The following is a 56,522-nucleotide window of genomic DNA, read 5'->3' as shown; positions in this document are numbered from 1 at the left end:
CCAAGCACAGTGCTTGTCCCAACCCCGCTTTCCTTGCAGAGGCAAGAAAGCAAGCCAGGGCTGAGCCTGCAGCTCCTCACCCATCCTAGGTGCCAACAAAGATGTTGATTTAACCAACTAGCTACAAGTAAAGCTTTTGAAAGGAATATCAAATAAACCATGGAAGCCCCATGTGTAAGAGCAGGCAGCGTGGCAGTACAGCTCTGCAAAGGCCAGCTGAGACCTGTGCGAACCCAGCCAGGATCTGGCACTTGAGAAATACCAGTGGGACGAGTCTGGGAGGCGACTGCTGACTTGTACAAGAACTGCTGCTACGATCGCCCTCTTCTACCTACTCCTGTCGGGCAGGAAGGGCTGGACCAGCAGTCCCAGCTGCTCTGTTCTTCCTTTTCTTCTCCCATCGAGCCTGTGGACTCTGATCTGCAGCAGGGCCAGGCTGTGGGCACTCGCCCGCTTCCAGCCGCCAGCATTCGGCTGAGAGGCCGCTCTCCTGGTTTGCCCTCATTTCTCCTCTCCACAGCCTCCCCCTGCCTTTTAGAGATTATTGCTGTCTGAGAGCTGAGCATCTTCTGTGTTATTAAGAGCAGCTGAGTTAGTTTAAAGCAGCAGAGCGTTGCCAAGCTGACCTGGCTCACTTAATTCAGGCTGTGCCATGAAGGGAACAACAACTCCTGCAAAGGGAAGGACGGCCAGGAGCTCAGCCCTGGGGAAGGCTGGAAGAGAAACTGGAAGGGGGGTGCAGCTACAGGTACAACAGTTAATAGAGCCCTGGCTGTCAGACGCCAACTCTTCAGTCAGCAGAGGCAAGTAGACCCCACACTTTGACCATGTACTTTTTTATTTGCTGTTGCAGCTACTTTGGTTGCGCACAGGGATGTGTCCAGTTGGAGGGTCAGCTTGGACATCAGCCCATCTCTCAAGGACACAGCTCTCAAGGACAGAGCAGGAAACTGGAGCAGGACAGCAGCTCCTACCTGGCACCTATCCCCACCACATCAGCTCTTCCTCTAAGAGCGAGTCCTGCTCCCTGATAGAGTCTGGGCATTGCATGCTCAGTAACACTGGGCAACTACTGGGTTTTATTCCTTCACATCTGTTCTTTCCTCCCCTATTCTTCCTTTTAGGGAAGGGACAAGAAAGCAAACTCTAGAAAGCATTTGAAACCCGCCATCCCCTTGGAGGCTGGAACATTTTCCACTCGCAGGAATGTTACTGGTTTAAGGCTATATGGCAAATTGCTCATTTAAAGCGAAGCTCGTGAAACGTTAATGTGTCCGTATCCCTGCTAAGGCTGCAGGATACTTTGGCTGCTGGTGAAAGTTTAATCGTCCAAGCTAAAGTGAACAATTTAGCTGAACAGTTGGTTTCATGCTTCACTTACTGACCCACTCCGAGCCGCGAGGCTCCCCGTTAGCTGTGCTGGACACCGCTTGCTCTCCACGCGTGCCACTTGTGCCTGCTGCTCAGATTCCTGTGTGCGCTGTTAAATCGGCACTGCAAGGGACTAAGGTGGACAAGCCGACAGCTGGGAACTTCAGTCACTGCCCCAACAGCTGGCACTCACGGGAAGCGCCACGGTCTCTGCGGGTTGCCAGCAGAGGCGGCTCTGCCGAGGGCTGCTCGCTGGGGCTGGCTGGAGGCTCCGTCACTCGCACAGCTCTCCCGCTTTTGCTCCTTGGATGAGAAGTTATTTTTGGCTCTGTTTTGCTATATTAAATATTAGCTCTAGGCTTTCCCCTATGTGCTGCGTAATCCTGTTCTGTATGGGTTTTTATATATTGTTCTTTTGACATTATCACTATTGCGTATTAATAAATTAAACTTTCAATTCACGCTACTCTTATGGGCCAACGTATATTGCTAGGGGGTGAAAAGAAGGGATTATACTGGCTTAAGGTGTTCTGCTCTCGTATCGCATTACAGCAGACACGTAAGAAGGATCAGGGAGTTTTCTTGGCTCTGAATCGTTATATTAATAGAAGAATTGCAGGGTCATAATTTTTATTACACTCTTTTAATAAGCTATTGATGTAGACACTTTTTACACCTATGGGGAATATATAATTATGCTGGAATTGTAACATTGGATGTTCTTAGTGGAATATCACAAGGTATTAGGAGGAGAACAAGACTTCACGTTACATTGAATGAAGCATTAGCAAGCCTAGGGGGAAGCAAAGGTTTGAGGTAGAAGAAGGAATAAAAATGTCTGAATGTCACAGTGTCTGGGCTTTGCAAGTTAGCAATTAGCATAGCAATCAGGGAGCTGGTGCCATAGGCTGACCTCCTTGACAGGAGCACATGCAGGTAGGTGCCTGATATGATGCTGCATACAGTCAACAGCATCCAGTAAGAAGAATGCACTGGAGGACAGCCCCCTGGTAGCAAGTAGCTTATGCAGGGGCTTCGAGGCATATGTTGCATCTCTGCCTTATGAAATGCAGGGCTGAGTTGTACAAAGGTGAGGTGTGGAGTAAAGCAGTGTCAGATGCAAGTGCCCCATCAGCCTGCTCTGAAACAAGGGAAAGGCTGGAGGCAACTGATTTTCTTTGAGATGGAGCCTGATGAGGTAAAAGAGATTAAGCACTACAAAAATCCCTAAGAAAAAGCAGAATTATAGGATTGAAAGCTGGAGTCAGAGAGGCAGAAAGCTCGCTCCGAGGCGGGCAGCTGCTCTGCGTTAACTCCGGCACACGTCCAGCCGCGCTGCAAGTGCAGCCCTGGCCAAGCCACCTCCACTTCTGCACTAAAAAAACAGCAGCTGAAGCCATGTGCTTCCCCCAGAAAACCCATGCCGTGTCAGACTATTGCAGGGCATCTGCTATAGCAGGCACCTCATTCTGAGCACATCTGGCAGCTCTTACAGCCAGCCTTACTGCCTTACTGCCAGTTTGTTTCTTGCTCCAGCAGCCAACGCCACAAGCCCTGCATCTGCACTGTCAAACACATTCTGCCCATGGCTTAAAGACTGTCCCCAGATCGGATGTTCCTGTAGGCTCAGAATCATACAACATCTGAGATATTTACAGTGTCATAAGGGGTCTTTAGGTGGACAAATTCAACTCGCATTTCCTATGCCTATTATTATGATTATTTTGTATCCTGCAGGACACCAGATGTGACAGGCTCTTTACAAATGTTAAAGTAAGTTGGTTCCTCACTCTGAAAATCTCAGAGAACAAAAATCTGTTGCCTTAACTGCTTTGTTGTTGTTTAGCACTTGGCACCAGCCACCAGCTGAGATGCAAACAAGTTCTGCAGAGACCTTTGCATTTGAGTCCCAAACGGTGACTCCTGGGTTATGATTCCTGCTTGAAGCCCTGTCAAATGTATCTTAATTTGTTAACGGTTTTGCTCCATTAGGCTGACTTTGCTAAAAGGCTATAAAAAGTAATAGTCCATTTGTGAGTTTACTACTATTAGCTACAAGTGTTAATTCATGCGCAAAAAACTGTACAGCTATATACATCCAGCCAGTAATGAAGTAGGGGAGATTACAGAGTGGGTGAGGAAATTATTCCCACTGTAGATTTGGTGCGTATTCATCTGTAAGCAGCCACCCCTCCTGCTTCAAGAAAAAAAAAAGAAAGTAATAACTTCTTGGTTTTAATCACACTCTGTCAGTTCTAATTGCTTCACAAACAACATCACGGGGTGGGTAATTGGCTCCTCAGTTTTCCATCCTAATGGTGTGACTACTCAGGAGAGGGAAACATCCTCATCCAGTCCAAAAGCTAAAATACACCGGTAACAAGCACATGGAAAACGAGCCTTCTAATTTCTGTGCGAGTCATGAGGTACCTCTGCAGGGCAACACTCGCATGCTAATGCTTAATTAGCGAGTGAGAACAGGGATTCCCCCCAGTGAGCCAGCCGATGAGCCTGCAGACACAAAACTCTTGCATTTGGAAAAGTGCAGGCTGGAGCCCATCACCTTCCTGCACAGCGGTGTGAAGGGAGATAAGCCCTTTGCCACCTTTCCCTGTCCTGTTTGCCAGTGCTTTTCCTTTCCCCAGGACACGCAGAGAGGAAAGTGAAGCCTGGCAGGCGCTGGGCCCTGCTCTGCTCTGCGTGTGCTCTGTGCCTCAGTGCTGGGCAGAGCCGGCACCAAGGCGACCAAAGTGCTTTTGGAGAAAACTTGCAGGAGCATCAGATCTTCCAGCTAAACCCCTGGCAAGTTGGCATCACCAAGCACTTCTCCTCTCAAGTGATCCCCTAACTGAGCCCTAACTATTGAGGATAATTTTTATTTCTACTAGCTAGAACAAAGTTCCTCAAAACTAAAAACCAGCAGATACCAATAAAACATGGTATTCCCTAGTCTTGGAGATAAAAGAATTGTAGTCTTCCAAGACAGTTCCTAATCATGTTGTGTTTCAGGAGGCCACAGAATGAGGAAAGTCTGATAGCTCAGCGTCCCATTGCCACAGCTCACTAATTACTCAAACACATTGCAAAACAGCATCAAGGAAAGGCCCCAGCCCAGCAAAGCACTCACTCCGTGTGCATGCAGCTTCACTTGTACCTAAGCCAAGTGACTTGGGACTCTTGAGAAGAATTTTCTGGCTTTCTACATCAGCTCTGTAGCACTAAGAAATTTTTGCCTGTCTTTAGCAAAATAAACATGGCTGTGAAGATAAGATGAATAGAAAAACAAAAGAACTTATCATAGCTAAACCGAGCCTCAAGTGAGACCACATGGAATGAGACAACAGGGAAGCTGAGAAAAGAAAAATATTAGAAAAATGCGGGTTGTATTTAATGAAACAAGATCGTGAAAGTCAGTGCAAAGCCATAGTGGAGGAAGGGGAACTACTCGGAGAAATTAGATGTTTTCTCAAGAGCTACATGTGCGGGATATCCACATATGAATAAAAGACTCCAGTAGAAACTTTACACAGAGACCTGGGATCAATGCAGATCAACATTGCAGACTTGCTCAGAGTAAGAAGCTACAGAAACAAGTACGGTTTGATTATTTTGAGCCATTAACCAAGTGATATTTCTCTCTCTAAAGCCTTCGTATGGAGCAGCTGAATTCCCTGGCAGATAAGAGAGAGGAGTAGGGAAGGTGCATTGCCCACTGCCAGTCCATGAAAAGCTCCTTGGCGTTTTCATCAGGGCCAGGGAGACTGAATTTGCTCACTTGTCCTTATTCCAGGCCAAGTAGGCACATTCTGCCTGCTCAAGGCAACGCTGCAATGTCTGTGCTGCCTGCAGTGCCTGAATGCTCGAGGAACAATGCTACAGAGTGTTAGGTCGCTCCTGCTCTCTGCCAGGCAGATGGGTGAGCCCAGGGTGGGCGATATAATCAACTGAAAACATGAAGATGTTTGCAAAGCAGTACCAGTTCCTGTAGGATACCAAGTACCAAAAACCTGCCAGAATTTGTTATCCTGTGTTAAAAATTTATAAAGTTTCTAATTGATTTATACTGATTAAATGGCAAGTCACCGTAGAAAGGTCTCTGGAAGAAGATAAAACAGGTTGTGACCAAGGGCCAAAAAATAAAATAAAATAAAATAAAATAAAATAAAATAAAATAAAATAAAATAAAATAAAATAAAATAAAATAAAATAAAATAAAATAAAATAAAATAAAATAAAATAAAATAAAATAAAATAAAATACTATGCATGCACGAATCTTGTGCTATATCACACAGAGCAGAGAAAGCTCAGGAGAACTTAACATGACTTTGACTGGCCCATATGTAGAAGCAGGAGACACTAAATCTGATATTAGCATTTATCTGGAGAAATGTTTCTAAGCCCCAAGGAAATTCTTCTCACTGCCCCCTATGAGAATGGTGAAAACAGGAAACGTTTTGTGATTTGTTGATCAGCAGCAGCATGTGGCCACCCATTGCCTGCCCACAACAGCCTGTGTTATGGTCAGAGGCACACAAACACTCTGGCACCTTCCACCATATCAAGTCTGCCCTGGTTAAGACAGGTCTGGGAATATTCCAGAACATATGCTTAGTTTCTGGGGAAGAAAAGAAAACGACAACTAAATTAAAAAAAAAAAAAAAAAAAAAAAAAAAAAAGAACACCACCACCGTTTGCTTGGTCCAAACTTCTTGCTCACTCTTGTCTGAATGAGTTTTAAGAGGGTAACTTTTAATGATGTTTTCATTGAGTTCCGCCTTGTTTGCATTACGTCACACAAAAATGCACTACAGGAAGGTTCTTCTTCATGCCATTATGCTATTAGCGATAGTGGGAGAAATTGCTATATTTGAGTATCAACAGAAATAGCTTCATTGCCTTTCAGAAGAAATGGGAGAGGAAAGAGAAAAAGGGACAATCAGCTGATATGTCAAACATCCATATACAAATGATGATTCAGAGAGGGGTTATAATGGTACCAAGGCTAATGAGACACTACAGATAAAATAAGAGACACAAAATTGAGTTCACTTTACAATCTGAGTGTATTATAGAGCTAATCAAGAGGAAAGAGGAAAACAAATCATTTCTTGGAGAAGTGGAGATGGGGAAAAATATAGTCAGATGACTCAGTGCTTCTGGGTCATTGCGGTTTCAACTGTCCATCAACCTGCCTGGAGAAGTTTGAAGAGCACTTTTAGGAATGTTTTTAGAAATACTTTCTTGACTGATAAGGCAAAATGAGGACAAGGAAGTGGGATATGTTTCTAGATCTGACATTTACAGCTAGGGAAGAAGCAGAGCAGAAGAGGGAATCTTGACAATGGCTAATTAGAGAAATAGGTATGCTTGCTACCGGGAAGTATGCATTCATTATATCACCTGATATTGCTCCATTGATTAAACTTTTATAAAAGTGTTTTGCATATACTAGTGTTTTACATATACTAGTCTTTTAATAACAACTCTTTTGGGTTTAAGTTTTAGATTTACATCTCTTTCATTGCTTTCCCTGTACAAGAGGGAACATAATGCTTTCACATGCTCCCTGCTAGCCAAACCTATGAACAAGGCAAACATCCAGCAGTTAGTAGTTTGACAGATTTGAGAAACATGCAACCAGGATTCACATCTGGACTCTGGAAATAAAAGGGAGACAGACTCAAGGTGCAAACTCGCTACCTCTGGGAACAGAGAGTACAGTGAAAACCTGATATTTCTCATTGCCTGCCTGGGTCCTGAGCTTTCCTGAAAACTCACCCTTGATTGGGAGCACTGAGTTAGAAATGTTTCATGCTATGCTTTCCAAATTTCACAGAAGCAAAGAGACCATTTTATGACTTGTCTAATGAAGTATCTGATGCATTCTGTTTACACTGGATATCAGCGCTGCTGGGAGACTCTGGGTTTAGGTTCTTCAGACAAAACTTTTTGCAAGCTTATGTAACCAGAACCAGTTCATCTTTGATCCAGTTTAAGAGAAATTCACTCATCTATGCCCATCACCAGCCTTTTGTAGACGATGCACTAGATTAGCCCATATATCTTGTCATAATATATTCTAAGTGATATGTGATGACGGCAAATCTGTTATCCATTAAAAAGGTGCTGAAGACCAGCTTGTCGGAAGAGTTTTTTTCCAGTTTTGCTCCTCATTAGTTTTTGAAGCCTGGAAGTTATAGAACAAAGTTCATGTTAAAGGCTACCACTAATATTATCATGCTGCTTTAATGCTGAAGTAATCAAATATGTGAAAACTATATTCCCAATTCCTAGCACCACATTTTTATTCTAAACATTAGAAGAGCACACACATCCTGGAGAGAAAAATGTTTGCAGCTGACTGATATTTATCTGAAAAGTGTGATTTCCTCAAAAGCAGCTTGATGCAGCTTCCTGCCTGCATGTCTCACGCTGCTGGGGCTCTAATTCAATACTTGCATGCTCTGCGAGTGGACACTAAAGGGTGTAAATTCATTAACCTCTATTGATGATATGCTCCCTTCATACGCATATGCTGTTATAAAAAGTGAAGTCAGAATAAGACTCCAGGCTTTATTTAGCAGTATAATTATTTTTTCATGACCATGGAAAGGTACTTCGTTTGTTTGTTTGTTCCCCCCTCCCCCCCCCCCCCCCAACAACAATGCAGAGAGGTAGAATTAGTTTTATTCTCTAAACAAATTCTAGTGGCTATGACTATTTTTCAAGGAATTGATTTAGCTTTAGGCATCAGGCACTTCCCTCTGATTGAACTGAACCCAATGCTTTTCACCACAACCTTAGTGACTAGATTTTATAGTTTTCCTCTTATATCAACCAGCAAAACATCTCAGACATATCCACTCCATCCTTACTCAAGGAATTCAAGATAGATGAGAAAATATTTTGCACATCCATCATTTGGAAGCAAATGCCTCTATGCCAAAATTTTCCAATCATCTTCACATGTTGCTTCGATGCCTTAATACACTTCAAAAGTCTATTATAGACTTTTGTAGGAACTATTTGGAGAGGTTTCAATACCATATATCAGAATCTGTGATGACTTGGAACTATTTTATAAATCAGAGAGTTTGGCAAAGACACGAGCATATCTCAGTGTGATCTTGTTCTGACTGATGCGACAAGAGAAACTTCACATCGGAGCACAACGTGGAAACAGACGCTTGTGGAATTCAGGGGTCCTCAGCAAAGCCACAGTCCTGGGCTGTGCAGGGGGCAGAACGGAGAACGCTGCACATCTGGTAGAGAACACAATGAAACCCAACTTGTAGGGCTCCGAGTGGTCACTTCCAAGTACTTGGACAGTCAATAAGTTTTTTTCAAGTAAGACATGCAGAGTTCACAGATTTTGTTTGATGCAACTAACATTTCCCAATAATAATAATAATAATAATTCTAGAAAGTATATTATGAAACACTCAATAATCAGCATTATTCAGACTTCTCACCACCAGAGATACTCAGGTGCACAACAAAGGACTGGAGCCTGTAGCTGTAACAGCAAGAGTGAGGTCTATCATGGTAACAGAAGTGGTTCTCAGAGCATTACCTGCTCTTGTGAAAACAGCAAGTCTTGGAAGGAACCCTCAGAAAGCTTCCCTGGCCACATTCAGCTCTTCTTCACTCCCCAAAAGCTGCTCTCCTAAGACATCTCTTTGTAAGGACAACCCTGCATCAGCACATGGCAGCTTTCCAGTATTAACATTCTTTTCCTAAAGGTACAAACAATGATCTTTATCAAGAGGTTGGGCTTTTCTGACCCTTTAAATGATCACTTGAAAATCCCTCCAGGTATTTTTAAAGATTTTTAAAGAGGTCTGTTTCAAAGAAGGAAGCACAACAGCAGAAGCTCTCTCGTGGCAGAGGGTTCCAGAAAGATTTTGCACTTCTGTTCCTCAGTAGTCACCGCCAGCCTTACTCTTGTAAGTGCTGGAGCCCTTCATTCATATCTCTGAGTATGAGGAAGTTCCAGCATCATTGTAAAGGGTGGGAGCTGACGGCAGGCACCACCTACAGATAGGACTGTTTATGCTGACGCAGGATAAATGGATGGAGATCTCCATTAACTGTAACCACCAGGGTAAACCTGGAAGTGTGTTCTTGCACAGAGAGATAGCACTGCCAGCAAGGAGTGCAATGGGAGCTGCACTATAGCTGCAAGGGGTGCTTTGCAAGGAGGGTTCCTACTATTAATATTGTCACTATCATACCAGATAATACAGTAAAAAGCAGCAGCTTGCAGAAAGGCTTAGGCTAGAGTAAACTGAGGAGTACTCTTTTGATTACAGTGTGGGGTAAAGTCCACAGGGTGTTCTCATATCTCTACAAGCTAAACATTTGTTGCACACTGGGACAGCCCTGCTGTGTGTATTGCAGTAACACCTAACTAACACCTAACGCAGGGACCGGCAGCAGGGCTGCCTGCTGGGTGCTGTGCAAAGCAGTGAGCATCAGGGCACGGGGACAAGATAAAGGCTGGCAAGTGTGAAAGCCCTGCTGCCCATCACAGCGTGCTGACGGGCAGGGAAGGCAGGTGTCCTGCTCAGCCATACCTACAAAGCAGGGTCCCAGCCAAAGGTACTCAAACCTGAAGCCATCCTGGTCACCCTGATTGTCCCCGTGGTTCTCCTGGCTGGGAGCAAATGCACAGGAAAGGGCAGACAGCAAGCCTGGGAGAGCAAACATCCCTGGTTCTGGCTCCCGACCACATGCTGATAGAATGGTACAGGAGGACACATGTAGGACATCACTGGAGCACCCTGATCTGCCATGGGAGGCCGATGAGAGCAAAGCTGCTTGGGGCCAGTCCCACCCACTCCCAGCAGGGATCTCTGTGGCAGACAAATATTTCTCACCTCCAAAAAGAGCTCCAGCACAAAGCTTTGAGTCTCTGGCAGAGGTGTAGCTCTTCTTTCCATGCACCAAGTATTTCCAGCTCTACTTTCAGTTCCCTCCTGCAAAGCAGCACTATGTAACATGCAAGTCAGTGATGGAGAACCTCCCCCTTTCTGAAGCCTTTAGAAATGGCTAATTTACTACAACACAGAGAGGAAGAAAGGACATTGAAACACAGCCCAGCCTGGGCCTCGGAGCCATCTCGGGTTCGGGAGGGAAGGAAAGCACAAATAGCTCAGAGACCCCCCAGTCTGGCTTTCTGCAGGACCTCTACATATCAAATTGAAATGGGCCTCTTTTTGCCCCTGGCTGTTCCTATAGTTTAAATGCTTTAACCTTTAAAGGTAGCATTCAGGAACCATGGTACTTAAGTGTTAAAACTAACTCGGAGTGCATTTTTGCAAAGAGGAAGGAGTTTTTCAGGGGCTTTTACCTCCCAGACATGCATTTCATTTCAGCACAGGTCATGTGCAGTGCTGGCTCTGCCCATAACCTGCCCACAGTCCTTCATCTCCCCAATTTCCTCAGCCTTGTCCTGAGAGGATCAACAGACTAGGTACAGAGGATTTAAGGCTTCTTTTACAGTGGTGCTGAGCCCCCGCTGCTCCTGGCAGTTTTGGTAGGAAGGGTGCTCAGCACTTCTTGAGGAGCAGGCAGTTCATCAGCCATTTAAGCTCCCCGAATGTCAAAGTCCCACTTCTCTGCTCATGCAGCTGCTTGTCCAACCCCCTGCTCCTCATTCCTGATCTCTGTCCTCTCATTCTGCCTCCACTGTTACTTCCCACTTCTTTTGCTTGCTGTCACATCTACAGATCTTGGAAAAGGCTTTTCCTGACATGATCAGCTTTGTGCCTCCTCCTTCCTGTTGTTTTCTAAGCTTTGCTGTTCTTCTGTGTCAAGTGCCCTCTCCTCCATCCTCTGCACATGGCTACAACCATCTCCCTCCCAAGTCTCTCTTCTGGTCGGGGTACCAGCAGTCTCCTTACAGCCAGGCCAAATGGGGACCTTCTTCTTCTTGCACCTGAAGATCACATCTTCCTTGGGCCAGGGGGTCAGTGTTCCTTCTTTCCAGACTTCCTCAGCTACTAATTCCCCCTTTCCCTGTCTGAAGCTCAGGCTTCAAATAATTTTTTTTTTTTCTGTCCTACCAGTATGCTGGCCCTCCATAGAGTTCTGTCCATCTGCTATGCTCTACGATACATTTTTCTCTATACATTTTAACCACCACCAACTACCTCTGCAGGTGAGTCCCAGCTCATCTTGCAGTGAGAAAAGAGCTTGTTTTCCAGGACAAGTCACCCCTCACAATTTGTTTGCTGAAATCACCCACAATAGCATTGAAAAGATATTTTTTTCTTGTAAGGATACCTCTACATTGAGAACAAGAAGCAATCAGTTCTTTTCATGCTCTGATTGCCATTAAAGTAGTTAGGCTTGGGGTTTGCAAGTAATTACCTGCATTCCTTATATAACATGAATATAGCAAAATTTCAGCTGCAATCTCCCTAGGACCGAGTAGCCACCAGACAAAAGGCAGCTGCATCTCAGCCTGCCTTGCATTTGAGAGCAGGGCAGAAAGGTGAACGTTTCTATATGCCATTACAAAACCAAGCTTCCAACCCAGCACAGCAGCCAACAGCTTCTCAGTGTGCCCATGGCTGTCTATCACAGAGCAGGTACCAGAGCACACATATGGGGCAACCAAACCCACTCACCAGAGACCCAATTTCTGTAAAGCCTCCAAGAGCAAATACATTTCATGCTTCTGGCCAATTCTTCTCTAAAACTGGAGGATAACAGGTGATATCTCCACCTAACCAGGTATAACAAGCCAAATCTACTACCACCAACACTTCACCTCCTAACTCCTGCCATACCCACCTAATTTTCCTTTTTTATTAGTCACCTCTCTAGACAGAGGCAAGGCACAGCAGCAGAATACCTTGATTAGAAGTGAAAGCAAGAATTAAGGTTTGGGTGTAATGGCACGTGGACACAGCTTGCAGTCAGGTCCCAGAAAAAAACAAGACATTAAGAGAGGGGGAGAGCACAACCTGCAGTTCTACCTTGTCCTCCAAAATTCAGGAGGTAAGACATAAGCAAACTGCTTCAGGGTGGGGGGGAGCACAAAATAACCTTATAAAAGAGTAGCCCAGCTGAGTCCCAGCCCCCAGAGCTCACCAGATGCCTCAAAACAGTCTTCAAGCAAATGTACTCTAAGGAAAGAGCAGAGGCTGAAGGAACTCCGCACTGTTGAATGACTCCAGTGCTTGGGACAACAGCAAGTCCCCCCCAGCTGTGGCATCCCAAGAAGGTGCAGCATGAGGGACACATGGAATGAAGAAATAGCTAGCCAGAAAGCAAAGCCCCCTTAAAAGCGTGTTTTCTGCCTGTGGATCTGCACTTGGTTGCTACTAACAAGCTTAAATGGGTTTCCAAGTCTAAGGTGGTTATTCTCTTGAATGCATTTTTCCTTGGTTTTCGTTTTCCTTTTTATTTTCTTTAGGTAGCTTTTTACTAAATAATCTTCATCTTTCCTAAATTGTCGTTTCCCTCTTTCTTTCTTGTTGGTTAAATCTGGGCTGAGGTTCGATTGCTGTAGGACAGAGGTATGTTAGGAAATTTGATGCAAAGGACAAGAAAACAAAAATCAGAGGTATTTGGTCTGAAAAGAGGCTTTGTCCAAGGCATAATTCTTGTGTGTTTAAGGACAGAGTAATAGATTTGGAAGGATAAGTCATATATCTTAGGATTTTCTTCCCTGCCCCCTTTGATTGATTAATTCCAGTCTCTTCAGATCTTTGCCTGTTCCCACAAACCTGGAATCTCAGGATTGTTTGATTAAGTCATGGTTACCATGACAATAAAAGTGCCTCTGGCCAGTTTGACCTTTGACTGGATTCAATTCACTGAGAGAAATGGACAGAGACTATAGAAAAAGCTTCGGCTTCACGTCCACTCCTGCATAAAGCGGGCTCCGTGCACTTTCAGGGAGTGAGCTGGTTGCCCTTTTCAAAAATATAAAGCAGAAAGGCTCTGGAAAGCTTTTCTGAGGTTTTGGTAACCAACCTCATGGTTAATATCACTTCAGATATAAAACGCACACAATCACAAGGTGGGAGACTTATTGGAAAATGTGGCATTTATCACAAGAAAAACAAAAGCTGGGATCAGGTTTCGCGTGTCTGACACCCAGCTTAAAGCCACGCCACATACACATGCACCCGATATTTTGTAGGTATTTACGAACGCCTACCTCTGTAAACATGTAGGCACACAGAAAAGCAGATTTCAGACTTAAAGACTCGTTTCTTCCCCTTCCCCTCCGGCCCCACCCCCATGCTGCAGGCATTGTGCTGCTGTTGCTCATATAGATAATTATTCCTTTTCAAATACTTTCATTGTAAATCCATTTCAGCAAAAATAGGGGGGGTGAGGTGGCGGGGAGAGATTTCAAAATTAAACCTGTTACGCGATTTGTAAATGGGCCTGACAGAATGACAGCCGAGTGGCCGTTGCAAGGCAATTCATGCATGCAAGATTGCCAGATCCCTGGTGGGAGAGCACGCCGCGCCCGGGCGGGGGCTCCCCTTGCGCCGTGCGCCTGGCTGCTTGGCGCACTGCAGCCCCCTCTTTTTTACTGCTCTTTCTCCATGAAGGAGAGAAATCTTTTCTTTTGCCTAGGTCAGGGCAACGATAAAAGGTGGCTAAAAAGGAGGCTTGCTTCTGAAGCCACTGAAGCTCCCCAAAATGCCATGGATCAACGTGGTGGCAGACGGAGTCAATGGTGGAAGCCGTTTGGGAAGAGTGGGCTTGGCTGCGCATGGACATCGCGCACACCTCCGGAGCGAGGGACGGCCCCTCCTCAGTACGCTTGCCCAAGGTGAACATTAGCCAACGAAATGGCACAGAGCCAAATAAAGGGAAGAAAAATAAACCCAGGCACTGTAAAAACAGAGTGAAAGAGGGTGTCTGGGCTGAGGCAATAGCTGCGTTGACCTTACTTGGGTAATAGACGCCGCTAGCTTAAAAGGCAGACCGGAGTGGGCAAACGGGAACTTAGAAATTCATTTTCCCAGTGTAAGTCCAGTTTTGGACTTTGATTTTTTGCTTATTTACTGTCAGGAAGCTCTTCCTCTTCTCACCTAGTTACCTTGAATGCTGAAGCCATAGCAAACTGAAGGGGATTATTCGAGCCCTCCCACGCAGGCTTTTTGGACACAGAACCCTCCCGCCTTCTGTGCCAGCTGTCAGGACCATAGTCTGTCAAGTGGCACATTTTCAACAAGTTCAGTAGAGAGCTAGCATTTAGAGTGTTTTGGTTCAGAGAGTAAGTATTGGAAGAAATATTTGTTTGGGAGGGGATAGGGAATTGAGGGCTTTAGCTATTTTTATTTATTTATTTTTAAGGTGAATGATAACAAAGGAAAAGTCAAGAGAAGTGTACAGGAAAATGATCATTTCCAGAAGAAACTCTGTCCCCAGTGGAAAAGCATTTTTGCTTCCAAGAGAAATCAAAGATAAAATTTTCAAGAGCACCTACCTGACTTTCAAGGAAAATAAATTCCTAGAGAGCCTCTGACTTTGGCAAAAACATATCTGAATCCTTCTACTTCCACAGTTCCTAAGTGAAACTGTTTGAATCGGATGATGATTTTGCCTCTGAAGAAATAGCAGGCACCTACCTCACTGGCTCATTCACCATCCTTTGCAGCACGACAGGAAAACATTATTAATGTTGCATTTGCCTGTTCCATCTCGGCCTTTCCCTCCCCTCATTCTTTTGATGCTGAGTGCTTCCAGTTGTGCCAGTCTGTAAACTCTCGGCAGTATTTTGTATTTTCCTTCAGTCTCTCTCTCCTTCTCTGTAAGATTTCACCAGCCTATTAGTGTTAGAATGTGAGTGTTTATTAAATCCAGATATCTATTTATCTATTGGTCTATCTTTATGCAATTCATATACATGCATGTCTGCTGAAGCACGGTCCTGGGTATAATGTTCCATTAGAGTGAAATGTTTACATAAAGGAAACTGAGGAGTTTAGCTATTATAAACCTGGACACTGTCAGTTTACTTACAAGAATGTCATATACAGTCCATGGCCAGCCTTAAATTGAGACCCTATCACATCTCTCCTTTCATATCTGTCCCTTTTTGTCTTCACGTGTGGCTTATCACAGACACGGCATGGATTACTTCAGAGGCAACAAGAATCTCAGTATTAGCGAGTAGTAAAATTCCTGGCAAAACAATGTCCGTGCATGGCGACTATCAGGCAGTTTCTTTTTGTCCAAGAGGATGTCTATCCCTATAACTTCAGGAAAACATCACACAGACTGGTAAGTGTGTCTCTCCCTCAGGAATAAATCAATGCGCAGCCACCAGTTTATTTCTTTATTGAATCAAAAGCTACGTGCCAAGCCCCTGGTGCCCCTCTGCCCAAGGTAAGCAGTGATTTGAGAAGGGCTAGGGAGGAAGCAGGAGTCACAGGATGAGCCAGGGATACCCACCACCAGGAGAGCAGCCTGGAAATACCTGCCGGTTGGTACAGGCAGATATTCTGCTCCGGGAAAACACGCCTTATTTTTAGATCCAGTCAATAACAGGATGTTAGGTGATCACCGAAGACAGCTACTGCTGCGTTTCAAACCCTGCCAGCTAGCTGTACTCATCTCCAGAGTAACCCTTAGCATAATCACAAACAACTGGTGTGATTTTAAACATAAGTGGCTGACCGTGGCTCGCGGTGCCATTAGCCGAGCACGGCCCCGTCCCTTTCCCCCGCCGGAGCCTGCTGGTCGCACGGCGGCTCTCGCTGCTGCTGCCTGCCCGCTGCCTCCTGCCTCACCCTGAAAGGCAGCCGAGCTCTAATGACCTCCCATGCACTTACATCTAGCAGATACGTTCCTGAAAACAGAATCAGACCTCACACATCTACGACCACTTTAAAAGGCTTCCCACCGCACCTTCTGCTCTCTGTTCTCTGCACTTGAGCGGAAGAATTGCACAAGTCTCCCCCTCCCTCCCGTCCTTTCCACCTAAACTCTTCCCGACAGCAAGAAAAACTCAGACCAGTGAAAGGAAAGTCAAAGAAACAACCCTGGGGCCTGCCTGCTCAGGGAACAATTTCCATATCTGGCTTTCACTGCTTCTGGTGGGCTGGGTGCAGCCGTGCTGTGACTTCTCTCCCTCTGTGCCCTCTGCTTTCCATGGCTCCACATGGGGAAGGATTTTGTTTGCCAAATCAGTCAGTGGGAGAATCCTTCCATCAACACATCCCCAAAACTGTCCCTCCTTTCCCTTTGATGCCCACCCACTCAGCAAAAAAGGGCAAAAGAGATAACAAAAGCAGTCTTGGCTCTCCTCTTCTCCCCTCACAGCTGTGACTCCCAGCTGCCAGGTTTACAGAGCCCCTCTTGCTGATGGCCATGGGCTGAGGCACACGAGGACAAACTCACAGGGCACATCCAAGCCACGTGCCACAACCGGGGCACGAGCAGGGGTTGGAGACAAACAGGCAGCGCTGACGCAGGGCCAGGACTCATTCACCAGGCGGATACTCAGAGCTGCACAGCAGCATAATGGGTGACTTCCCCACACCAAAGCACGTAACGCTGTGGTACAGGGTCACGGTACCACACCGTAGCTGGCACACCCTCCTAACAGCTCTGCGACAGACAGCCGAGATGATGTGATGTGCAGCCACACTCACAAACTGGTAGCGGGGCCCAGAGGTCCTTCAACAAGTCAGTAACGCAGTGAAACTATGAGGTTTTAGGCACTGGGCCACAAAAGACACAGGCAGACAAAAAAGATGGCTTTCGTACAAACTCAACCCACCAAGTTTTCACTGAAAGCAGATCACCAGGGCAGCCTTGTCCCAAGGTTTCTCCCCGGAGCAGGTCTCACCTGCCTGTGCCATTCCCTCGGGCTGTGCCAGGCGTTGCTCCGCAGACCCTGGCAGGTGCTCTGGGCGGTTTGGCAGGACCACGACCACACAGCCATGATTCGGATTGCCAAAATTTTAGATCACTGGGTTACCAGGGGCTTGGCAGGCACAATCCCATATCAGAGAATAGCACAAGTCAGGTCAGTGGCTTAAATCCAAAGGACCACATCCCTTCTCCAGTACAAAACCCCCCCAGATTTCCTACTGACTACAAGGGACTTCCAGCCATGTCTTTTTTAAGGATTAGTACCAGAGAGAGATAGTTTGTGTGCAAGATTTGTGACACCTGTATATCAAAGGCTCTCTAAAATATAAATTAGCGCTAGTAATGGGCTGAGTCAGATTGTCACTTTAACAGATAATAGCTTTTGTCATACAGATGTATACATAACTTCTAATCCCACCTACATTCTAAATTAGCATATGAAAATCTTAGCATAATTGATTTCTGAAGAAATAAAACAAATACCGATAACTATTTAAAATTAATTCAAATTTGGAAGAGGAAAAAATTCCCCCAAAACCTTGACAGCTTCAACTCTGAGAATGAGATGCCATCTGGGCCACCTTCCTTTACTAGTGCTAGTTGGGATTTCTTTAACTAAATAGTTGTAATAAGTTATTTTGCAGAAGTAGACCAAGAAGACAGCTGCAATCCCTTTAGTGGAGCACAACACACATACACCTTCTTCCATTTCCCCTCTGCTGTGCTACATTCACCTCCTTTTGGGCACTCACCTTTGGGGCTCTCTGTTCAGTGCCCCTTGAGCCCAAAGGGCTCCCAGGGCAATGGTTTACCCTCCCCAGACGAAGACCCATTGCTCCTTTGAGTTTTTCTCTCTCCCACTAATTATCCCCCTCCACTTTCACAGTCACATTGCCTGCCCTTTGCTACGGTTCAGTCATCTCTTCCCTCATGCCTCTCCAGTGACTGGAAGAAGGCAGAAGGAAAGCAGTGACTCACAGCAAGTAAATGGGGTTTGAACTTCCTTTGGGTCTGCATTTCTTCTCAAACAGAGCTAGGGAAGCTCTGCCAGCCCAACACAAACCCTCCTCAACCAGCGCTCTCCCTCGCTGCTGCCCTGGCCTTACCCCCATTTCGGAGGAGTGAGGACGTTCACTGTTGAGAACCAGCCGAGGTGAGGAGCTGGCTGTTCTTCTGAGGCCAAGGATGCAAGGTGGTAAACTTAATTCTCCTCTCTTAACTGCTTCTTCACTAAATCTACGCTGCCTGCTAATCTCCCGCATCCCTATAGAAAAGTCACGACTGAAGACTCAAGTTGTCAAAACATCACATGTCTTTTCCACCAACGCTGGTGGAAGCATGGCTGTGCTCAGCTGGAGCGGAGTTGAGCGAGCTTTTAGAGGGTCCCTGTTTCCAATTTAGCACAGCTCCCAGGAGGTATTACATTTCCTGGTGCAGAGCAGAAAACGCTTTGAGATCCTCAAGCACAAAGCCCTGTTGTTTTATTCATTTGTACTGCTGAGCAAATTCTCTTTTCAAGGCTTCCAGTGGGGAAATGTCCTCCAGTTTCTTCATAGCAAAGTCCAGATTAAAGCTGCCTTCACCCTTTTAATGTCTAGAAAGCACAATTCCTTCAAAGACCGGCTTTATTTCCTGTATTCCTGGAAGATCTTTTTAATTGCAAGAAATACACCGTTCCTAATTACAAAAGCATTTAAGCTCATCCTCTATTCTGTTGTGTTGTTGGCAAAGCCCCTGGAAGAGCTCTCCAACCTGAAACTTCCAAGGAATCTATTCGGAAACCCATTGCAGCTTCCAGATAATGCCCTGCCAGCGTTATTAAAAGAGCAATGCACGAGCCGGCTCATACTCGCATTGCAGTCATTCTTGGCACTCCCGCGGGCTCCTCCATCCAAGAATCCTGCGCGGCTCATTCCACCAGCTGCCGCTTCCTACCGGCCCCATGGCTGACGCGCGCGAGCACCTTCCACGATCACCTGAAGCTCACGCGTTTTACAGCACTTCATGAATTACGCTTTACAAGGACCCTCTGGTGTCATCCCCGCTTCTCCCACGAGAGAAACTGAGGCACGGAGCTGATCAGAAGCAGCTGCAGAGGTCCTCGCACCAGCGGCCGAGGGCAGGCTGGCTGTCTCGGGAATTCGGGACAGGCTCTCTGATGTTTAACATGGTGAACACCGCTGTCCCCAAGCACTCGTGCTGTGCTACCGTCAGCCAACCACATCCCAGCATTTTTTCTTGAATTTTCCCCAGATTACAACCAGGGCAAGTTTGCTGCTGCTTCAAAACAATGTTTCTCTGATTACAACCTAGGCTGACAATTATAGTGATTTAAAACCAAACTAATTGTGAAGTACTTTGATCATGCTTAGCACAACTTGTGGTTTGTAGGCTGAAAATAGTTAAAAGGAACCCTTGGGTTCACAATTTCCTTGCATATAAATTTTATTTTGATACATAAGGTATGATTTTAATATTAAAATTAACCTTGTGCCTGTGTTTTCCCCTCATCCCATTTCTTCTTTGAATATTATTGCCAGTATAATTTTCTCTCCCTTCGCTTAATATTTACCACACAATTTGTTTTAGCTTAAACTTAGCTTTCCTTATTTATTGGCTTTTATTGAGATGAGTTTTCTGAAGTATGTCTTGATTTTGGTCTCAGTTGCTGCTTTTCCTTTGTTAAAAGAAAAAGGGTTGGCAATGCAAATCGCTCCCCTGCGGGGGCAGAGAGAGGGCATCCGAGCAGCAGACCCGGGGTACCGCGAGGATCTCTGTTGATATCACAGAAGCCCTAACAGCAATTTGCACTGCGTTCATTCAGCTCATGCACAGTTTTTGTTAACATAGTATGGGCAATAAATCCTGTTTCCCCGTCCTTCCTTTGCCTTGCTGAGAGTACAGGACATTTGCTTTTGCAGCGCTGACAAGCCTCATCGGTTGGCTGCAGCCAAACCTTCTGGCCAAGCACCGTATGCAGACCCCTATTTCAAACCATGTTTATTTGTGGCACAGCTACCAGGTAGCCCTGGGCCCTGTGTTTGGAAAACCCTCACGGCTCCCCTGCTTCCACCCCGCTGCTTCTGCCCCTTCCTGCAGCAAGCCTCCACCCAGGGCTGCTCCGGACTTTTCCTGCCTCTGGCCCAGCGCGTGCTCGTTTTCGGCGTGATTTCAGGTACAAGGGGCTGCTTCAAAGGGAGGTGCACGTGTTGGTCCCATCCCCGAACTGGCGCCTCTCTGCCTGGGAAACCTGAGAGTTTCTGTCCCTGCTTATGAACCGTGACATCTGCGCATTCCTCGGGCGCTGACCCCCGGGGGCCACAGGTCACCCCCAGGTCAAGCAGTTTCCTCTTTCACCACCAATAGAGACCTTGACTAGAGGTAAATTATGTTGCAGTTTAAGGAAATAATTTGAAACACTCTTGTAATTATAATAAATTTTGCTGTTTACATTTTAATCTTCAACCCTTTCACCCTCTGGTTCTCTTGTTTAAGGAAAAAAAAAAAAAAAGCGGGGAATTATATATTTAGCAGAAAAACTCCTGCCATGGTGGACAGTTGGGTAAATAACTTGAGTCCCAGTAACGCAACAGCTCCAAGGTCTTTGTCTGCCTTCAGCATGAGCATGCACTTTTGTAAGTGCAAGATCTACTTAATCTTCAGATAAGTACGCTCGTGCAGTGCGGCTGGAAACATAATCCAGTGTCAGGAATGCCACGTGATAACCAGTCCTCGCGGCGAGGAACTGTAAAGTTACTTGAAGCAAAATCTTGAGCACCTTACTCAGGCAAAATTCCAGTCGGCTCCAATGAAATCTTGCAGTAAACCAGACTTTGACTCATGGCTATAGAAACAGCAGCTGTTTTACTGAGCATACGTTGTCATCTGATCATTTTCGCTTGCTGCTCAGGAGTGCTGATGGGGTTGGAAAAGTCTTTCATTCGAAGGAAAGCGTTCAAATAACCAGAACAAAATCCTGCTAGCTTTCAGCTGGGTACCATCACTCCATCTGATATTTTACAATGAGACCCTGCACACGTACAACCATTCCCCACTCACCCAATGCACACCATCATCCAAAAACTGAATCTGGGGGAAAGAAGAATGACTACAGCAGGAAGGTGACATCGAGTGTTGCAAGAATGAACACTCAAGGAAAGTGGAAAAAACAAAACTACTTGCTACCAAACTTGAATTCTCAGGACTAAAGCATGGGGCTTTTTTACAGGGAAACCTGAGCTTGGTGCCCATCACCACTTTGAATGAGCAAGAACTAGAGCCCCCCTCCTGCAGGTGTCGGGGGTTTGCCATCCCACATCACCCTGCTTGAAGCTACGTGGTGTCAGCACAACACAGCGAGGCCAGGGGAGCAAACGGAGCAAGTGCAACTGGTATCGGCACACTCCAGTCTTTGTTCTGGTGCAGAGCAGTTGTGTGTCCTAGGGCAGACAGCGTAACTCCGCTCTGCTTTAGCAACGGCACTTGCAAAGCAGGTACAACAATCACCTTCATAAAATGCCGTCAGATTTACAACTGCAAGCTGCTACTCGTAGCAATATTGGATCTATGTTAGGTATTATTACAGAATGCCACGTGCTTTGAGAGCTTTGGATAGCAACGGCTTACAAAGAGAAAAACATTGCCTTTAAAAACCAAACCAAAACAAAACAACCAGCACCAAAAACCCACACAGACTAGCACAGGCTAAAGGTACTCACTCACCAGCAGCCACAGAGGAACCTCCTGCAAAGCACAGTGACTCTCAGAATTAGCCCTACAAGGCTGAAGTAGCTGGAGCTGTCAAACTGAAAGCCTGGCCCTGCATGCGGCGGGGCTCTCTGGGAAGGGAGTCCCTGTAACAGCGGGCTCGGTGCAGCTGGGTAAGCGCTAAGCGGTTTGCTTGCTGTAATGAGCAGCTCGCTGACACCAGGTGGTCCTAAAGCGTGGGCAAGATAAGCCCCAACACTGCTTACTGAAAGAGGAAAGGGAATATAAGGAATCACTGACCAGTCTGTTTTCTGGATCTTCCCGTCCTTGTTTCTGGAACGAGCAGGGACAGTCAGTCCAGGGAACTGCTGCCTGCCTCTGGGTGCTGCGTGCATGGGGGAGCCAAGGGGCAACCTCGGCTCCTTCCTTCCCCGATCACAGTCCTACCTGGGGCAGCACAGCTCCAGCTCCCCATGGCCAGCACTTTCCCACCCCTCACCATGTCAGTTATGTACCTGATGGATGCACAGGCTGTCCTCAGCTGAAATAATGCTGTTCTGCTCTAAAGGGAGGACCGTGGCGGGGAGTAAGAGAGGACAACTTCCTCTGTGGGACCAAGGGGAGGGAGGTGTCTGTTCTCTGCTTGAGAGCACAGGGAACAGCGAGACACTGGGCTGAAATGTGGCAAGAGTCTGTAGCTGGCAACCACTGTGTTCCTGTTGGCAGAGCATGGTCTAAGCCTCTTTATCCTTTTTTCCTTCCTGGGGATCCTTTCCCTGGCCAGCTGGAATAGGGTACCAGTGTCTTGGTCTTCTGTCACAGCACGTGAAATGAATCCTGTTGTAGCAAGCTCTGATGGCAGCGTCCTGCACCTCTGAATACTTACTGTCCCTTGAGACACACGCACACAGCCTCCAGCTGGGCCAATGAAAGCCGCACGCCTGTGTCCAGAAGCAGTTTCAGTCCTCACGCTGATCCACATCAATGATTTCAGCAGAAGATGCTGTTGGCTGGTTAGGGACTGGAAGCTCTCCAGACCTCAGTTCTGGGCTGCAGTGGAAAGTCTGTTTCTTTAGCACTCTGGTGCACTTGTCGTCCTGCACCGACGCAGCCTAATAGTGTAATTCTACCTGCACTCAAAGCCAGCAGCACAGTCCCACTGCTTTCAGATGGAAACTGTTCCAAGCCCTTAATCTTCAATTAAGTGGCCAAATTAGAAATGAATAAGCGCCTTCCATGTTCAAAGGGTTGAAAACAGCGATACTCTGTCTTCCTAAAACACGACAAACGAACCATTTCCAAACAGTGTAACAAAGCAGGGCTGCACAGAAAAGCACGGAACTGGGTAGTGAAACAGACACTGCTTTAATCCAAGTGTCCCCCCCGAACTTGGTCAGCTCCCATGTGGGACCTTTTCTACACTCTGCATGGACCACGGGAAACGATCTTGGCTTCTGCAGTGCTTGCTTTTCACCCATCTGCTGCTGAGGGGTTTCTTAAAAGCAATCTCTGTCTCAGTGCAGAAGTCCTGCCAGGAATAGCTGGACTAACAGAGCTTTCCCCATCTCTAGTTTCTGAATGCATTAAATTAGATCAGTATCTTGTTTCGGGACAAACCTAGGTAGATTGCTCTTTTGATCTACTAGGGCCATGCCTGTGTTCCTCTGATGACAGGATATCACAGAAATCTCACAGGAGTTTCCATGGATCCTCCCCAGGAGCAGCAGGTATCTGCCATTCCTATCAGCAGTACTCAGAGCCGTGGCAGCAGTGCTGATGGAGCTGCAGCACACAGGTGTACAGGAGTGGAGAGGAGACAGTGCTAGATCCTACATCGCAATGAAACGTCTTATTGTCTGACTTCTCTGAGGTTTCAGGAAACAATGGAAAGCAAGAGAAGGCAAGTGAAAATCTGTCAGTAAATAGGCTGGTCCACATTTTTGTCCAGCCCTGGTTTCTATGAGAACTCCTCAGTTGCTTTCCCCAGAGGAGCCGGTGTCTCTGCGGGACAAACCAGTCAAATCCCAGAGATGGGTTTCTCTGGGAATTCAACCACGGGACTGCTGCCCAGTCCTCACCCCAAACCAGAGACAGAAGGCTAAAACTAAAATCCAAGAAGCGTGAACTAAGGACACATCAGATTATGAAAGCGATCAAGATACTGTGATCATTAGCAATCGCCATGCCCTGTGCTAAGAATATTTATTTAAGCAGATCTGTATTCTGAGGGTCCTCTAATATATTTTCCTATCAACCCGTAGACAGTTTACAATGTTCATGCTCAAAACTTCAGCTCCCTCTCCCATTTTCTCTCCGGAGTGGAGAGCAGATTGCTCCCCACACGCACACACTCACATCTAACCAGACACATGGGTAGGAGGAGTAGAGATCGAGGTATTTGCTTTCCCCACAGCATATAAGTACAGGAGGGATCAGGGTAAGACCTCTTGTGATTTCATCCTCCGAGAAGCAAGCAGATGCCTTAGTGGCACACTCACAGGATTCCAGCATTACTCAGAGCATTCTCTCCTCTTGTATCCAAACGTGGATGATGATGCACGACCGAGTTGTAGTCATCTTGCAAGAGGGATGTTCTACCACTGGGGAGTTTTGATTCTCTTCTTACAATTTATTACTCTCTCTCTGACTTTCATTTTCATTTAGTTATTAAAGCTCTGACAGTGAGGATTTTGCCCCACAGGGTTAGAGACTTGATCCAATTTATTGCACCTACTTTTTCTTTCTTGAAATAGCAAAGTTAGCTGTTAAAATATTTTGGTAGATATTCAGCAAACTCAAAACTCAGCTGGTGCTTAGGTAATCCCATGGACCACAGGAGAGCATCGTGGGGAAGCACATGGAGAGGGTAGCTGATTCATTTTCCACACCTGCACATTTCTAAAAGTGTCTGGGACTCAGATGAAAAACGAAGCACGCTGCCTGCTGTCCATGTGCTGGCCAGTCCCTGGTCACCTGTAAAGCAAAAACTGCTTGTGTTGGGATAAACACCTTGTCTGAGCCTTAAAGCAGTGCCAGGGGAGGGGATGGCTGGTCCCAGCGGACAAATGAAGGAAAAGCAAAGTGCAGGGCATGCACCCTGGCACAGGATAGCGGAGCTGGGATACATCATTCTCTCTTCAGTCTGACTCCAAACGGGCAGTGCTGTATTGCTGAGGCTGCCTGCAACAAAAAAAGGGCTCTGACACCTGTGGTGTTTGTGCGGTATAAACTTTGCCACTCTCTCCTGCTCTCTGGGCTCTGACATTTCTCTCACTTACTCTTCCCACAAGCTGCACAGTTCAGGAACCCACTTCTGCTTCTGTTCAGGCAGTGCAGATTACTCACGTCTCTGCTGCCTGACTTAACCCTTTTTACCTCCTGTATCTCCACCAAACGCAGAGCTTTTGTTTGCTGCGTACATCCTTGCAGTCAGGAGCCAGTGTCTCCTGGTGCACTTGACACCTTAAGAAGGAGGGACCCACAGATTTGCACCGGAACTGAAGAAACCACAGTAGAGAGGAAAAAAAAAAAAAAAAAGGATTTTGGTTGTGTCTGCCCTACAAGGGTTGCCTTACAGTGAGCACCTGGCACCAGAAGCCTCTGCCTCAGCTGCTGCTGGGAGGCACAGTGGCAGCAGTAACAGCAGAAATCTCACCAGGACAGATTTTTATGTGAGCGACCTGCTCCCAGTGAAATCACTTTGAACAACAAGACAGCTTTCTTCAGTCTGAAGAAATCGGTATGCTCACCCCAGCCACTATTTATTTTATAAGTGTCCTGCGTGTAATGAAAGGAACAATCTTTCTTACCATCTGCCTTACTGAAAGGCACATTTTGTGTGTCGACCAGTTTCAGAGAGCTAATGGCAAAGTGCACATTACGAGCCCAGCAGTGAAAGCATTTGTAAACATCATCATCATCAAAGAGGCCTAGAGCTGCAAAGGCTGTTTTTTGCCTTGTGAGTTTATGTCTGTAAATGACTAATTGGTAAAGTTTTATCTGCAGAAGGTGGTTGGTGGTGGAAGATATTTACAAGAAAGAAAAGCAGGAAATAATTCATCTTGAGAAGCTGAATCTAATCCGAGATGCTCGCAAATTAAAGTGGGCTTTAAAAATGGGTTTATTTTCTTTGAAAACATATCAAAAAATACAATTCTAGCTTCCATGAATGAGGAATGGAAACAGGCTGCCAGAGGGTGCAAAAAACTGGAAAACAGGTGAGCGGGAGGCTGCGTGGCTGGCTGCTGCAGCCAGGATCACCGCGCAGGAGTTTCGGGATGGAAGAGCTGAGCACTTACACCCACTTGCTGCACTTGCCACTAATTTACTGAAAACAAACAAGATACCGGATTTTGAATGACACAATGGCTCAGCTGTGGAAAATAACCACTTGCGTCTTACTGCTTTATTTTATGCAACCCTCCAAAAATTCTTCTTCTTTGAAACAAAACCAAAAAGGAAAAAAAAAAAAAAAAAAAGGTATTGTAGGCTAGAGAGCAGTATTTTCCTTTAGGCCATGAAGTTGTTAAAATCATTTCAAATGAGGTTGGTGTTTAGTCTTCACTGCAGGAAACATTGCTCTACCTGTCTGAAATGGCTCTTATCAGGAAAATAACGCTCGCTACCTCTGCCGAAAAATCAAGGGGTGACTCTTTAAAACAGTTATATGACCTTTAAAAAGTACACAAAATAAAGGAACAACAAGGATGTTGGGATCCCCATTAGTTAAATGGCCTCCTAGGCTTTCATTGGGTTATGGATGTATTTAACTAATAGAAAACATCGCCCAGTCTGATTCCTGTCTTAGAAGGAAAATAGGGATAATTTAGTATCAGGAGTGATTAATGTCATTTACTTACCCATTTTGTTATAGCTGTTACTGAATTTAAAATGCTACTCACAAATTAAATATTTTACAACCATTTTGCTCCTAATTGGTTGCAGATCACAGATTTCCTTTAAACATAACGGCTGTTTAGGTGGTGGGGTTTGCAATGCACATTGTTTTTTTACAATCACTTTCGACATTTTGAGAATTTGTTTAATTTTGATTAATTTTGGTTAAATGAGATGAGAGTGTTCTCAGACTATTCTCTGGAACAGTCTGTTGTTTTGAAGTGTGGTTTAAGTGCACAACAACCTTTACCATATTAATTTGCACTCTTTGCCATATGTATGTTGGTTTTAAGAGTCTGAATTAATGTAGCTTAAAGAGATGTTATCTTGATTGTTACTTGAATCAGGATAGTTTAACAAACTCTTACTAAAAACACCCCGTCACACAATGAGTCTAAAGGTTTTAGGGATTTCTTTTGATGATGTCTTTTAAGGTAGCAGTGAATTCAAACCCAAAGGAGCAGTGATGAAGCACAGAGTGTGCATCCCATACATGAGCAGTGGAGGAAAGCTGGTTGCTTTTTACAGGAGCCTAACAAATAGCAGGTTTTGGTGTGCCAGGAACTTCTGAAAGTTGTGCTGAAACCAAGATAAGGTCTGCCAAGAGCCAGGGAAGAGCAGTAAATAAACTTTACACTGCATCCGAGTCAACTCCTGTTAGACAAAGCTTACATGCATACTTGGAAGAAACCCTAATAGTCTGTTTTAAATATTATCAAGGTATTCTTACTGTGGGTTGGTTTCTTTGTGTGTGTGTGTGGTTTGTTTAATCACAGTCAGAGTACACCTCTCCTCTCTTAAATTTTTACATAGGAAAGAGAAAAACCGTCTGAGCTGAAACATAATGATGCTTGAAGCTTCCACTGTCAGGTCTTAGGAGAGCATTTTTTCTCTTAAATTCTTAAAATTTTAAAGGATTTTGATGGTTTTTACAGCACCAAAGCAGCTTCATTCTAAGTTGAGGTCCAAAAAACTGCTCTCTCTGGTTTCTGCCACAAAGCACAAGTCTTTCTCTTCACTGGTAATATTAAATCAAGTACTTGGAAGAACTGGTGAGCTGCTGCTGCCCTGCACTCACTTGCCCCTTTCTCTAGTTCCCTGTCACTCCTGTCCAGGCAAAACCCTACCCTTCCTTGATGGCACTGTAATTCCCCCCAAATGTCCTCTACCCAGAGGAGCTGCCCAAGGACAGAAGCCCTGCCTTGCCTCCCCACTGCAGCTCTGCCATCCCACAGCATTTGCCCACCTCAAAATGTGTGCGACGTGCTGCAGCAACCACGCATGGGCTGTATTTGCCCCTTCCTTTCCCAATTCAAACATTTGCTCCCTGATCATCCAAATATTGATTTAAACGCTCTTTGATGTCATTTGGGAAAATACATTTGAATGTTTTAAATGTGGACTCAGTCCACTACAAGGAATACTCGGAGGACTGAGACAAACAGGGACCCCTTGCACTCCGTTAGCTAATGCCATATTCCCTCCAGCATTTACTAAAATCATTTAGTCAGAAAGATAACATTGTGGATAAGGAATATTTTTAAATGTTTTCAAAAGCCCCTGTTATCTGTTTGATCTTAACAGATGACTTCTGCAATCTAAATTCCACCTTCACTGATAGAGAAAGCTGCTATTCTGTAAGAGAGTGTTTATAGTAAACCCTATCTGAATTTGTCCTGGGTTTGGTCACAGGCTCCTAACAGGTTTGAGCTCTCACTGAAGAATTAGTTCTCCTTGTGGGTTGTTATTTTCCAGGTACAGATCTCAATTAGCGTGAAAAAGCTCTAGTTCTCACAGAACTGCTCCCAGCTACAGGCTGCTGCATTTAAGCAGGACTTCCCAGTTTCTAGGTGTATAAACACCCAAATTTCATTGCTATTTTTTCCCCATTGACATGAAAGGCATACATAAACATGCTCAAGAGCTAGCAGTGTTGACTGAAATATTTCTAAAGGCTCTTTTACACCTTAAGCACCCACCACTTCCCTGTGGTTAAATGCACAATGTGTGTGCGATATTAACCAAAGAAATTCTGTAATTGCAAAGATTATTTTTCAAGGCTTGTTAATTCATTTATTTTCATTTTCCACTTGTGCCAACAAAGCCTTGCTTAACTAGTTCAGTATCTTTCATTACAACTGACGAGGAATGCGAGGTTATAATTTAAGGTAGGTGCTCTGCTCAGTTAACCAGAGGGATCTGAAATCTGGATGTGAACTAACAAGCGAGATTTTAAATATAAGTGAAGCACTGATCTCTGATGAACTCAAATAATTGGTATACAGCTTGAGAGAAAATAATTTAACAAAATGCCAATATTAATTGTTTGGGATTTGTGAGAAGAGCAAACCACACAAGTTTGAAGGTAATGGGAAATTAATCTTGAAACAAAGTTTTAATAAAGGTGGTTTCAAACGAAGCCTCGCCGGTGCTGCTGAACAATACAAAGGTTAGATTTAACTTTGGAAGCACCCACCAAGGCTGCAGGTTTAAAACAAAGTTATATTGGTTAACAGCTAAAAGCACTGGAAATGAGTTTTCAATTCATTTCTAGGACGTAATTCAGCAGCCATGCCAAGCAAAACTGCAAACACTTCTTTCTGCAGTTTTCTGTTTCATTCTGAAGGACAGTTTATGAGCTAGTCAAACCGAGAGCACAGAGCCACGGGTCACCCCCCGCGCCCCCCACATTTAGGCTGAAGATTCACAAGGTTTGTGAACTAAAGCATCGGTTTGATAATCAAACCATAGCTTCATCACTCCATCTGTGCAGGTCAGTTACTTTTACATACACAAAGTGCATCTGCACAAGTGTTTGCTGGGGGGATTTTGAAGTTAAAAAAAGGAAAGGGTGCTCCCAGCATTAATCAGGGAAACAAATACCTCTGCTCACACCGCACTGAGACAGGCTGCGGTTGCACCTCAACAAACACACAGCTATCCTCGTGTTTGGCACATATTTTACAGATAACCTAAGGCAGAGAAAACCTCTATACTGATTTATTTTCATATTAAATTCTTAACTCAGAAGTGAGATGTGACCCTCAGATACATCTCCCACAATACCCTGCTGATTCCTCCCGTTTGGTCAGGGCTAACAGATTCGGATTAATTGGCAACTCTGCTGGGGGGGTAAGGAGGGAGGTTTGTTCTGCAGTTACTTTTCTTGAATGTCAAGCAGATTAGTGCACTAAAATGCCTGGGAGATAAATATGCTGCAGATTTCAAACAAATGAAATTCCAAAATTGTTTGTTGAGATTAATTCAGTGAATGAAGGAAATCACTCTCCTTTTTTCATGCTCTCTGAACTGTGGGTTATACAGTTGATTTTGTTTTGTTTGTAAAAACAAAAAACATTTAAACTATTTCAAAAACAGCCACTAGATTTGGAAAGAAGGAAAAAATTAATCCCAGGTTTGGCTTCTGATAAAATTTAGTGGATTTTTTTTTTTTTAATTATTATTAACTAAATGTTCTTCTTGACACCAAAAGAAAGAATGAGATCCTGAAATACTTTCAAGTCTGTGTTTTGTTGCTGCAGTGCACTCTTAAAAAAATGCTTCCAACCTTTCACAGCACAGCTCCCTGGCTAGCTGGAAGCACATTTTAATTGTTTGATGCAGCAAAACGACCTTTTTACTTTTGTTCCAAACAGAAGTTAAAGCACATATTCACAGAATTGTGAAGATAAGCTCATCCTAGGTATTTTAGGAAGGGTTTTTTATTAGTAAATATTTTGTTTTAAAATGTACACATGAAAGCTTGTACAATGGTGAAAAGATGAGTTTCCTGAAATTAACTAATCCTGAAAAAGCTTCTTTCTATTTAAAATTGTATTTGTTACTGAGAAACCCAGGGTTCTCTAAAAATAATATGTCCTGGAAAGCTTCCTAAGGCATATTCTGAACAAGCTAGAAATAACTGTTGCATATTTGTCTGAATTAATACAAAATGTTTGGGACAATTTTGTCTAAATAAAAATCTTTAAATAAAAATAGGAAGCATTTGAACTGTGATTTAAATACAACTTTACACTAAACAATTTATTGAAAAAACTCTTTAGTTTTAGTTATATTAGATAGAAAAGGTACTTTTTTGTTGTTTTTTTTTTTTTTCCTTGTATAGCTCCACTTAAATTATCTCGCTCAAAGTCGTGCACTTTTGAACCAGTAAACTCATTCCTCAGTTAGTGTTACACTGATAAACTAATTTCAAACAAATGTAGCTCAGTGCCAACACACAATTTCAACAAGTAGAATTACACCAACAAATATCAAACAAACTATTTGACTGTTTGAGCCCGTGTGAAATCTGAGAAAGGCAGATTTCTCAAACAATTGTTACAGGAACTTGGGGTTGTTTGCTGCTTTGGAGCTTTTTGCTGTTAGATGCAGCCACGTTATGTTGTACTGATGAAACACTTTCAGGCTGCTTTTTGCTTTTAGATTTTACATTGAAATGAAGCTTCCAGACACAGCTATGAATTTTCTTTTAAATGATGATTAAGAACTGCTTGCTTTCTAAGGAGAGAACGTAGCTATTCACTTTTAGACCCATGCCAAACCTCTGCAGTATTTCTTTGAGCTAACCTTTATCCCCTTTCTGGACTTGCCTTGGTCTCTGCTAGAGAGCAAGTCAGCTGTAATTACTTACAGGTGAGTTATTCCATACTAATGAAATAGCTCTATGAAAACGATGTTATTGAATTGAAACGTAGATGGCAGAAACACATTGATTTATTTTGCATGGATTTTTAAACGCTTAACAATCCCCCCCTCTCCCCTCGGTGCTAAAGAAATTAAGACCCAGCAGCGAAGGGGAAGTTCCCTCCTAAGCGAGCCCCGCACCACTTTTGCTCGGGCTGGGGGCAGAACGAAAAACCGGCTCGGTTTGAGCTTCCTGGCAAACCCTCTCCTTGCTGACTTCCAAAAGCCCGGTGCTGGACACAGCAAAGCGCAGCACCCTCGCCTCGCTCGTGACACTCTCCGCCAGATGAATTTGTTTACCCCGTTGTGCCTTTTTTTTTTTTCTTTTTTTTTAAAGCGTGGGTAACTCCACCCATAACTCTGCAACTCCCCACTCTCCCCGTCCTTTTTAACCTGTTAGGCACTGCTCCTGACCTCCAGCCATCCTCCCCGCCGCTCCGGCCAGCAGGCGCTTTGCAGCCCCGGCCGTGGAGTGGAGCAGGAGCCGCCCGGAGCCCGCAGCCCCTCGCCAGGAGCCCCCAGCAGCTGCCAAAGCAGCGCCGGGGGGGCCCTGCCCTGCGGGGTGGGCGCTGCTCGGGGCTCCCCTCTCCCCATCCCGACGGAGTTATTGTTACGATTATTATTTAGCGTTATTATATTTTTTCCTTTTTTTTTTTTTTTTTTTTTTTTTTTTTGGCGGGGGAGGGCCGGGGGGGTTGTTTTGTTTTTACAGCAGCCATGCAGAGCCCCGGCTATTGATTTTCGGGCAGATGAAAGGGATTTTTACAGGCCTTCCCTGTGGAAGGGAGCAGCAGTAAAAGGTGATACCACCCACTCCGAAGGAATGCTGTGCATGCAATTAGGAGCGAGCTCCCAGCCGGGGGGTTCCAATTCAAAGCAAGGCGAAGGCTCCCCACCCCCCCAGCCCCCAAATCCCTTCAAACTACCGAAGCCATCAATACGGATCGATGCCGCCCGCGCCCCTTAACCCCTTCGTGCCCGCTCCCCGCCGCCGCCGGCCATGGGGTCGGGGGTCGCGGAGGGGGGGACGCGGCCACCGCCGGCTCCCTCCGCTCCCCGGGCACACCGGGGGCACCGTGGCCATCCCGGGGGGTGCCCCCACAGCCGGGGGGGGCTCCCCGGGAGCGGCATCGCCCGGCCGGGGCAGCAGCGAAGCGGTTAATCAATAGCGGGGCTGCGGGCAGGGGAGGGGCGGGCTGGAGGGGGGATAAAAAATGCAGAAAGGAAGGAAATGGAGGGAGTGAGAATTAGAGTCGCTATAAAACCTCCCCGGCCTGCCTTACAAAAGCGGGAGGGGGCGGGGGGGAGCCCGGCCGGGCCCCGAGCCCCCCGCCCCAGCAGCGGCCGTGCGGGGCTGCGGCTGCCGGCCCGACCCGCACAAAGCGCGGCGGGGCAAAAGCGGCGGAATTCACCCGGCTTGGGGCAGGGGCTGCGTCTCCCCCCCCTTCTCTCTCTTTTTTTTTTTTTTCTCTTCCCTCCCTCCCATCCAATCCCTCATTCATAACTTGCATTTAGCGACTGTTTTTCTCATTCATGTTCCCCTCCCTCTCGGACACTGTCAAAGCGAGCACAAGAGCCTGCTTTGTAGGGGTTTGATCAGCAGAGATTTGAGATCTTGGGGCTGGCTGCGTTTGGGTTACATTCAATCACTTTTGAAGCTATCGATTGGATATGTTTATGGAAACACGAAAGGTATTTCTGGCCATCCGCTAGCTAGGAAATGATTGAGATTATTTATTTTTATCGAAAGGAACGAGGAGGTTTCTCCGGCTCTCTGATTTTCAATCCTGCAGACAGGGAAATGCCATTAAGAAACTATTGCGTTTGTATCACGTTAAAACGATTGTTCAGCCTAAATAAAGACGTGTTTGGGGGGGTGGGCGCGGGTGCGTTTTAAACTTTTAAAAATCGTTTCTGACAGCTTCTCAATTACTAAAACGTTTCCGAGGGTGGCTTTTTGTCGTGAATAGTTCTTTTGTTTATATTTTTCATTTAAAAATCCTCTAAGCAGCTGCATTTGTTGAAAAACTCTAAGAATGAAAAAAGGAAAGAACAATTTGAATTTCACTGGTGTGTAGCCTCGTATATCTGAATAGAGATATAGACTCACAGAACAGTTTTAAACTGTTTTGTTCTCCTCTGCCTGAATCAAAGCCCATTCAAATAAAACTTTTCTGTAAACTACTTGGGTAAAATACAAGGATGGTGAAATCTCACCTATTTTACTAGCAACTTTAAGGATCATTCAAATCAGTGCTTAAAGAAAGGGTCCACTTCATATTGAAGTCTGTGTGTTAAAAAAGAAAAGTCGAGGTAGCTGTGCAAAATGAGGTTTAGGATTTTAGACAAGCCCAGAAGTGACTTTGATTCCCAGACTACATGCAGGGGCTTTCTGAAGTTGAGACAAACCAAAAGTCCAATCTGTTTAAGCTTAAACATTACTAGTCAATGCTGCCCCGTGAACGTTTTACGAATCTATTTGTTCCTGTCTCCTGTGGAGTTTTATCAATTCGTTTTGAATCCAGCCTTACAGTTTTGTCCACAGGAGCAAATGTTTGCAGGTAGTGAGCCGGGAAGGAAAGCGAAAACACAAAAATCAAATCTATTCTTCCTAAATGTAGCAATCTTCCACAAAGATGGACTTTAAAGTTAATTTATAACAGCCTCTGTAAATATCGTTGGAAACTTCTATGAAATTTTCCTTGCCCTCCTCTTTTCCCTTTGTTCCTGCCTGTCACCCACATTCACGAAGCATATGTATGTTCAAGACCTAATTAGGAAGGTTTTATATGGGTTTGTACATGTGTTTTCACACAGACGCTAACGGCAGAGCGTGTTACTGTGCCGCTCGGGTGGGACTAGGGGAACCTTGCAGACGGGAAGAGCGTTATTAAAGAAATCGTAATTAATAGCATTAAGAAGCTGATTAAAATAAAAAACGCGTTATTGCAGCAGGGGTCTCATTAAGAAATAGTCATGCCTGTCTGCCACAGATTTAAGAACTTTCAGCCACAAGGCCTTGAACCGAGGCAGCCCCAGTTGAAGGAACGCGGCGCAGACTCCTCCCCCGGTGACATCAGATTGAGTTACACTGCAAAACCACCCCAGGACCGGGGAAAAAAATTCTGCTTTTCTCCCTCCCCTCCTTGATGTTTAAAAATGATAAAAACGCCATTCTTCTCCAGCGCTGGACGTTTGCAAGGAGCCCTTCTTTAAAGCGACCTAACATCACAACAAACGTCTTTCATCCGCCTTCCTTTCCAAAGGGAGGGAAGAGCACAACTGCCCGTTTGCAGCAAAGCACCACCAGAAAAATCCTAAGAATTCCCCAATGTCCCCCAGCCCTGAAACACAAAAACCCAGCCGGTCGGCCCGGCGTTGAGGCAGAGTAATGCTCCTTTCGTAGAGCAGGAGGAGCCCGGTGGGAAGAGCTGCATGACGAGGCTGCGGATCTGGGGCTGGCGAGCAGAGCTGCTGATGGGGAACTTCCATTAACTTTATTTACAGTTGGGCCAAAATTAAACTGACAAAGCCGTTCGGAGCTTGCTGTAAAGTTACACATTTTTCATGTAAACATCCAAGGCAGTTGCCTTTCTCTAGGATGTGTCATTTCCTGTGTGGCTGCACTAATATATTAAGGAAAGGGATTGCAGTGGATTTGCATATTTGTGCACGTATAGACGCTGGGCGTAGGAAAGCTAGCAGGATGTTGTATATATACAACAGCAGAAATCGGCAGAAAGCATTTTGTTCAAAAGTTTGACCACCCTGCAGTAAGAAAATTGCTTCAGATACTCTTGACGTTCAGGACAAGGCTGGCAATGAAAGATTTGTGGACAAGCCAGTGTGGGACAGGAAAGCCTCTATGTTTAAGGACTCGGGAAGGAGGATGTCATACTCAGGACACAGGTCACCAAAAGGAGCTACAAAACCAACTTAATTCTTACCAGCTCCCTCACTCATTATTTACTGTGCCTCGCTCAGTGCTAAACATTTAGCAGGGCAGCTGTAAAGAGACGCTCTGGCAACCAACAGCAAGAAATTAACTGCAGGGATATAGGGGCTCACCTTTGCTCCAGGAAGGACATCTTTCTGGTTTTGCTGTAAGATAACTTTTTTTTTTTTTTTTTTTTCTTCCAGCAGTAAAGTGTCAAACCCACAAAGGAAGCGATATAATTAGTGCTGGTACCTACTACAGACCCGGATCTCTGAAGAGACCAGTGCAGCTTTTCAAACGTCTACCATTTTGAAATCAGAAAAACATTTTCTAACAGACAGAAGAATCCCTCTTGAATCCCCCCTGGCCCTTTTGAATTCACGCCCTGCCTTACATCAAACGCTTTTTTGCTGATTAACTGCACAATCAGGTCCCTGCAGATCAGGGGAAGAATGGAGAAGAGAAAAGCAACCTCTTTTCCAGAGAACAATACCATTATTTCAGCTCCATTGGACAGGAATGTGTGATTTCACAGCCCACTGCCCTTCTCTCCCATCTCCAAAAACACTGCCAGAGATCCACTGCCCCAAGTCCCCACCCATTCGGCCCCAGAGCCAGTGGTTACAACTCGGGTTCAGTGTCTGTGCGTGGGGGCTACGCTCACACGAACATACTTATATGGAGAAAATATCCAAATGGGAATCGACTCCCAAGCCCAGGAATAGATACAAAGGAAGTTTAGTTTATTTTTGAAAATAGCTAATATCCTTTTTCTTGTATAATGTAAAATTCTTGTTCACAGGCACACGAGATAGATTTTGGGGTCGGGCTGTGCTTGAAGGTAGTTAACAAATGAAAGGAAAGGAGATTTTGAAACAAAAATCATTCATCACTTTAGGGAGAAATATGTTTTTCAAATACTGATTACTTAACAAAATGCTAGCAAATACAATAGGAAAAAAAAAACAACTTTTTTTTTTTTTTTAAATACAGAAGTGTATCACTTTCTTAAAGCTTGTTCAGTTCATTTGCTGTTAGGTTGGTCTCGTTTGAGTGCTAAAACACTTTCATTTTAAAAAACATCTGTTGAAAACAATTGTTGAATAGCTGATTCCACAGGAGGAGCTATTTATTTCAGAGGTGAAAGCAACTGCACAAACGTGAGTTTGTTGGTTAACAACGTGGCAGAAATCTTTTCAAACAAGAGCCACCAGCACATGCCCGTGTTACAGAGACCGTGCCTCATTGCTCTCCCGGTCCCCGTTTATCCATTTTTTTCAACAAATCCCGCGCCGTGCGGCTGGCAGGGTGGGAGCCATACCACGCAGCCTCCCTCCCTACCCCCAGACTCGGCGATAACGCGCTGTGAGGTCAGCAGCCATGCCCGGGGGGAGCAGCCCCCGCTGTCACGCCGTGCCCCCCGCTGGCCCCCGGCCCTCGGTGCCTGCCCAGCGGAGCCCAGCCCTGCCCGGCCCGTACCCAGCGCGGCTCCGGCACCGAGCGGACCCGGGGGAGCCGGGCCCGGGGCTCGCACACGCGGGGTGCCCCGGCTCGAGCAGCGCTGCCCCTCCTGCTCTGCCCAGCTCGGCGATTTGTTTTGCCAAGGCAGGGCTTGCTTTGCTACTCGGGTCGAGCTTCGAGAGGGCAACATGCACGGGGTAGCCGCGATCTCTCGGGCAGGGCAGAGCGGAGAAACACCGACCACACCTCTCCGATAAGGGACCGCTGGGGCTCGGGTTTGTTCCCCCAACACCAGCAGCCCCGAACAAAAGAGAGAAAGGGGGGAGAAAATAATATTTGCTCAGGTCCCCCCTCCGCTCGCCTTTGATTTATCTGTTTACAGCCGGGACCCCCTCAGTTGAAACAAAAAAAATCAATGAAAATGTAGTTGCAGAAAAGGCGGGCAAACTACTGAAAAAAAAAAAAAATTTGTGAATGGAAGAATGTGTTTGTGCGTTCATTGTTAAAATAAAGCCCAGCCCGTGACGTCGGCCGCCGCGGGCCAATGGGCGGCGGGCTAAGATTTTTAAATATCCTCCCCGGCGGCCAATGGGCGAGGCGGTGGCACAGACTAGCGCAGGGCCCGGCCAATGGCGGGGCCGCTATGCTAATGAGGACTTGGTCAGGCAGGAGCTGAATGTCAACTAGTCAAAGATGGAGGCCGGAGCGGGGAGGCCATGAGGTTCGTACCGGAGGGCTTTGCCCCGAGCGCCGGCGCTCGGGGAGCGGCGCCCGAGCCCGCCCGGCGCGGGGCCGGGGGCTCGGGGGGGCTCTGGGGAGGCCCCGGGGGGTGCTGGGGGGGCAGCGCGGGGCCGGTCCCGTCCCGTCCCGTCCTCGCTTTTGCGCCTCTTTTGGGAAGTTTCGCCTCCCCGCCCCGCGCAGCCCGGCTCGCCGCAGCCGGGGGGGCTCCGGGGCTCCGCCGCAGCCTCCTCCGGGGTCGCAGCCTGGGGGGCCGGGGGGGAAACGGCGGGAGCGGAGGGCCCCGAGGGGGAGCGGGGGGACGGCGGGGAGCGGCCCCGCTGCTGCCGTGCCCGTGGGGGCCCCGCGGGGCTCGGGGCAGAGGCGGGGGCGGCCCCCCCCGGGCGGAGAGCGGGGCGAGGCGGGGGCACCGCGGCATCCCCGAGCCCCGCTCTCCCGGAGCGCTTTCCCCGTGGGGCGGGCGAGCCCGTCCTGCCCTCCTTCCCTGGCTCCATCCCTCCTCGCCTCCATCCATCGCTGCCTCCCTGCTTCCCTCCGGAGCGGCTCCGGCGGCGAAGTTGCTGCCGGTGCCCCGGCGGGGGCCGCGGAAGGCGGCGGCGGGGCCGGGGAGCGAGGCGGGGAGCGGCCGGGGGCGGCCGGCGGCGGGGAGAGGCGGGGATGCGCGGGAGGCGTGCGGGAGGCGGCTGCGGGCGGGCTCGGCTGAAAACGCTTTGCCTAGGGGCGAGCCGGCTGCTCCCCTTCTTGCCCTTTTCCTCCCCCTTCTCCCGGTCCCTTTCTCGATGCAAAAAGCTCCGGAGAAAGCCGAGCGCGGTCCCGCGCCCCGCGCTCCGTTCGCCGCAGCCGAGCCGGCCCCGGCGAGCTTTGTGCGGCTCGGCTCGCTCGGCGCTGCTGCCGGCGGAGCCCCGCTGCTCTCCCCGCACACACGGCGTAGCTCGCTTTCCTCTAAGAGGTCCCGCTCTCTTCCCCCCTTCTCTTTTTGTGTCTCTTAAAACCCCCGAAGAGCGAGGCACTAAGTCACATGCTATCTCCGGCCAGTATTTATATTGGCTTAATATTTAAATCTCGTAAAAGTAATGCTTTGCTTAAATAGTCCAGAGTTTTTGCAATAAACCAGGGTGCGCAGCCCAAAGTGTTTCTTTGGCATTCTTGCACTTTGCCCCAATTCCACTCCGTTTCCCTCCAGTGTGTGGTCTTGAGTTGTGTAAGGAAGGCTCGTACCCTCGAACACAAACTGGGGCTCGGGAATTTAAAAAAAAAAAAAAAACTTCCCAAAGTTTAAAGCACATTCTTTCTTCTAGCTCTCTCTCTCTCTCTTTTTTCTTCCCCCACCCCCTTCTCTCTTTCTTTCCTCTTTTAAACATCTCCAAACTAGCCTAGGTTTCTGGGTTAGGGAGAAATTCTTGTCCAAAAAAAAGGAGAAAAAAAATAAAATTAAATCAGCAAATAACAACGATGCAGTTTAAGATTCTAATTGGTTGGGACACTTCCAAATCAACTGGCTTTTTGTTAATACTACTCTATAAATTTGACAACCAAAATTCATTTAGTGCATTTTCTCACTCAGCCCAAACTCCCCCAGACTCGAATCAGTTTAATTCATTGTAGCATTTGGTACGATTCTTACTCATCTGTACAGCTTATGGAAAATTGTTTTCAAGTTTGGATTTCTTTGCCTAGAATTTCTTTGCATTGTTTGAAGCTTGAAATCAAAGTATTTTGTAATTTCTCCAGTGATTCTTATTTAACAAGTAGTTACGTTTTCCAGCTTTAAGTTTGAAATTGTTTAAAGAAACAAATGGTAACCAGTTTGAAACCTAAAGACTAACAAGTTGACTTTTAAATGTTACTTATTGCTAAAATTATTTGGAATGTCTGATTTGTAATGATTAACTGATGTTTTCTCCTCACTACCCCTATATTCTTTCTGAAAAAAAGAAAGAAAATAATTCAATAGTAATGTTTTCACGATGCAAGCAGATGACTTTTAAAGGTCTCTCCCCTCCTGGATGGCAGTTGTTTTGAAAGCTTGTTTAGATGCTTGCAAAAAATAGCAAAACTTCCTCAGCACTTAAAAATAAATAGAAGCAATTTAAACTACTAGCAGGCATGTATATAATAAATACCAAATATTTTAGCAGATGATTCAGATGAAAGCAATAGAAAGAATATGAACTTCTCCTGCATTGTGTCTTTGAGATAATGTTTAATCTACTTCATTACACACCTACTTTTGTAACGTGCTGGGTCCTGAAATGCAAGGAGGACAATCCAATTCTGGTCTTTGCTTTCACGTGCTCTAATGCAGTACATTTGTCATGGAAAAGAAAAAAGTCCCTAAAACAACCTTGTCTAAATTCTTGCTGAATTAAATTTTAAGATGCAGTTGTGAAGTATTAAAATCTGACTTTAAAGAATAACATTGATTCAATGTGGTTGTCGAAGAAACTCCTTTTTTTTGAATATAACAAATCTGTTTTAGAGTAAATCATGCACAGAAGGCCATCACTTGGAGAAGTTTCTAACTGATTTATCACTTATATTGGAAAGTCTCTGAAGTATGCTGTTGTCCAGAGCCCTTTTTCTGTTGTACTACTGGCAATTATGATGAGCAGTGCAATATTAAAAGGGCATTGGCTGGCAGAAACATGACCCCCTTTAGCAGCCCACCCTCTTCAGAGTGGGCAAACAACCCTAAAATAGATGCCTCCTCCAGTGTATTTATGCACGTGTGTGAAATAAGGTTTTATACATGTGGGAGTGGTTTTAAGTAAGGAGACAGATCCTGGGTTATAGATTTTATTTGTCCTTATATATGAAAGGGCTGGAATAGTTTAAACACATCCTATTTAAAACAATCTCTAAACATTTCTGGGAGCTTTCAAGGCATCACATTACCTGCTTTGTTTACCGATATCCTGTGAGTAATTCATTATTCTACACACTCTAAATTTCTACACACTTTCATGCAATATCTACATGGAAATTTTTATAATGATTTCTTCATAGTTTTTCCCCTTTAGAAACTCTTCCCTGTATGTTCAAGGTGGTCCCTACCAATGTCTGTAGGGATTTAATGCTGTTGATTTGTTTCTATGAATCTGTTGTGTTTATGCTGTGATTTTTGAGTGGTGACACTGAGATATGCATGAGATTGAAGCACAGACACTATGTATTTTTGTATACAAGTCCCATCGTTTCTCTAACATTTTCCTCCACAGCAAATCAAAGCACTGTGTATTTATACCAGTCTATATATACACACACATCAGGCTTTTTGGTCTGTACTGGTCAACCACTAGAAAACACACAGCACAATTAAGAAAACTTCTGAAAGCACAGGAAGGGGCTGGCACTTTGTGTGATTTATTTAAATCGTGCAGTTCAGATTCATTGACTGACCAATTTAGTTTTTATGGAAACACATACGTTTGGGAATGCTGAATTAAGCCCCTTGTTCTTTTTATTCTCCATTACTATAGCAAAATATTTGATTGTATAAAACCTTCATAACGTACCGTGCCTAGATATACTGGGCATGTAGCAAAAGCCTGAATGGTTTGTTTAACAAGCCATACTAACAGTGCTCTTTCTCTCTCTCTCTCTCTTTCTTTCTTTCTCTCTCCCTCTCATTTTTTTAACTAACTTTTTGTTATTGTTGTTTTTTTTTTTACTTTGTCTAATTACGATTGCAAATAAACTTTGTCATGCAGAGTTTTATTGGGGCTAAACATAAAAACGTTATTGTGGTTAACACTGTAATGTAACAGTCCCTTACAAAAGGATGCAGGGCAGCTGTGCAGAACGTGACAGTGGCTGCTGGTATCGCTGGCTCTGACAATGTTGCACTACTGTCTGCACAAATAAAGCAGTGCAATAATATTGTCAAAGCATTTGGTTCCAGTCCTAATACATCCTTATGATCAGTTACTGTTGCACACCCAGCCCCTGACATTATGGGATTCTGTAGTTATTTAATGCATTTTAGGAGGCAACCATCCCCCTACTCTGATTCCTCCTCCCCACCCTGCCACAAAGGCTCGAGCGAGCGTTAAATTGTCAAGCTTGTGTAGAAATTGCCTAAAAAATCCATCCCCTCGTGTTTGTTTGTTTATTTTGTGTTTAGGTTGAGTGGTCTGTATGGAAATTCCTTGGGTTTTGTTCCCCGTTTTGACTGCTTCAGTGTACAAAATGGATTGCCCTTTCTGCCACTAGCGTGGGTTTGTGTGTCCAAGTTGTAAAATAAAACGCTGGCCTATTCACATTTTAAAGCCCTCTTGTCCTCCTTTAGAGCAATCACCACCTTTAAAAATATCCTGACCAAGTCTGAATCTTTTCTTGCTTCTGCTTTAAAAATTAGTCTTAGGAACGTCAGGATGTTGTTATTGTGTATGGAATTCAGTGACTTTAATATATACACGTGTATTCACAGGCAATTTAATTTTTGCTTCCTATTGATATATCTTCCAAGTTCCATCGTATTTCACTTTTAGAGGAATTACTGTTAAGACTAAAGCAATATTGATACCTTCATTTTCATTAAACAAAACAAAAAAAAAGAATAGGAGGCGCGTAAATAACAATCAATAGATTTTGAAAGACAATCTTTCTCTGCAGTTCTCAATAGCAAGCGTGGAGCGGGTCTGAGAGACGCAGGGATGATGCAGGCCTAGGAACCGTAATATTGCATTCAGAATTGATCTTTAAATAACAATCTGTTGGTGACTGTCACTCGCGGTGTGGTTGGAGGCAGATGTGGTATTTTCACTTGCAGCTGCTAAGAAAGGGGTTTGGAGGGCTGGGGGATGGGACCTTTCTCTCTCTCCCTCTCTCTCTCTCTTTTTTTTTTTCCTGAAGCCTTGAGCTGTTACCTTGGGAGCAAAGGGTGGGGGTGGGGAGAGCCGTCATATTGGAAATCAAATCTAGGTAAAGGAGCATTTTCAGATTGCATTGCGTACCCCAAGCCAGGCCAGGGTGTGCTAGCGAGCGAGCCATGGGGAGGCAGAAAATGGAGGACCACATCCTGAGGCGGGGGGGGGGGGGGAGGTGGGATCCTATTTTAGAGGGACAAGGGGAAGCCGAACCTCAATAACGCCCTCCATTCCTCAATGAACAAGTGAGCAAACAAAAGGCACCTTTTCGGTCCCCGGGGTGGTGAGGAGCTGAAGCCTGCCTCCCTTTCACACCCCGAGGAGAAGGCTAAGCCTCCGAACCCGAAGCGGAGGCTCGGGGCCGGTGGCGGCTGCAGTGCAGTGCCCAAGCCTCAGAGGAGGTAACCCGAGCCTCATGGCTCCCTCTCTCTGGAGCTTTCCTTTTCCTCCATCTCTGCGCGTTGCAGCCCGGTTGCCATTTTTGCGTGCGGTAAGGAGCAGGGAGGCCTGGGTAGCTGAGGCGCCTTCCCCTCCTGATTTTTAATTAAAAGCTAGGAGAGAGCAGGGTCTGTAGAGACCCTGGCAGTGAGGGGGGGACACCATCCCCCCGCCATCACTGGGAGCAGAAGAGGGAGCAGAGGGGATGCGCGAGGGGCCCTTCGCTGCGTCCCTCTGAGGAGGGTGGCAGGGAGGAGCGGTGCCCGGCTGGAGCCACCCCGCTGCAGGCAGCATGGAGCCCACCGGGCACTGGGGACAAGGGGCAGCCATGGCTTTAGGCCGGGCTGTAAGATGGCCTCTCTGAGGCCCGAGCCCGCCTTGTTTGGCAGTGCAGAGCTCCTGGGGGGAGCACACATGGAGCTACGCGTCCATGTGAAGCCCTGACCTTACAGACCGAGTGGTGGCACCGCTTGGAAACCTCCCCTGGGCAGGGGGGATTCGAGGCGTGCGATGCAGGGCAAGGCCTGGGTGGTGACAAGGACTGAGTTCCACTCGCCAGGGGCCACTATCCGAGTCCTGCTCATGGCCACTGGGGCCACTGCAGGCCCTCCACCGAGCTCAGGCTGCCAAAGGCAGCCCTGGGGGCGTGGGGGGCGAGGACTGGGGTCCCCTGCAGATCTGGGCCTGGGATGGAGGTTACACATTCCAAGCCCTTCCTTCCCCACTCGCTCTTTCTCTCTCTCTTTTTTTTTTTTTTTTAACCCTGCCTGGCTGAGGAATGTAACAGCGAAAAAAAAAAAAAAGCACTGGAGGAAAGCAAAAAAAAAAAAAAAAAAAAGCGGGGGGATTCGGAAGCAAAGGCCCCTTCAGGAGTCTGTATTTGTGCAAGGGAAACCATTTGCATGTGTGTGGAGATGCCAGAGTTTGTCTCCAGTTGGGTCGGAGGGGGAGGGCGCGGGAGGAATGCGGGGAATCAGGTCGGGCTGCGGGGGGAAGGGCTCCGGCAGAGCCTCCATCCTGTTGTTGCATAAACTTGTTAAAAGAACCCCTCCTCTGTGGAGGCAGCACACATAGGGTATTAGTGTGGTGGAGGAGGCCAGACCTGCGCCCTGGCTACACAACCAATTGGAGCGGAAAGTGAAATCAGATGGTTTAAGTTTTCAGAGGGATTTTTTTTTTTTTTTTTTTTTTTTTTTTTGCAGGGGGACTTTTTGAGTCATTGCATTGAGTGCTCGAGCCCTGTTAAGGTCGCTCCCGCTCTCGCTGCTCTTGGGTGGTTTGGGGACCGGGGCTGGGGGGCGTGCAGGAGGTGCCCGCTCCCCTCCTGCGGGGCCTTGCGGGGAGCACAGCCCTGGGCGAGGCGGTGAGGGCACTGAGGGCTGCCCCGAGCCCTGTGGGGCTCCCGATGGGGTGGCAGGCTCCGAGGTCAGCCCCACACACACGTCTCCACCAGCTGAGGCTGCTGGCAGATGCCCCGCTCACCCCGCTGTGTGCACAGGGCTGTGAGTGGGCCCGGCCCTCCCCAGGTGATAGGATTTAGCCCTATTTTGCTCCTGCTTTCAGTACCACAAGTCTTTTTTTTTTTTTTTTTTTTTTCCATCAGACAGCAGAGCACTGGTAAACACCACGCAGAAAAGCCGTATTGTGGGGTTACAAAGTCTAGGCTGTTTAAGGAGCTCTGTCATTCCTTTTAATGGAGCTCACTGACGCAGATCTGGCTTCTGCCAGCCGAGGAAATGTTGCTGCTGAGAAAAGGGTTATTGAAACCCACAAACTAAATATTATAAGCAAGAATCAAACGGCGGGACATTCTGGTGTGTAATCCCTCCTGATTGCAGGCGGAGGGAGGGGGGACATGTTGATAAGTGGCTGTGGGTGACAGAGGCCCCCGGCCTGGTGGGTGAAACGGGCTGGGGAAGGCAGCGTCTGCGGGGAGCACTGCCAGCACGGCCTCTCCGGAGGCTCACACCTGGACAGGTTGACTCTTGCATGGAAGCAAGAATCCCCTTTTTCTCTGGACGGATTTGTAGTAACTTGCAAGATAGACTTAAGGAGCCAGGACTGGAATGCTAAGAATTTTCTCTTTCAGAAAAAAAAAAGGGGGGGGGGGAGAGAATTAAAAAGGCAACACTTCCCAGTTTTAAAACAATGATACAATTACTAAAGAGGTTGGAAAACTCTAAATCAACCCTCAGCCTACAGCTGTTTCCAAAGTGTTTGCTCTGACCTTTGGTAATAGTGTCAATTTTGCTGCAGAAAATATATTGTGGACTATATAATGTATTTAATTGCAAGATGGCTTTTAAATGGTCTCCTTTCCCCAGGCTAGCGAAATGGCTGTGACCAGGGAAACGAGGCTGGACTGAAGCTTTGTTGTCCTGCCACGTTTTGTGAGGTTGCAACCGAGATGAACGTTTTTAAAACACTCTTGCCCGAAGTGGCACCTTTAACCACAAGGGAAAACAAACAAACAAACAGCAGTGAAGGGAAGGGGAAATGGCTCCCTAAACTACACCAAAGAGGATGAGGTCTGATCTCACATGGAGCGGGAGGCCTCTGAGCTCCAGAGAGGCTGCTCACTACTTTATATTTATCCTCAGGCTTCATCATTGGGACACTTCAGTCTCACCGATGCTTTCTGCTAACATCAGAAAAAGGGGGCTTAATCATCCAGCAATGACTCCACTACAGTTAGAGATTTCCCCCCCCAACACTACCAAAAAAAAAAAAAAGCTTTGATTATTGAGCAACATGTAAAGCGTTATTTCCATACTAGTCTGGGTGACATTTCCATTTAGTTTCTATAACTGTGATTAAAGGCGAGAGAGGTTTCTAAACATATCTAGAGATGCTGAGCCTCCTGGAGTATAAATAGCATGCATTTCATAATCTCGTGTTTAAACGTTTATTTTAAAATAACCCCCATATACATTCCAGAGAAGTCTCCCTGCTATAGGGCATAGATTGACCCTGGCTTTGCACATATTGTTTGCAAACTGGGGAAATACTATTGGGTATTTGAAGCCGCCTTTATTTTTCCTGTCTTGTTAAAAAAGAAAAAAGGGGGGGAAGTGTGGGGAGTCCTGTGCCAGTGCACCACTTGGAGATAAGGAAATTCTTGAGACACGTCTAGGCTCTCAGTGCAGATCCAGAAGCATAAAGGCATAGTATCTTAATTGCCTTTGCTTGGACTTTAACTCGTGGCTGACGTCTCTAATTACATCCCTTACTCCTTCCTGCCAGTTGTAGCTTCTGCAACTGCTGAAATTCTTAAGTTGTGTAGAAATTGTCAAGCCGTGCTTTCCCCCCACCACTACTGGTGCATTAGCAACGTCACTCGATGTGTGAATTGTATGTTTCGACTGTACGCTCACCAGTGGGCTTGTCTTTGGGCCACTGGAGAAGTTAAATTGTGTGTGTTAAGCATAAGTCTTGTTTGAAATAACATCGAGGCTGAAGAGTGGAAAACACATGGTAAACATAAGCAAAATAGAGACTGGACGGGAGTAGATGGAAAGGTAAGGCAGAGCCTAGCTGCATTTTTTTTTGTTCTCAGTCCAACTGGATGTCTAGGTTGCAGGGATTGCTGAGAAGCAGAGTGGCAGGGTTAAACGTGAGGGTTTGCCAAGGTAACAAGAATACCAAAGTTTGATAAAAACTCATTCTGAGCTGCTTACAGCAATCTCTGTGAACATGGCCTCTTAATTAGCGTGAGCAAAGGTTAATACAAATAAATAACGTGGAAGAAAGATTCCTGTTTGCTTCCAACAAGCATCACAAAGGACAGGGATAGGGAGGGGTTGGGGGAGACTGGAGATTTTGTTTATCAGTCCATTAGAAAAACAAACAATTAATGGAGCTTCCCCTGTTCTCTTTTCTTTGGCATGTCCTCGGTTTTCAGCTGCTTTGGGCAAGTCAGGCAACATCAAAGGGGATGCAGGGCTGCCTCACACCAGCATGCCAAACGCCAGGGATCTCTAATGGCAAAAACCAGATCAATGTGGTATGCATAAATTAGCCAGGAATCCATGAATTAGGGGATTGTCTCTCCATTACACTCTTATTTAATCCACTGGAAAGCAGGCTGAGGAAAGAGAAGCTTAAAGTGTCAAAATCATGAACTGGTTTGGGATGGCCTGGGAATGAAGTTTCCTTCATCTTCCTCTGGACTCTCAAGTGTTCCTACGTGAGGAAGGTGCTGGGGCAGGTTCACTGGGAGCAGGATTGCAGAGGAAGAGCCTTGCTGGCAAAGCAGCCCCAAAGCTGGAGGTGCCTCAGCCCCTCCCTGGGGCCGCTGCTGTGCTCAGCCCCAGCTGAAGATCGCGCCTTCCAGCCTAGGACAGAAAAGGTGCCAGGGAGGGGGCAGGAGGAGAACAAGCTGAACAAAACCAGCTAGGGCACAGCACGCGTGCGTCTCCAAACAGCGTCTGATCTGTGTGCGTTAACGTGAAGTCAGTGCTGGAGAGCCAGCCCTGCAGATCCTGTTTCGCTTTCTAATTTTTGGTGTGTACTTAATCCCGTGATTTCCAATGAAGGGAGGGATATTTTCAAACACTGGGCTCTCCAAGTAGGACAGCCCTGGAAAGGAAGTTCTCCGAGGGCTCGATGCCTATTACTAAGAGGTTCAAAATACAACTATCAATTAACCAAATAAATAGTGCTTCCCAGCCCCTACCAGCTCAGGCAGCTAATTGACTGAGTTTATTAATAAAGGAGAAATTCACACGCAAGAAGAAGGTGAGAACTGGGGACAGAGGTACAGAAACCTGGGTAAAATCCACACTGGTGTTACAGACGTCCTGGGAGAAAGGGACGGTGTCCCCAAACCGATTCTGTGGGGCCAGAGGTTTACTGCTGCTGCACCCCAGCCTCCCAGGAGCACAGGGTGCTGCGATGCACAGGGCAGTGCGCTGCTTTCTAACTTTTTACCCCTTCCCCATTTGCAGGCATGGAATGAAGCTCCCTCCAGTCACCTGCCGCAAGACACATTGTCCAGCTTCCTAACCTTAAGGATGAGACCCTATCAATATTGCCTCTGCTTTTGTGCTCAGGGTAGTAGTGCAATATTGCTTATAGGGTCTTTTCTTTTGGGGGTATTCTTCACGGAGAGAAGACAGCCACAGCAGGAAAAACTAATCCTATGTGCCCATCGAGTTAAGGGGAAAGTTGTGAAATATCGAGCCTTGTTAGATAGGCAAGTAATGGTGCGGAGACGTTACTTGTGACAAATAATTGTGCTATTGTGGTGACTCAGGTCCTGAGTAATGGGTGTATTTTCGATGCTATCGCACAGGATTCAAAATGGCCTTGTGTTTAAAAAGCTCACACGGTGACTGAAACTGGAGAAACCCATCGTGTCTCCATTTTAAATAGCACGAGTCCCGAGAGGTTTGAAGGGTGCCTATTTTACATCACGCTGTAAACACCCACCGAGGGATGGGAGGAGATACATAGCCACACTTGCTGTTTCCGCGCCTGATCCCAGCCCGAAAACCAGCGCTGTGCGAAGCAGGGCGCCGCACAAAGGGGCCGGGGCTCTGTTCCCGCTGACCTCCCCGCGGCAAAGCTCTCGCCTCTGCCCGGCGAGCGTGGCCGGGCCCGCGGCTCGCAGCGGGGTCGGGCGGTGGAGCGGGGCTGGGCACGGCCCCCGGCCCTTCCCCAGAGCCGTTCCCGGAGGTACGTGGGAAAGGAGCAAGGGACGGGGGCGTTAAATCTCTCCGCTTTGTGAGGGATCAGCTGGGGGCTGACAGCAGCCGGGATGGCCGAGTGGGTGGCCCTGCCTTCCATTTCAGGTGGTCCCCGCGGTCCCTTTCGGGACCTCTGGGGCCCAGGGAAAGGGGTGGTGGGAGGGGACTTTGGGGCCAGAGCGGGGCTCGGCGGAGCAGCCGCTGCCTCTGCGGGGCTTCACAAGCCGCTCCCAGGGCGGTGTGGGGCTGCTACAGCACAGCCAGGCTCGGGGTGCTGCCGGGGCTGCACTCGCTGCTTGGGGCTTCCCCCCCTCAAACACCCACCCAGCATCGCTGCGGGGGGAGGCAGCCAGCTCGGGGACAAAGCCAGGAAATTCCTCCCCCCCCCCTCCACCCCTAAACCCAGGCTCTCCCTCTGTGCCCCCAGCCCAGCAGCAGGGCCAGCGCTGGGACCACCGGGCGGGCTGCCCCTCTTTCCCTGTTGCACTACTGTCACGGTCGCAGCGAGCAGTGCAATAATGAAAGGGCGTCAGTGCGCCGGGGAGCGGCGAGAGCCGGGGCCGAGCTGGTGACAGCGAGCAGGGCCGGGCCCCCCACCCAAGAGCTGTCTGACAGGGGGCCGGGGGGAGCCGGGATCAAGACCCATGGCCAGGGGGAGCTGGGCACAGGGGCAGGGCGAGGTGAGTGGCCCCGCACAAATAAAGTGACTTCCCATGTCCCTGTCGCTGCCTTTTCTTCCTCGGGGGGGTTTCTTGCAGGTCACCAGCCTCCCCAGCAGTGGCGCACAGATGCAGAGCCCCCGCAACGTGGTTTTGTGGGGCCGGCCAGGCCTGTGCTTTGTGGGGAGAGGCCGAAGGCACTAATAGGACCGGGGGTCTTCCTGCCCTGTGGAGCCCGAGAAGCAGGCGGGAGGCATGCCCTGGTGCTGGGCTCAGCGGTGGGGTGGGAGGGAAGGGGCTGCAGTAAGGGAGAGCAGATCGGTGCTCTGCAGCTGGGAAGGCCAGGAAATAGCCCCGCGATTATTAGTGGCCATGGCGAAATGGATCCTTCTATAAAAGAGGGCCGGGGAGGGTTATTTCCTTTAGCAAAGGACCTTTCCACTCTGGCCTTTTGAACCCGTGCTTCTCCCTGGCACTGTTTCTGCTTCATCATGACTTTTTGCAGAGGAAGGTGAGTGCAGAAAGCGGACCGGCTCGAGGCGAGGGCTGCAATCTAATCCTGATGAAAAGGCTTTTACAGCCTATGCTTCATTTCCTATTTCTTTTGGATTCTCTCTTCCGCCTCTCACGTGCACAAGCAGATAGAAAAGCCGAATCCTTCCCTGCAGTCTCTCTCCCGGGGAAGAGTCAGCCCCCTCCCCAGCTTCACCTTCAGGCTGTGCACACACAAAATGGCTGCAGCAGCCTGTGGGTGGGCATGGAGAGCTCAGGAAGCCGCTTTTCTTTTTCCCACCCTGCCTGCCCAGGAAGCCCTTCTGCTTTTATTTTCTGTGGCATTTCGCTCTCGCATAGCTCTGTGCAAATCCAAGGGGGTCTCCTATGTGTAAGCTATGCATGGAATGGGAGCTGGGGAGGGAAACGGCCAGTTTGCATGAGAAGGGGACCTGTCGGGCCCCAGTGTTTATTTTTTTGCTGACCTTCTGGGGATATGGTCAGTGAGAGCTGTGACAGCTGCTGGAAGCGGCAGGGGCTTTGAAGATTGTGAAGGTTGTGACCTCGAGGCCCCTTTCCTCTCTCTGTCCCAGGAGCTGCTGAGTCAATCAGGGAAAAGGGGAGGTGAAACGGGGGCTGCTCTTTAGCCATTTTTCAATCGGTGAATGAAACAGGAAAGGACAAATGCAAGAAGAAAAAAGAGCGATTACTTCCACTTTGGTGCATTACTGAGAAGGGGGGATATCTCTTTGGCAAAAGATTATAACAATAATGGGAAACCACTGTGCTCCTGAGATCCAGCACCTTGAATAAAGGGGTTGACTGGGCAAGGAGCTGATGGCAGATCAATAACGCTAAATTAGGGGGAAAGCCTACAAACTCCTCATGGTTCAAAGCAGGAGGAAATCCACCTCTCATTTCCACCTGATACCAGCTCTAGATGTAGGGGGGGAACCCGGGTACCACTATCCTCCACCCCCTCCTGGACTTCACAGGACCACGGCTTCACCTTCGCTGAGCTCAGCTGAACGCTGTGGCTGTTGTAGGAGCCACTGAGGAGGGCTGCACCGCACACGCCAAAATAAAGGGACAAAGTACATTGTGCTGCATCCCTGGGGTGTGCATGCTTTCTAAGAGCATGGGCTTGCTTAGAAATCCACGCTCCGGGCAGCCCACGAGAGGGCTCTCAGCCCCCGAGTCCTCTCTAAGCCCAGAAAGTGGGGTTTAAGTCTTTTTCTCTTTCTGGATAATATGATCCTATGGATCTATCCTTTAAAATAGTAATCAGAACAGCAAACACAGCGCCTGGCTTCGGTTGACCAATACACAACAGAGGCAAAGAAGGCAAACAGCAGGCTTTTCAGTTAGTTTACACAGGGGGCACTTAAATACTGTATTGGTTACATAATACCATTTGGGGGTTGGGGTTTTACACATTCTTCTACTAAATATATCTGTGAGATTTGTTTTAAAGTGATCAACATAAATCCAGCCACAGCTTTAAGGGGGAAAATTCCTGTGATTAGACTTAATACCACTAGGTAGCTCACAGTGTATTTACTGAAAACCAACACACAATAGATTTCCCCCCCCCCCCAGCCTCGCACTTTGCTGCAGTGGAGGGTGTTGCTCTCCTCTAGAAGGGCTGCCATAGACAGCCACTTCCCCGCAGGAAGCACAGGCTGCTGGTTTTAGGGCCATATCCTGCTACTGTTCCACATCCAGCCCTCAGGATTCATCCCAGCGCGGGCTGAAGGCAGGATATGGTCTGGCAATCTTGACAAACTAAGTGCTAAGCGAGAGGGCGAGGCATATAAAAAATAAATAAATATCTGGGAGCCTTCTTGGCTGCGATTGATTATAAAAGCACAATTCACTGTGAACTCCTCCTGAGAATCCCATTCACATGGGACACCTGAAGGTATTTTCTCTTCCTGATGAGCCTTCCAGTAGGCATCCTGTTCCCATCCAAAGGGAGTAGCAGGTGGCCAAACTGCCCCACTGGAGGCTTGACAATGGCATTAGCTGAAGCCTGGCTCAATCTGTACACAACTCCTCAGGCTCCAGCTAAGCCCTTCCTGGGAACAGCAAGCGTCCCCGGGCAAGGCCCGGATCTAGCAGCCCCGTGTCCTTGCGAGGCACCCTCTGCTCAGAAGTGAACAGATGGGAAGAAGCGTCTCAAAGCAGCACAGCTTTAAAACCGTGCTCTTCTCTTCAGCGTGTTGTCACCAGCACCTCCGCGGGCAGAGATCTCTGCCATAAGGAGCGAGCAGAACGGCGGGTGGGTGGCTAATTGAGAAGGGGAGTTCCTCGGGGGCAAACCCGAAGTCTTTGCGGGTGCACAGAACAAGGTACACTGCCTGCACTCAGCACCAAACTCCAGCTCAGTACAAATCCTGCTTGCTGGCTCACCTGGGATGTGGGTGCGCCTGGTCCTGTAAACCTCCTCAGGCACACAGTGACCGGGTGGTGGCAATAAGCTGCTGTGCACGGTATAAACTCAAACCTAACAGTCTGCAGGGGTGTAATAAGGCAGTTACCTTAAAAGTCACCCTGCTACTACTACACCAAATGGCAGACCTCTACCTCCCTCAAAAACTGATCTGCTGAGAAGCACCACCTTTGCCAGGAGCTGCTACTTTACCAGCAGTTTATCCAGTTACAACCAGTAGGGAGTGACACTGGGTACAAAGGCACACTGCGCTAGAAGACAAACTCTGCTTTGTCCCTCTGTGAATCCCCATCACATTTCAGGATAAGTTTGGGTTGACAACAGCTGGTTTTACACAACCCACCAGCAATTCTGTTGCTTAATTTTCCCTTTACAGCAGTTACACCTTTAACATGATCTAAATAATTTAAAGAGGGAGGAAGAAAAAAAAAAAAAAAAAAGGAAAGAAACAAAAGGCAGACTCTGCCCTGAGAAAAGCAGAAAATGAAAGACTTCCAGACCTGAAGGAAATGGGGATCTCTCAACAGCCCTGGAGAAGCAGGGGAGGCCACCTCATCTGTAAGCTAAGAGACACCGAGCACCAGTAAAGGATTCCTCACTGCCAGCCCCCCACACCCTGACACCAAGCAATTCATTTAGGGCATTTATAGCAGCGTTTGGAGCAAGTCAGAGGGCAGTTTTGGCGTTCCCCTGTTGAATCTCTGGTCAAATTCTCTGATCAAAATCAACTTCTCCTTCCCCTCTTCACACACAGACATCCACCCCACTAAACTACAGAAAGGTGAACGCTTGAAAAAAAAAGAAAAAAACAACAACAAAAAAAAACAAACCGAACCAACACAAAAAAGAACCCCCCCCCAAAACCACTACAGACACACCAGCAGCAGGAGAGCTTTTAAATCGGGACGCGAGGCAGGTAGGGGTGGAAACCGGGTTAATCCCGAACCGGGGCTCCCGCACCGCTTTCTGTTATCCTGTACGAGGCAGCACCGGAGCCCCGTGCAGGTGGGGCGCAGCCAAACCCCGCAGCATCCCCGCCGGCTGCCGCGGAGCCCCGCAGACCGCGGGGGGAGCGCAGAAAAGGGGCTCCTGTGGCTCTCGAAAGGAGCCCGCTGCCAGCCGGCCCCGGCGCTGGGTTCCTGCGGTGTTGCCCTAAGGGAAGGCGGCCAAGGCCGGGGACGGGGCGGTGCGGGGGGAGCTCCGGCCAAAGCCCCTCCTTGAGCGGTTTTGGTTCACCCGGGGGCACGCAATAAAACGGGTGTAGGGAAGAGAGACCGCTCGCCAGGCGGTGCTGAGGCTAGGCACTGCCAGGCTTCCAGGCATCCCTGCCCCAAACATCCCCGAAACCCTCGCACATCCCTCCCTGCCCCTACGCTCCTGAACGCTAAACCCAGCGGGGCGTATCTGTTGGACCACCAGAGAGCAGAAAATCCGTTCTAGCGTCAAGGTGCCTTTCTGGCAAGAGTGGGCAACTTTCCTAGGGAGAAGGGCACTAGAAAGCAGCCCAGAAGGAGCGCAGTCGATTCTCATCATTAATTTTCCTCCCCAAACGCCCTTTAACGCAGCGCCCCGCTCAGCACCAGCCCCCCCAGCGCGGCCGGGCAGCATCCCGGCCCGCAGCCGTCGGAAGCGCCGCGGCCGGGGCTCGGCGGCGGGGGCTCAGCCAGGGGGGGTAGGGAAGGGCTGGGGACACGGAGCTCCCCCCGCCCGGCCCCCTCCAGGTCCCTGCTGAGCCCCACCGGGCTCAGAAAGCCTCTCTCCCCGGGGTACGTTAGGAACACTTGTTCTCCACCCCTAAAAGCCGCACGGGGAAGCTTCACGCCTCGGGGAGGGTCGGGTTTTCCTCCTTTTTCCCCCTTGCCCAGAAGCCCTGCAGGGGCTGCTGCCCGGTGAAGGCAGCTCCCCAAGGGCCGACCCGAGGCGCTTTCCCCCCCCAGGGGCTCGCAGCCCGGTGCCGGGGCACTGCTGGGACCTTTAAGCAAGGTCTCAGCTAACCGCAGCGAACAGCCTCCCGTCTCACAGGGAAACCCGCGGCCCCGCAGGATGCAGGTAGATTTTAACATTTTACCCCAGAGACTGGATTTGAAGCTCGACTGGGAGACCCCCTCCCCGCCCTGCTTCTTTTGTACGCGGTGCACCACAAACGGGCGTTTTGCTGCTCAGCTTTAGGGAAAATTGCCCCCGGCTCGCCAGGAATCGCCTCCGCACCCGCACCCAGGGAGGGCAGAGTTAATGCACGCAGCAGGATGATTTCTGCAAGAGAGACAGCAGATGGTGCTCCCTCGGGAGCAATTTCGGGAGGAGCCTCGCTTTCTGCGCTTCCCAGTTTCTGCTCGAGCCGCGCAGGTTTGACGCTGCAGCAGCCTTTTGGCGACAGTCACCCGGCAGCCGTGTACAAAAAGCTGCTGGCACAAACCAAGAATCCGTCCTCCTTGAGCAGGAGGGGAAGATACAAGCGGAGCAGGTCGGCTGTTACACGAGTGCCTCGCCACTTGGCACCCCGCACCCCGGGAATCCTCCGCATCTAACCCAGTAACCGCGCCAGCCCAGTTTGGAACAAGCTGGGAACTGCTGGAAGCTCGCTACGGGGCGCTCCCCCGCAGTGCCAGCAGCCGGACAGGGCTGGAAACCCTCTCTGAAGCCCTCCAGCAGCAGCGGAACCCTTCAGGTGCGAGGTGAGGGCTGGGGGCGCCTGGCAGCGCCCCCCCGGGGGCTCCGGCCGGTTCTGTCGGGCGGGCACCGGCGGGGCGGAGGAGGGAGCCGGGCTTTGCCAGCAGGCAGGAGCCGAGGGGGGGGGACACTGGGACCTCCGGCCACCCCCCGAGGATGGCGGTGACGGGGCTGGCTCCAAGCGCTGCCGCCCAGGCTCGCAGGAGGCTCCCGATGAAGAGCGGCTTCGCGCTGGGTGCGGGGGAATAGCGGCGGGTGGCTGATGCTGGGAGAACACTGCCAGGGAGAGGCACAGAGGGAAGAAAAAAGGAAAGCAAACCAAAACCCTACGTCCACCTGGCGAACGAGCCCCGGCTGCCCTCCTACCGCCGCCGGGCCCCGCACAGCACCGGGCTGGCTCCGGGGGGGGAGAGCATCGCTGCTGCCGGGAGCCGGGGCTGGCACGGGAGCGCTCCAGCTTCGGCTTTTGCTTTCGGAAGCTCGGAAAGACGCCGCGGGATTGCTGCATGCACCCAGGGAGCTCTGTTCCCCTCCTTTCAGCCCCCCTACACCGAAACCAGCACCTCCTTTTATTACGCAGATAACTGCCCTGAACCTCTACCTTAAGCAAGCGGACCTCACCCTTGGCCGCACTCCACGGGCAGCCAGAAACGCCCGGCGCATCCATCCCCTGCCAGCCTGCGCCCCCCGCTCGCTTCCCTCCCACGCCAGCCAGGCACGGCTGAGGGCAGCGACCCCCGGGGGCGGCAGGGACCACCAGTGCCCCCCCCGGCCCCGACCGTGCCGCGGGTGCGGGCTCCGAGCCCCCGCTGCCTTTGCCCGGAGCCGGAGAGCCCGGCACCGGCGGGGCAGCAGCGCTCGCTAGCGGCAGCTCGCGTCCCGCAGCCTCTTGCGGCTCTCGCAAGGCTTTAGGGCTTTAAAAAGTGGTAAGAGAGAAGACCCAGGACCTACCCGACCCTTTCTTTCCCCCCCAGGCACAAGCACCCTGCTCGCGTGCACGCCCCCCGAGTGTAGGTAATTTAAAGCGCTGTTTCCCACGCAGGACGGAGCAGTCACCTGGATTCTGGTGTCGAGAACAAACCCTGAAGTGTATAAAGGATCCTACGGGTCTCCATGGGGTGCCTACAGACCCAGGAACCAGTGGAAGGTATTGGAGGAAAGTAACAACATCAAATACCGATGATTAAGCATCACTGGAACAGGGGTTGGTCATTTTTTTCCCCTTCTTTCAACTTTTTTTTTTTTTTTAAATGATTTAACTTAATAAGAACAGATATACCCACTTAGCATTCCCAAACGTAATGGAATAAAAATGCTGGTTTATCTTTAGCTTTGTCATTCAGAATTAAAGATCATCCCACAGTAAGTCTCTTCTGGCAATTTAAAGCAGTGAAAGCAGTAACAGACCTCATCTATACTGACAAAGAAGGCAAAGTATGTGGCAAGTGTCTGTATGCTGAGCAGTTAGACAAACCTTTAAAAAAAAACTGCAGGAAATAAGAGAGTAAGAGTGTTTGCACTCACAAGTTTCCCTATCCCCATATGAACATGCCTCCACAACTGCGCCATCCCACACTGAATT

The 56,522-nt window shown here is 47.8% G+C and overlaps 1 long non-coding RNA gene across 1 annotated transcript; it reads left to right on the top strand.

The window, feature by feature from the left end:
- Window positions 1-37,480: 37,480 nt before the first annotated feature.
- On the top strand, window positions 37,481-56,269 carry LOC113845356 (uncharacterized). The gene is made up of 3 exons (XR_005269759.2): window positions 37,481-37,657; window positions 47,927-54,945; window positions 55,983-56,269. It is a non-coding gene; the product is annotated as an uncharacterized lncRNA (long non-coding RNA).
- Window positions 56,270-56,522: the final 253 nt, after the last annotated feature.

Source organism: Anas platyrhynchos, chromosome 16, assembly GCF_047663525.1.
Source record: "Anas platyrhynchos isolate ZD024472 breed Pekin duck chromosome 16, IASCAAS_PekinDuck_T2T, whole genome shotgun sequence".
NCBI classification, from domain to species: domain Eukaryota; kingdom Metazoa; phylum Chordata; class Aves; order Anseriformes; family Anatidae; genus Anas; species Anas platyrhynchos.
Note: the sequence above shows the minus strand (reverse complement) of the source record. Positions and strands in the feature narration are given on the sequence as shown.